At 41.5% G+C, this 72089-nt stretch overlaps 4 protein-coding genes across 13 annotated transcripts in view; 1 reads left to right on the plus strand and 3 right to left on the minus strand.

Annotated features, from left to right (window-relative positions):
- The first annotated feature begins 30207 nt into the window (after window positions 1–30207).
- LOC125542375 (putative pentatricopeptide repeat-containing protein At5g52630) lies at window positions 30208–39502 on the plus strand. 10 transcript variants are annotated; one of them, XR_007297901.1, is made up of 10 exons: window positions 30208–30427; window positions 30535–32746; window positions 32833–32867; window positions 33300–33631; window positions 34356–34717; window positions 37849–37920; window positions 38047–38201; window positions 38338–38439; window positions 38844–38999; window positions 39071–39502. XR_007297901.1 is itself a non-coding variant. In XM_048705396.1 (6 exons), the coding sequence occupies exons 1-5, from the start codon at window positions 30224–30226 to the stop codon at window positions 34183–34185; spliced, it is 2808 nt and encodes a 935-aa protein (XP_048561353.1). In that variant the 5' UTR covers window positions 30208–30223; the 3' UTR covers window positions 34186–34229; window positions 34356–34491. The 10 variants fall into 10 exon arrangements, 3 of the variants coding, with proteins under 3 accessions (XP_048561353.1, XP_048561351.1, XP_048561352.1); XR_007297902.1 differs by having other exon boundaries at window positions 38853–38999; XR_007297899.1 differs by having other exon boundaries at window positions 38047–38439.
- LOC125542377 lies at window positions 35029–37251 on the minus strand. Its single transcript, XM_048705397.1, has one exon. It carries the CDS (start codon window positions 36130–36132, stop codon window positions 35161–35163), a length of 972 nt encoding a protein of 323 aa, XP_048561354.1. The 5' UTR covers window positions 36133–37251; the 3' UTR covers window positions 35029–35160.
- On the minus strand, window positions 38855–40924 carry LOC125546465 (putative E3 ubiquitin-protein ligase SINA-like 6). The gene is made up of 3 exons (XM_048710721.1): window positions 40724–40924; window positions 40260–40424; window positions 38855–39499 (listed from the first exon to the last, which is right to left on the minus strand). The coding sequence occupies exons 1-3, from the start codon at window positions 40922–40924 to the stop codon at window positions 38855–38857; spliced, it is 1011 nt and encodes a 336-aa protein (XP_048566678.1).
- Window positions 40925–69182: 28258 nt separating this feature from the next.
- LOC125546466 overlaps window positions 69183–72089 on the minus strand; it is a 3854-nt gene continuing 947 nt past the window's right edge. The window contains exons 2-7 of the mRNA XM_048710722.1: window positions 72052–72089; window positions 71791–71928; window positions 71203–71461; window positions 70885–70982; window positions 70547–70765; window positions 69183–70074 (exon numbers count right to left, since the gene is read on the minus strand). The exon at window positions 72052–72089 is cut by the window's right edge and continues 571 nt beyond it. Coding sequence (XP_048566679.1) covers window positions 69397–70074; window positions 70547–70765; window positions 70885–70982; window positions 71203–71461; window positions 71791–71928; window positions 72052–72089 — 1430 coding nt within the window. The 3' untranslated portion in view covers window positions 69183–69396. The remainder of the gene's footprint in view (window positions 70075–70546; window positions 70766–70884; window positions 70983–71202; window positions 71462–71790; window positions 71929–72051) is intronic.

Consider the following 72089-nt stretch of genomic DNA (forward strand, 5'->3'; position numbering starts at 1 on the left):
AGTCCTCGGCAGATAATGGGTCGGGCTTTAGTTACGCCGGCAGATACAATGACCAGAAAAGTGGTCATTATTCGCGGCAGTATGGCTGCCGTCGTTTTTTAACTTCTACCCGCAGTTTACTTGCCCTTGCGTAATTTTGCCGGCAGTTATACGATTCCTGGCAGATAGTATGCCCTAATTCGTGTATTTCTCCCGGCAGTTAATTGCCCCCAATTAAGGGTTGTGGTGTAGTGAGAGATACTATTTCATCCATTGAGATTGTTAGAGATGTTGAAGTCTTGTGTGGAAAAACTAAATATCCTGCTGATTTTCTTGTTCTCACTTCTCCACAAGATAGCTTTTGTCCCATTATATTTGGTAGACCCTTCTTGAACATTGTTAATGCTAAGATAGACTGCGAAAAGAATGTTGTTACTATTGGCTTGGATGATAAGGTTCATGAGTTTAATTTCTCTAAATTTAGTAAACAACATCGTGGGGAAGAATTGCCTAGTAAGGATGAAATTATTGGTCTTGCTTCTATTGCCGTACCTCCTAGTGATCCTTTAGAACACTATTTGCTAGACCATGAAAATGATATGTTCATGAATGAAAGAAGGGAAATAGATGAAGTATTCTTTAAACAGGAACCTATTCTGCAACACAATTTGCCTGTTGAAATTTTAGGGGATCCTCCTCCACCCAAGGGTGATCCTGTGTTTGAGCTTAAACCGTTGCCTGATAATCTTAAATACGCTTATCTTGATGAAAAGAAGATATACCCTGTTATTATTAGTGCTAACCTTTCAGAGCATGAAGAAGAAAGATTATTGAAAACCCTGAAGAAGCACCGTGCTGCTATTGGATATACTCTTGATGATCTTAAGGGCATTAGTCCCACTCTATGTCAACATAAAATAAATTTGGAAGCAGATGCCAAACCAGTTCGTGATCCTCAACGACGTCTGAATCCTAAAATGAAAGAAGTGGTAAGAAAAGAAATACTCAAACTTCTGGAGGCATGTATAATTTATCCCGTTACTGATAGTCAGTGGGTAAGTCCTGTCCATTGTGTCCCTAAGAAAGGAGGTATTACTGTTGTTCCTAATGATAAAGATGAATTGATCCCGCAAAGGATTATCACAGGTTATAGGATGGTAATTGATTTCCGCAAATTAAATAAAGCTACTAAGAAAGATCATTACCCCTTGCCTTTTATTGATCAAATGCTAGGAAGATTATGCAAACATACACACTACTGCTTTCTAGATGGTTATTCTGGTTTCTCTCAAATACCTGTGTCGGCTAAAGATCAATCAAAGACTACTTTTACATGCCCTTTTGGTACTTTTGCTTATAGACGTATGCCTTTTGGTTTATGTAATGCACCTGCTACCTTTCAAATATGAATGATGGCTATATTCTCTGACTTTTGTGAAAAGATATGTGAGGTTTTCATGGACGACTTTTCCGTCTATGGTTCCTCTTTTGATGATTGCTTGAGCAATCTTGATCGAGTTTTGCAGAGATGTGAAGAAACTAATCTTGTCTTGAATTGGGAAAAGTGCCACTTTATGGTTAATGAAGAAATTGTCTTGGGGCATAAATTTTCTGAAAGAGGTATTGAAGTTGATAAAGCCAAGGTTGATGCTATTGAAAAGATGCCATGTCCCAAGGACGTCAAAGGTATAAGAAGTTTCCTTGGTCACGTCGAATTTTATAGAAGGTTCATTAAGGACTTCTCAAAAAATTCTCGGCCTCTGACTAATTTATTACAAAAGATGTACCATTTGTCTTTGATGATGAGTGTGTAGAAGCATTTGAAATACTTAAGAAAGCATTAGTCTCTGCACCTATTGTTCAGCCACCTGATTGGAATTTACCCTTTGAAATTATGTGTGATGCTAGTGATTATGCTGTAGGTGCTTTTCTGGGGCAAAGAGTTGATAAGAAATTAAATGTTATCCATTATGCTAGTAAGACTCTAGACAATGCTCAAAGAAATTATGCTACTACTGAAAAAGAACTTTTAGCAGTTGTATTTGCTTGTGATAAGTTTAGACCTTATATTGTTGATTCTAAAGTAACCATTCACACTGATCATGCTGCTATTAAATATCTTATGGAAAATAAAGATGCTAAATCTAGACTTATTAGATGGGTTCTCTTGCTACAAGAATTTGATTTATATATTGTTGATAGAAAGGGAGTTGAGAACCCCGTTGCAGACAACTTGTCTAGGTTAGAAAATGTTCTTGATGACCCACTACCTATTAATGATAGCTTTCCTGATGAACAATTAAATGTTATAAGTACTTCTCGTAGTACTCCTTGGTATGCTGATTATGCTAATTATCTTGTTGCTAAGTTTATACCACCTAGTTTCACATACGAGCAAAAGAAAAAGTTCTTCTATGATTTGAGACATTACTTTTGGGATGACCCACATCTTTATAAAGAAGGAGTAGATGGTGTTATTAGACGTTGTGTACCTGAGCATGAACAGGAACAGATCCTACGCAAGTGTCACTCCGAAGCCTATGGAGGACACCACGCTGGAGATAGAACTGCACATAAGGTATTGCAATCCAGTTTTTATTGGCCTACTCTCTTCAAGGATGCCCGTAAGTTTGTCTTGTCATGTGATGAATGTCAAAGAATTGGTAATATTAGTAGACATCAAGAAATGCCTATGAATTATTCACTTGTTATCAAACCATTTGATGTTTGGGGCTTTGATTATATGGGACCTTTTCCTGCCTCTAATGGATATACACATATTCTAGTTGTTGTTGATTACGTTACTAAGTGGGTAGAAGCTATTCCAACTAGTAGTGCTGATCATAACACTTCTATTAAAATGCTTAAGGAAGTTATTTTTCCGAGGTTTGGAGTCCCTAGATATTTAATGACTAACGGTGATTCACACTTTATTCATGGTGCTTTCCGTAAAATGCTTGCTAAGTATGACGTTAATCATAGAATTGCATCTCCTTATCACCCACAGTCTAGTGGTCAAGTAGAATTGAGCAATAGAGAGCTCAAATTAATTTTGCAAAAGACTGTTAATAGGTCTAGAAAGAATTTGTCAAAGAAACTTGATGATGCATTATGGGCTTATAGAACTGCATACAAAAATCCTATGGGTATGTCTCCGTATAAAATGGTTTATGGAAAAGCATGTCACTTACCTCTCGAACTAGAACATAAGGCATATTGGGCTATTAAAGAGCTCAACTATGATTTCAAACTTGCCGGTGAGAAGAGGTTATTTGATATTAGCTCACTTGATGAATGGAGAACCCAAGCTTATGAAAATGCCAAGTTGTTTAAAGAAAAAGTTAAAAGATGGCATGACAAAAGGATACAAAAGCGTGAGTTTAATGTAGGTGATTATGTATTGCTATACAACTCTCGTTTAAGATTTTTTGCAGGAAAACTTCTCTCTAAATGGGAAGGCCCCTACGTTATCGAAGAGGTCTATCGTTCCGGTGCCATAAAAATCAATAACTTCAAAGGCACAAATCCGAAGGTGGTAAACGGTCAAAGGATTAAACATTATATCTCAGGTAATCCCATAAATGTTGAAACCAATATTATTGAAACCGTAACCCCGGAGGAATACTAAGGGACACCTTCGAGACCATTTCGGACTCCGAAAAGGAATAGGTATGTGGTACGGTAAGTAAACCGACTCCAAAACAATTTTTAAGGCAATATTTCTCCGTTTTGGAATATTTAGAAAAATAGAAAAATAAGTAGCAGTCCGGGAAGGACACGCGAGAATAATCATGATGCCTTCATGTCTGTATTTTATTTTTATCGATGCCTCTACCTCTAAACATGAGGACATATTTATTGTTATCGGCTTTTCTCTTGAGGACAAGCGAGGTCTAAGCTTGGGGGAGTTGATACGTCCATTTTGCATTATGCTTTTATATCGATATTCATTGCATTATGGACTGTTATTTCACGTTATGTCACAATACTTATGGCTATTCTCTCTTATTTTACAAGGCTTACATAAGGAGGGAGAATGCCGGCAGCTGGAATTCTGGGCTGGAAAAGGAGCAAATATTAGAGACCTATTCTGCGCAACTCCAAAAGTCCTGAAACTCCAAGGAATATCTTAAAATAAATAAAGAAAAATCCTCGCCAAAGATGAAGTATAGGGGGGCCACACCCTGCTCATGAGGGTGGGGGCGCCCCCCCCCCCTCCTAGGGCGCGCCCCCCTACCTCATGGGCCCCCTGGTGGGTCTCCGACGTCCATCTTCTGTTATATGAAGTCTTTTGATGAGAAAAAAAATCAGAGGGAACCTTTCGGGACGAAACTCCGCCGCCACGAGGCGAAACCTTGGCGGAACCAATCTAGAGCTCCGGCAGAGCTGTTCTGCCGGGGATACTTCCCTCCGGGGGGATCATCACCATCGTCATCACCAACGCTCCTCTCTTTGGGAGAGGGCAATCTCCATCAACATCTTCAGCACCATCTCATCTCCAAACCCTAGTTCATCTCTTGTATCCAATTCTTATCTCAAAGTCCGGGATTGGTGTTAGTAGGTTGCTAGTAGTGTTGATTACTCCTTGTAGTTGTTGCTAGTTGGTTTATTTGGTGGAAGATCATATGTTCAGATCATTTATGCATATTATTACCCCTCTGATTATGAACATGAATATGCTTTGTGAGTAGTTATGTTTGTTCCTGAGGACAAGGGAGAAGTCTTGCTATTAGTAGTCATGTGAATTTGGTATTCGTTCGATATTTTGATAAGATGTATGTTGTCTAGCCTCTAGTGGTGTTATGTGAACGTCGACTACATAACACTTCACCATTATTTGGGCCTAGAGGAAGGCATTGGGAAGTAATAAGTAGATGATGGGTTGCTAGAGTGACAGAAGCTTAAACCCTAGTTTATGCGTTGCTTCGTAAGGGGCTGATTTGGATCCATATGTTTCATGCTATGGTTAGGTTTACCTTAATACTTTTGTTGTAGTTGCGGATGCTTGCAATAGAGGTTAATCATAAGTGGGATGCTTGTTCGAGTAAGAACAACACCCAAGCACCGGTCCACCCACATATCAAATTATCAAAGTACCGAACGCGAGTCATATGAACGTGATGAAAACTAGCTTGACGATATTCCCATGTGTCCTCGGGAGCACTTTTCCTTATATAAGAGTTTGTTCCGGCTTGTCCTTTGCTACAAAAAGGATTGGGCCACCTTGCTGCACTTTATTTACTTTTGTTACTTGTTGCTCGTTACAATTTACCTGGTCACAAAACTATTTGTTACCACTTATTTCAGTACTTGCAGAGAATACCTTGCTGAAAACCGCTTATCATTTCCTTCTGCTCCTCGTTGGGTTCGACACTCTTACTTATCAAAAGGACTACGATAGATCCCCTATACTTGTGGGTCATCAGTGCGCCCCCCACCCTCGTGGGCCCCTCGTAGCTCCACCGACGTACTTCTTTCGTCTATATATACTCTTATACCCTAAAAACATCACGGGGTGCCACGAAACCACTTTTCCGCCGCCGCAACCTTCTGTACCCGTGAGATCCCATCTTGGGGCCTTTTTCGGCGATCTGCCGGAGGGGGAATCAATCACGGAGGGCTTCTACATCAACACCATAACCTCTCCGATGAAGCGTGTGTAGTTTACCACAGACCTTCGGGTCCAGAGTTATTAGCTAGATGGCTTCTTCTCTCTCTTTGATTCTCAATACAAAGTTCTCCTCGATGTTCTTGGAGATCTATTCGATGTAATACTCTTTTGCGGTGTGTTTGCCGAGATCCGATGAATTATGGATTTATGAACTTGATTATCTATGAATATTATTTGGTTCTTCTATGAATATTATTTGGTTCTTCTCTGAATTCTTATATGCATGATTTGATATCTTTGCAAGTCTCTTCGAATTATCGGTTTAGTTTGGCCTACTAGATTGATCTTTCTTGCAATGGGAGAAGTGCTTAGCTTCGGGTTCAATCTTGCAGTGTCCTTACCCAGTGATAGTAGGGGCAGCAAGGCACGTATTGTATTGTTGCCATCGAGGATAAAAAAGATGGGGTTTATATCATATTTCTTGAGTTTATCCCTCTACATCATGTCATCTTGCTTAATGCGTTACTCCGTTCTTATGAACTTAATACTCTAGATGCATGCTGGATAGCGGTCGATGTGTGGAGTAATAGTAGTAGATGCAGAATTATTTCGATCTACTTGACACAGACGTGATGCCTATATTCACGATCATTGCCTTAGATACTTTCATAACTATGAGCTTTTCTATCAATTGCTCGGCAGTAATTTGTTCACCCACCGTAATACATGTTATCTTGAGAGAAGCCACTAGTGAAACCTATGGCCCCCGGGTCTCTGCCTTATTAAATTGCATCTATTTTATTTACATCGCACCTCCTTTACTATTTTGCAATCTTTACTTTCAAATCTATACAACAAAAATACCAAAAATATTTACTTTACTATCTCTATTAGATCTCACTTTTGCGAGTGACCATGAAGGGATTGACAACCCCTTTATCGCGTTGGTTGCAAGGTTCTTGATTGTTTGTGCAGGTACTAGGTGACTTGTGCGTTGTCTCCTACTGGATTGATACCTTGGTTCTCAAAAACTGAGGGAAATACTTATGCTACTTTGCTGTATCACCCTTTCCTCTTCAAGGGAAAAGCAACGCATGCTCAAGAGGTAGCAAGAAGGATTTCTGGCGCCGTTGCCGGGGAGATCTACACCAAGTCAAGACATACCAAGTACCCATCATAGACTCTTCTCCCTCGCATTACATTATTTTCCATTCGCCTCTCATTTTCCTCTCCCCCACTTCTAAAACGATTTTTGAAAACCTTTGCCTTTTCTTCGCCCTCTTTCCGTATGCCTTTTTGCTCATTTGCTATCTTTGGTTGTGTTGCCATCTGCCTTCAATTTGCTTGCATCTTTGCTTGCTAAAAATCTATTGATATGGATCCTCGTCCACTTGCTAATCTTTTAAGAGATCCAATTATGATGAACCAATTGCTAGTGAGTTTTGTGCACTAGATTATCTTTATGAAGTTTTGCTTAAAATTCGTGAATCTGAAAATTGTGATGAAGAAATTTATGAAGTGATTCACGATAGATCCTTGAATAAAAAGCATGATTGCAATGGTTTTATTGTAAATTCTATTGATGTCAATTGTGCTAATAATATGCAAAACCCTAAGCTTGGGGATGCTAGTGTTGCTATGTCCACTACTTGTTGCAATGATCATGATTTGGGGTGATTCTTCGTATGATCTTGAAAATTTATTTAAGCCCCATGATGAATATGAGATTGATAATAATGTTTGCAATAATATTGAAAGTGGGTTTGGAAGAGTGTCAACTTTGGATCCCACATATTTGGATAATGTTCAATCTTATGAAGTTTTTGAGAAAAGTGGGTTCGGAGAGGTCATGACTTTAGTTTATAACCGTTATTTTGGAAGAGTGTCAACTTTGCATGCATGTGGATAAAGTTGAAAATATTTTATGTGATAGCTATTTTGTTGAATTTTCTTATGATCCCACATGTAATTATTATGAGAGAGGAAAATATGATTGTAGAAATTTTCATGTTACTAAATTACCTCTCGTTATGTTGAGATTGCTATTGTTTCTTTCCGCTTCCTTGCATATGCTAGTTTTTGCTTGCTATGATTATTTGTTTGCCTATAGGATGCTTATGCATAGGAAGTATGTTAGACTTATATATGTTTGTCACGTGTTTCATGATGCTCTCTTTGTGCTTCAATTCTTGTCTTTCATGTGAGCATCATTGAAATTATCAATGCCTAGCTAGGGGCGTTAAACAATAGCGATCGTTGGGAGGCAACCCAATTTTATTTTTGTTCCTTACTTTTTGTTCCTGTTTAGTAATAAATAATTCATCTAGCTTCTGTTTAGATGTGGTTTTATGTTTTAATTAGTGTTTGTGCCAAGTAGAACTTTTGGGAAGACTTGGGTGAAGTCTTTGCGATCTTGCTGTAAAAAACAGAAACTTTTGTGCTCACAAGATTAGCTGCCATTTTTTACTGGAGAGTGCTTTTAGGTTGATTCTTTTTTCATATGATTAATAGACAAATTCCTCACGTCCACCAATTTATTTCATGATTTTGGGAGTTCCATAAGTATTCGAACATTACAGATTTCTACAGACTGTTCTGTTTTGACAAATTATGTTTTCCGTGTGTTGTTTGCTTATTTTGATGAATCTATGAGTAGTATCAGGGGGTATGAACCATAGAGAAGTTGGAATACAGTAGGTTTAACACGAATATAAATAAAGAATGAGTTCATTATAGTACCTTAAAGTGGTGGTTTATTTTCTAATACTAACGGAGCTCATGAGATTTTCTGTTGAGTTTTGTGTTGTGAAGTTTTCAAGTTTTTGGGTAAAGATTTGATGGATTTTGGAATAAGGAGTGGCAAGAGACTAAACTTGGGGATGCCCAAGGTACCCCAACGTAAAATTCAAGGACAACCAAAAGCCTAAGCTTGGGGATGCCCCGGAAGGCATCCCCTCTTTCGTCTTCGTCTATCGGTAACTTTACTTGAGGCTATATTTTTATTCACCACATGATATGTGTTTTGCTTGGAGAGTCTTGTATGATTTGAATCTTTGTTTTTTTTTGTTTACCACAGTCATCCTTGCTGTACACACCTTTTGGGAGAGACACGCATGAATCTGAATTTATTAGAATACTCTATGTGCTTCACTTATATCTTTTGAGCTAGATAATTTTGCTCTAGTGCTTCACTTATATCTTTTTAGAGCACGGTGGTGGTTTTATTTTATAGAAATTATCATGCTTCACTTATATTATTTTGAGAGTCTTTTAGAACAGCATGGTAATTTTCTTTGGCTATAAAACTAGTCCTAATATGATGGACATCCAAGATGGGTATAATAAAAACTTTCATATAAAGTGCGTTGAATGCTATGAGAAGTTTGGTGCTTGATTATTGTTTTGAGATATGAGGATGGTGATATTAGAGTCATGCTAGTAGATTAATTGTGAATTTGAAAAATACTTGTGTTGAGGTTTGCAAGTCCCGTAGCATGCACGTATGGTAATCGTTGTGTAACAAATTTGAAGCATGAGGTGTTTCTTTGATTGTCTTCCTTATGAGTGGCGGTCGGGGACGAGCGATGGTCTTTTCCTACCAATCTATCCCCCTAGGAGCATGCGTGTAGTGCTTGGTTTCGATGACTTGTAGATTTTTGCAATAAGTATGTGAGTTCTTTATGACTAATGTTGAGTCCATGGATTATACGCACTCTCACCCTTCCACCATTGCTAGCCTCTCTAGTACCGCACAACTTTTGCCGGTACCATAAACCCACCATTTACCTTCCTCAAAACAGCCACCATACCTACCTAATATGGCATTTCCACAGCCATTCCGAGATATATTGCCATGCAACTTTCCACCATTCCGTTTATTATGACACGCTTCATCATTGTCATATTGCCTTGCATGATCATGTAGTTGATATCGTATTTGTGGCAAAGCCACCATTCATAATTTTTCATACATGTCACTCTTGATTCATTGCACATCCCGGTACACCGCCGGAGGCACTCATATAGATTCATATTTTGTTCTAAGTATTGAGTTGTAATCCTTGAGTTGTAAATAAATAGAAGTGTGATTATCATCATTATTAGAGCATTGTCCCGTGTGAGGAAAAAAAAGAGAAAGGCCAAGGAAGCCAATGAAAAAAAAAGAGTGGCCAAAGAAGCCAAACAAAAAAGAGAGAGAAAAAGAGAGAAGGGACAATGCTAATATCCTTTTTCCATACTTGTGCTTCAAAGTAGCACCATGATCTTCATGATAGAGAGTCTCTTATTTTGTCACTTTCTTATACTAGTGGGAATTTTTCATTATAGAACTTGGCTTGTATATTTCAACGATGGGCTTCCTCAAAATGCCCTAGGTCTTCGTGAGCAAGCAAGTTGGATGCACACCCACTTAGTTTTTTTTTTTTGAGCTTTCATACATTTATAGCTCTAGTGCATCCATTGCATGGCAATCCCTACTCACTCACATTGATATCTATTGATGGGCATCTCCATAGCCCATTAATACGCCTAGTTGATGTGAGACCATCTTCCTCTTTTTTGCCTTCTCCACAACCACCATTCTATTCCACCTATAGTGCTATGTCAATGGCTCGCGCTCATCTGTTGCGTGAAAGTTGAAAAAAGTTTGAAAATTCTAAAATATGAAAAAATTGATTGGCTTGTCATCGGGGTTGTGCATGATTTGAATGTTTTGTGTGACAAAGATGGAGCATAGCCAAACTATATGATTTTGTAGGGATGAACTTTCTTTGGCCATGTTATTTTGAGAAGACATGATTACTTTGTTAGTATGCTTGAAGTATTATTATTTTTATGTCAATATTAAACTTTTGTCTTGAATCTTTCGGATCTAAACATTCATGCCACAATAAAGAAAATTACATTGATAATTATGTTAGGTAGCATTCCACATCAAAAAATTTGTTTTTATCATTTACCTACTCGAGGACGAGCAGGAATTAAGCATGGGGATGCTTGATACGTCTCCAACGTATCTATAATTTTTTATTGTTCCATGCTATTATATTATCTATTTTGGATTTTTAATGGGCTTTAATATGCTCTTTTATATTATTTTTGGAACTAACCTATTAACCGGAGGCCCAGTGCCAGTTTCTGTTTTTTTGCCTATTTTAGAGCTTCGCAGAAAAGAATACCAAACGAAGTCCAAACAGAATGAAACCTTCACGATGATCTTTCTTGGACCGAAAGTAATCCAGAAGACTTGGAGTTGAAGTTTGAAACGTCACGAGGTGGCCACTAGGCAGGAGGGCGCGCCTAGGGGGTAGGCGCGCCCCCCACCCTCATGGGCCCCTCGCAGCTCCACCGACGTACTTCTTTCGCCTATATATACTCTTATACCCTAAAAACATCAGGGGGAGCCACGAAACCACTTTTCCACCGCCGCAACCTTATGTACCCGTGAGATCCTATCTTGGGGCCTTTCCCGGCGATCTGCTGGAGGGGGAATCGATCACGGAGGGCTTCGACATCAACACCATAGCCTCTCTGATGAAGCGTGAATAGTTTACCACAGACCTTCGGGTCCATAGTTATTAGCTAGATGGCTTCTTCTCTCTCTTTGATTCTCAATACAAAGTTCTCCTCGATGTTCTTGGAGATATATTCGATGTAATACTCTTTTGCGGTGTGTTTGCCGAGATCCGATGAATTGTGGATTTATGAACTTGATTATCTATGAATATTATTTGATTCTTCTCTGAATTCTTATATGCATGATTTGATATCTTTGCAACTCTCTTCGAATTATCGGTTTAGTTTGGCCTACTAGATTGATCTTTCTTGCAATGGGAGAAGTGCTTAGCTTCGGGTTCAATCTTGTTGTGTCCTTTCCCAGTGACAGTAGGGGCGGCAAGGCGCGTACTGTATTGTTGCCATCGAGGATAAAAATATGGGGTTTATATCATATTTCTTGAGTTTATCCCTCTACATCATGTCATCTTGCTTAATGCGTTACTCCGTTCTTATGAACTTAATACTCTAGATGCATGCTGGATAGCGGTCGATGTGTGGAGTAATAGTAGTAGATGCAGAATTATTTCGATCTACTTGACACGGACGTGATGCCTATATTCACGATCATTGCCTTAGATACTTTCATAACTATGAGCTTTTCTATCAATTGCTCGGCAGTAATTTGTTCACCCACTGTAATACATGCTATCTTGAGAGAAGCCATCAGTGAAACCTATGGCCCCCGGGTCTCTGTCTTATTAAATTGCATCTATTTTATTTACATCGCATCTCGTTTACTATTTTGCAATCTTTACTTTCCAATCTATACAACAAAAATACCAAAAATATTTACTTTACTATCTCTATTAGATCTCACTTTTGCGAGTGACCGTGAAGGGATTGACAACCCCTTTATCGCGTTGGTTGCAAGGTTCTTGATTGTTTGTGCAGGTACTAGGTGACTTGTGCGTTGTCTCCTACTAGATTGATACCTTGGTTCTCAAAAACTAAAGGAAATGCTTACGCTACTTTGGTGCATCACCCTTTCCTCTTCAAGGGAAAACCAATGGATGCTCAAGAGGTAGCACCCAACTCAGTCAGACCGAATAGAATAACTCGGTCAGACCGATTCAGTTCAAAATGGGAACATTAGGAATCTCGGTGGGACCGATGTGCTAGGGCTAGGGCAAAACCTTATCTCCGTGTGACCGATTGCAAGAACTCGGTGAGACCGATTTCAGCAATGAGTTAACAGAGAGTTGATCAGGCAAACTCGGTGGGACCGATCACTCATTTTGGTAAGATCGAAACGTTACAAAGGGAAACAGAGAGTTTGCATTGCAAACTCTGTGGGACCAATCGCTCATTTCGATAAGACGAAACGTTACGAAGGGAAACAGAGAGTTTGCAATGCCATCTCAGTAAGACCGAGATCCATATCGGTGAGACCAAATTATCTAGGGTTTCTGGCAGTGGCTATGTCAAAAGAACTCGGTGGCGCCGGATAGATCAAATTGGTAGGGCCGAGTTTGACTTTGGGTTTTGGACATATTTGGAAACGAGAAAGTGGCTGAGGGTTATGGAGCAATATCACTAAGCACTTTGAGCAACTAGACCATTTAGCAACATCCCATCCCCTTTTAATAGTATTGGTTTTCTTATAGACTCAATGTGATCTTGGATCACTAGAATGAAAATGAAGAGTCTTGAGCTTTTGCCAATCTTTGTCCATCGCATTTTGAGGGGTCCACATCTCTAGTCCATGCCATGTCAATCATTGAACTTTCTGAAATATTTAACTTGAATGGATATTAGTTCAATAAGCTATGAATTACCAAAACCACCCGGGGATTAGTTGCACTTTCAATCCTTCTTCTCCGAGTGATGTATTATGGATCCCGCACTCGCCCAAACTCAAATATTTTGGGTCTGCTCCAGGCTATAAGTTAAAATGAAAATGAAAACCCTAACTGTACCTAGCCATGGCGGATCCCATGTTAATGATCCCTGGAAGTTGCTTTCATTTGGGTTGGACGTTGTCGGCTTGCTTGGATCAACCTTGCTACTTTCAGACTCCATCTACAAAGCAAAAAATTAGATCAAAAGATATAACATATTGGGTAGGGAATCCAAACTTTGTTATTACATTACATGCTTTTATTCCTCACAAAGAAGGGTCCAGGTAATTTGGGTTGAGCAAAGAAAAGTTTGGGCAACCAATGGTCGGGAAATTAAACTAACTAGTACTAAAACATCATGAACCTGCACCAAATTATAACACACGAGCGCACGCGTGCACACACACACATCACCACCCCCTCATGACAAAATAAACCAGCAAGCAAACGTTAGCAACTCCTTCACATGTTAAAATCTTGAATCCTAACTTTTTATGAAAAAGTGTCCATCAAGTAGATCAACAACTGAAACCATGCAATCCATCGATCAAATTCGCTGCCGGAAAACCGACATCAAGAAGAAAGAAAATTGCGGCCTTTTCTCCAGTCGTTGGAGCGGCGAAAGGCAAGAAGCCGGTGCCAAGGGCTGACGCCAAGGTTTTAGACTGCATTCCCGACGAAGCGGTGACCATAGCACGGCGGCGGAAAGGCGGGCAGCGAGGCAGGTTGTGAAGGGTCCTTCCCACTCACTTGCGTGCGACTGGGAGGCCTTCACCAAAAAAATATTTAGACACTAAAGCGATATTAGGAATGGGCAGGTTTTGGGAGGAATTAGCGCTACCTCTTGGGCAGGTTGATTAGCGAAGGAAGTTGTTCACTAGGAGGAGGTTTTTGCCGGTTTTTAGAATCTTCTCAAACCACCCACCTGGTTTTGGGAAGGTTACAAAAGTTTTTTTTTACGTTTAATATCTTCTTTCGATTTTTCATTCATCTTTCCTTTTCCTGTTTTTCTATTCGTGGCCTTTTTCAAATTTAGGAACATTTTTCAAAAAAATCATGTACTTTAATTCAAATTCTTGAATTTTTTGTTTATGAATTTGTGACCATTTTTTTAATTCATGAACCTTTTTCTAAATTAGTGACATTTTTTTAATTTGTTAACTTTTATTCCATGCGTGAAAATCTGTGAATATTTTTTCGAACTCGCGAGTGCTTTTTTTAATTCATGATTACTTTTTGTATGTGTAAACTTTTCCAAATCAAGGAACCTTTTTAATATTAAAAAATATAAATTAAAATTAAACCGACAAAGATATTCATTTGAGGTAATAAAACAGAGAGGGACGCAAAAGAGCAAGTGAAAAAATTGCGTGCACCCTTAGGAGACACGCGTCTCATTGTGCGTTGGGCAATTTACAGCGCTCTGTGAGGTAAAGGGAGGCCTGTAATCGATAATAAAGCGAGTCCACCTTAGACCGGGATGGGCCGGCATACGCGCGCGGCAGGCACTTTTTCATGCCGGAAAGAGCCTTTGCCGGGATTCGTTTTTCTATTTTCTGTTTTAGATTTTAACTTTAGATTTGTAGATTTATTACAAAAAAGATTCTTAAAAAAACATTTGAAAAATGTTGAACAAGTATTTGCAAAATGTTACTCAAGCATTTGGAAAATGTTGAATATGTATACAAACATTAATCAAGCATTTTGAAAATGTTGATTGTGTATAGAAAAATTGTTGATCATGTATTACAAAAATGATGATTTTTTTATCATGTATATAAAATATTGATCAACCATTTTGAAAAACAATGTTGAACAAGTATTGGAAAATGTTAATCAAGCATTTGGGAAATGTTAAATGTGTAAAGAAAAAACGCTGACCATGTATTAAAAATTTATTAAAAAATCGATCATGTATAAAAAAATGTTCATCAAGCATTTGAAAAATGTTGAACAACTATTTTAAAATGTTCATCAATAATTTTGGAAGTTTTAAATGTGTATAGGAAAAAATGTTGATCATGTATATAAAAAATTTAATCAACCATTTAAAAAATGTTGAACCAGGGTTTGAAAAATACTAATCAGGCGTTTTGAAAATGTTAAATGTGTATATAAAAAATGTTGAGCATGAACTAAAAATGTTAAACAAGAACTTAAAATATTTGTAAAAAATATATAGAAAAATGTTGCAATTTATTGAAAAATACTAATCATATATTTGAAAATGTTAATCAAGCATTTGAAAAATATTAAAATTGTGTCTAGAAACAAGGTTGACCATGTATTAACAACGTGGTCAATTTGTATTGGCAAAATCTTAGATGTGAATTAGAATAATGTTGTTGATGTATGCAAAAAATGTAGAATAGTAACCAAAAGAACAAAGAAAACTAAAAAATAAAAATAAATAAATAACGAAGAAACAAAGTGCAAAATAGAATGAAAATTACTGAAAAAATGGAGAACAAAAAAAGAAAACGAAAACGACATAAGAAAAAAAAACTTAAGGAAAACTGGTTTGAGTCGCCTTCGGTACGACCAGCACCTACAACTTATCACGAACGGAACTAGGACGGATTGGTAGCAGCATCCTCGGTCCCCCTAGAGACCAGGTCCTCCCATATGCCGCTTACTGCGGCAAGGAGTGTCGCATTCACACAGAGCGCAGCTTACCCTAGGCCTGCCCATTTGGGTGACTCTGCTTCGTGGGGTAAAAATAGCAAAAACAGCTTGCGATACGCATGAAACCCACAACCTGTTTTGAAACTAAAAGAAACTAACAGCGACGACAAAACTTAAAAACCAGTTCACGAAATTTCCATAAAAACTTTCTAAAGATTTTTTGACAAACAAAAGTGAAAACATGATTATTTTTTTTTGAACTTACGAAGATTTTTTAAAAAAACTCAAAACATTTTTCGGAATCCCCCCTGAGGATTTTTTGAGTTGGCGAACATATTTCGAAAACATGATTTTTTTTGAATTTGTGAAAAAATATCAAAAAGGTAAAATTTGAAGAATTTGTGGACAAATTTGAAAAACAGGAAGGTTTTTTGAAGTTTCCAAACAGTTTTTGAATTTGTGAGCAAATTTTAAAACATGAATGTTGTTTGAATGTGTGAACGGATTTGGAAAAATGGAAAAAATTTAAAATCCTTGAGCTTTTAAGATTGTGAACAACATTTAAGACGGACTTATTGGCCCGACCCTATAGTGTATCATTGCTTTGACTGTTTTACATTAGTTTTCTCAGTATTTCTTTGGGGCTTTTCTTTCAGATTTTTATTTTTTTTTCTTTCTTAGTTTTCGTCTGTTTTCACTTTATTCCCTTGTTTTCTTTGATTTTCTTTATTTTATTTTTATTCCTTGGGAGACACGCGTCTCATTGGACGTATTTGGTTGTCCGCATAAGGTCCAATCAAACCCGCACGAAAAAAACTTAGGCTATTTGGTTACCTACTTTCGCTGTTGGGCGTGCGGGACTTAAAATGCCTCTGAGCTTGGCTCGCTTGGCACGCTCAGATCGGCAGTTTCTTGTGAGTCAGGCTGAGCTGAGCCACATCGAGCGCACATGTCTTGGCCCCTTGCATGAGAGGAGGGTGGAGGGATGCTAGTTCTCTAAGTGCTTCTTCTTCCACCTCCACTAACCTCCTCCCTAATCTCATTTCTTACTTCTCCCTTCTAATTTATACCACGGTGCTTCGATTCGAGTTAAACTCTACACGAAAAAGATGCACATCGATATTACGATTTCATTTCCGTGATCGGTTCGTAGTTTCATCGACCGTAAATGCTTAATTTTGTGTTCATGTTTGAAGCTATTTTGGACGAATTTTGTCAAATTCGTCGCGTACGATCGACCATTTGAAATTTTCTTTGACCGGCAGCTTCATCACAAAATTCCACACGATATTCATGTTGTAAGTTTTCTGTTTCAGCGATCCTACTGCATCAACGCCGCAATTACGTGCACATTGCATTTCTTCTCCTCTGTCCTGTGTCTTACAACCCTCCTATTCATCCCTTTTGACCCCGACGCCGTTCCTCTTGACCTCCTTGCCCGCATCCTACTACACTAGGGTTGTCACTAGCGTCGGTCATCTCGGCCTCCTCTCTCTCTCGTCCTACTACACTGACGTTGTCATGGCATGAGCACTGCATTTCTCCTCCTCTGTACACTATCTTTGTGCGGACTTTCGCAGCAGCGACGAGGCTAGCAACTAGTTCGCCGCACCGCCGACGGAGTCGCTCGCGAACGACTCCATGCATGTCGTGTCGGATGCGGCGCCACGACCACCATCCACCGCAATCGCCATGGTAACACGCACTGCATTTCTCCTACCCCGTCCTTTGCCCCAGCGCTCCTCTTCATGGACTTCTCTTCGGCGGCGACGCTAGCAACTAGTTCACCGCGGTGCCGGCAAGAACGCTCGTCCGAGAGTCTGTGCTCATCGTTAAGGACGCGACGCCGCGGCCACCGTCCACTGCAGTTGCAAGGCACAGTGTGTGTGTTAAGTGTAAGTGTTAGCTCTTAATCATATCCAGCGTATATAATCAAACACCGTGTAGTTGCGTGAGCTGAGCCAATGCAGACAACCAAACGCTATGCCAAAATTGCACCCCTAATGCGAAAAGAGTAGATGCAGGCAACCAAACAATCCGTAGACGTTAGTTTTCAGCCTGCATTTCGTCAACCAGCCTCCATTGAGCCAGGCTGAGCTAAGCCAGGCCGGCTGCTACGGCTGCCAAACACGCCCATTATGTGTTGGGCCTGGCTCATTTACACGCGTCTCATTGTGTGTTACAGGCGATGTATATATATAACCGCGGAAACTATATGCCGCCCACACCGAGGCGTATTTTTTCTCACCTACAAGGCGGCATTACTGGCCCGACCTAGTACTGTATCATTTGGTTTGAGTGTTTTTCATTGTTTCAAATTGGGTTTTTCAGTTTTTCTTAGGATCTCTTTTGGTTTTTTCAGTTTCTTTGGTATTTTGTTTCTTTCTCTGTATTCATGGGGTTCTTCCATTTTCCCTTTGTTCCACCTTTTTCTTTGGTTTACTTCAGATTTTTTTCCTTTTTTTCCTTTTCTATTTTTTCTTCTTTCTGTCTTATTCAACACATATCTACCTTTTTTCACAGACAATGTATAATTTACGTATACATCATAAACATTTTTATATTTATGTTTAACATTTTAAAAATACATGGTTATTAGTTTTCAATATCTCCTTTTGATATCTTCATTTTTAGTATACATCAAAAAACATTTCTTATTCATCTTCAAAAAATACGTGATTAACATTTTTAAAATATATGTGTTTTAATATCAACTATGTTTGATACACATTGTTCATTTTTTAATCATATGAAACATTACTTCTATAACATTTTTCATATACATGATTAACATTTTTTAAGTTGCACAAACGCGCTGCACAATATCTTATTCAAAAATTAAATAAATTTTGTCAAATATATGTATTTTAGAATTTCTTAAAATATAAATAAAAGAAAAAAGGCAAGAAAAATGAAAACAAGGAAAAAAACAAAGCAGAGGGAAGAAATGCAAAAACCTGCTACTGGGCTGGCCCACTAGAGACATAGCCATGCACATACATAACCTCCCCTCGCTTGATAACCAGATAAGTGCACATTCGCCTTTTTCTCTTCCATTTAAAAAAATCCTTTTATTAAAATGTTCTAACAAATAGACAGGAAATTTTTATAAGAGTGCTCCTATATTATCTAAAAAGAGTTTTTAAAATGTTTATGATACGTTTTTAAAATTTCACTGTGTGATTAAAAGATGTTGACCATGTATTTAGAAAAGTTCGTGTATTTATTAAAAAAATCAATCACGTAGCTAAAAAATCGATTGTATATTAAAAATATATATTTTTCATTAAAACATAATCACACATTGAAAAATGTTCACAACATTTATTAAATATTCACAAAAAAAGTTCCTGAAAATATATAAAAAATTATATACTTTGTAGATATCGTTTGTACCATTCAGAAATTTTTTCATAATATTTCTAGAAATGTTCACACGTTTAAAAATGTGTTCATGATATTTTAGAAAAATGATCATGAAATGTAAAAAATCTATGCATTTTTTTAAACAATCTTCTTAAAATACTACAAAAATTGTGTCATCTGAAAATATGCATAAACACTTAAGAGATGACCATCAATTTTAAAAAAATGTGACATCCTTGAAAAATGTCCGGCGTGTGTTGAAAAATATATGAAACACTTTTGGCATGTACTGCCAGTTTCATTTTCTTCTCGTCACTTGGTCCTGGACAACCGTCTAGGGGATCCATAGAAAGACTTGAGAGGGGCAAAAATGTATGAATAAGGCAGGCATCCATATAAACAAAAATATGGGCATAATCACTTCATTCTCTACAAGGTAAGCAATTTAACTGAAAAGCGGAAGAAAACTAACCATTTGAGACAAAATAGTTTACATCAATATGAATGTATCTTGTTCCGAAGTTGCAAAAGTGAACATTGACATATTGTTCAACCAATATAAACCACAACCTGCAAAAGAAAAACATTATCAAATTGAGAGACAATGAAAATACCCAAGAAGGTTGGTATTGCAAAAGAAAATGAGATTTATTACATTCCCTTTTGTTTTCTCCCATGATGATCTTTCACCTCATATTGTTGGGGAACGTAGTAATTTAAAAAAATTCATACGCACACGCAAGATCATGGTGATGCATAGCAACGAGAGGGGAGAGTGTTGTCTACGTACCCTCGTAGACCGGAAGCGGAAGCGTTAGCACAACGCGATTGATGTAGTCGTACGTCTTCACGACCCGATCGATCAAGCACCGAAACTACGGCACCTCCGAGGTCTAGCACACGTTCAGCTCGATGACGATCCCCGGACTCCGATCCAGCAGAATGTCGGGGAAGAGTTCCGTCAGCACGACGGCGTGGTGACGATCTTGATGTTCTACCGTCGCAGGGCTTCGCCTAAGCACCGCTACAATATTATCGAGGATTATCGTGGAGGAGGGCACCGCACACGGCTAATAGATCTCAAGGATCAATTGTTGTGTCTTTGGGGTGCCTCCCTGCACCCGTATATAAAGGAGCAAGGGAGGAGGAGGCCGGCCCTAGGAGGGGGCGTGCCAAGTGTGGAGTCCTACTAGGACTCCCTAGTCCTAGTAGGATTCCACCTCCCATATGGAATAGGAAAAGAGGAAGGGAAAAGGAGAAGGAAGGAAGGGGGCGCCCCCCTTCCCTAGTCCAATTCGGACCAGACCAAAGGGAGGGGTGCGGCCACCCTTGAGGCCCTTTTCCTTCTTTCCCGTATGGCCCAATAAGGCCCAATATGTATTCCCGTAACTCTCCGGTACTCCGAAAAATACCCGAATCACTCGAAACCTTTCCGATGTCCGAATATAGTCGTCCAATATATCGATCTTTACGTCTCGACCATTTCGAGACTCCTCGTCATGTCCCCGATCTCATCCGGGACTCCGAACTCCTTCGGTACATCAAAACTCATAATATAACTGTCATCGAAACCTTAAGCGTGCGGACCCTACGGGTTCGACAACAATGTAGACATGACCGAGAAACGTCTCCGGTCAATAACCAATAGCGGAACCTAGATGCTCATATTGGCTCCCACATATTCTACGAAGATCTTTATCGGTCAGACCGCATAACAACATACGTTGTTCCCTTTGTCATCGGTATGTTACTTGCCCGAGATTCGATCGTCGGTATCTCAATACCTAGTTCAATCTCGTTACCGGCAAGTCTCTTTACTCGTTCCGTAATACATCATCCTGCAACTAACTCATTAGTTGCAATGCTTGCAAGGCTTAAGTGTGTGCATTACCGAGAGGGCCCAGAGATACCTCTCCGACAATCGGAGTGACAAATCCTAATCTCGAAATACGCCAACCCAACAAGTACCTTCGGAGACACCTGTAGAGCACATTTATAATCACCCAGTTACGTTGTGACGTTTGGTGGCACACAAAGTGTTCCTCCGGCAAACGGGGGTTGCATAATCTCATAGTCATAGGAACATGTATAAGTCATGAAGAAAGCAATAGCAACAAACTAAACGATCAAGTGCTATGCTAACGGAATGGGTCAAGTCAATCACATCATTCTCCTAATGATGTGATCCCGTTAATCAAATGACAACTCATGTCTATGGTTAGGAAACATAACCATCTTTGATCAATGAGCTAGTCAAGTAGAGGCATACTAGTGGCACTCTGTTTGTCTATGTATTCACACATGTATTATGTTTCCGGTTAATACAATTCTAGCATGAATATAAACATTTATCATGATATAAGGAAATAAATAATAGCTTTTTATTGCCTCTAGGGCATATTTCCTTCAGTCTCCCACTTGCACTAGAGTCAATAATCTAGTTCACATCGCCATGTGATTTAATACCAATAGTTCACATCACCATGTGATTAACACCCATAGTTCACATCGACATGTGACAACACCCAAAGGGTTTACTAGAGTCAATAATCTAGTTCACATCGCTATGTGATTAACACCCAAAGAGTACTAAGGTGTGATCATGTTTTGCTTGTGAGAGAAGTTTAGTCAGCGGGTCTGCCACATTCAGATCCGTACGTATTTTGCAAATTTCTATGTCAACAATGCTCTGCACGGAGCTACTCTAGCTAATTGCTCCCACTTCCAATATATATCCAGATTGAGACTTAGAGTCATCTGGATCAGTGTCAAAACTTGCATCGACGTAACCCTTTACGACGAACCTTTTGTCACCTCCATAATCGAGAAACATATCCCTACTAAGGATAATTTTGACCAATGTCCAGTGATCAACTCCTAGATCACTATTGTACTCCTTTGCCAAACTCGGGGCAGGGTATACAATAGGTCTGGTACACAGCATGGCATACTTTATAGAACCTATGGATGAGGCATAGGGAATGACTTTCATTCTCTCTCTATCTTCTGCCGTGGTCGGGTTTTGAGTCTTACTCAACTTCACACCTTGTAACACAGGCAAGAACTCCTTTTTTACTATTTCATTTTGAACCACTTCAAAATCTTGTCAAGATATGTACTCATTGAAAAACTTATCAAGCGTCTTGATCTATCTCTATAGATCTTGATGCTCAATATGTAAGCAGTTTCACCAAGATCTTTCTTTGAAAAACTCCTTTCAAACATTTCTTTATGCTTTGTAGAATAATTCTACATTATCTCTGATCAACAATATGTCATTCACATATACTTATCAGAAATGTTGTAGTGCTCTCACTCACTTTCTTGTAAATACAGACTTCACCACAAGTCTGTATAAAACTACATGCTTTGATCAACTTATCAAAGCATATATTTCAACTCTGAGATGCTTGCACCAGTCCATAGATGGATCGCTGGAGCTTGCATATTTTGTTAGTACCTTTAGGGTTGACAAAACCTTCTGGTTGCATCATATACAACTCTTCTTTAATAAATTCATTAAAGAATACAGTTTTGTTTATCCATTTGCCAGATTTCATAAAATGCGGCAATTGCTAACATGATTCGGACAGACTTAAGCATAGATACGAGTGAGAAACTCTCATCGTAGTCAACACCTTGAACTTGTCGAAAACCTTTTTGCGACAATTCTAGCTTTGTAGATAGTAACACTACTATCAGTGTTCGTCTTCCTCTTGAAGATCCATTTAATCTCAATGGCTCGCCGATCATTGGGCAAGTCAATCAAAGTCCATACTTTGTTCTCATACATGGATCTTATCTCAGATTTCATGGCCTCAAGCCATTTCGCGGAATCTGGGCTCATCACCGCTTCCTCATAGTTCGTAGGCTCGTCATGGTCAAGTAACATGACCTCCAGAACAGGATTACCGTACCACTCTGGTGCGGATCTCACTCTGGTTTACCTACGAGGTTCGGTAGTAACTTGATCTGAAGTTACATGATTATCATCATTAGCTTCCTCACTAATCGGTGTAGTAGTCACAGGAACAGATTTCTGTGATGAACTACTTTCCAATAAGGGAGCAGGTACAGTTACCTCATCAAGTTCTACTTTCCTCCCACTCACTTCTTTCGAGAGAAACTCCTTCTCTAGAAAGGATCCATTCTCAGCAATGAATAACTTGCCTTCGCATCTGTGATAGAAGGTGTACCCAACATTTTCTTTTGGGTATCCTATGAAGATTTACTTCTCCGATTTGGGTTCGAGCTTATCATGTTGAAACTTTTTCACATAAGCATTGCAGTCCCAAACTTTAAGAAACGACAGCTTAGGTTTCTCGCCAAACCACAGTTCATACGGTGTCGTCTCAACGGATTTAGATGGTGCCCTTTTTAACGTGAATGTAGCTGTCTCTAATGCATAACCCCAAAACGACAGTGGTAGATCGGTAAGAGACATCATAGATCGCACTATATCTAATAAAGTCCGGTTATGACATTCGGACACACCATTACACTGTGGTGTTCCAGGTGGCGTGAGTAAAACTTATTTCATATTGTTTTAACTGAAGGCCAAACTCGTAACTCAAATATTTTACTTCTGCGATCATATCGTAGAAAATTTTATTTTTGTTACGATGATTCTCCACATCACTCTGAAATTCTTTGAACTTTTCAAATGTTTCAGACTTGTGTTTCATCAAGTAGATATACTCATATCTGCTCAAATCATCTGTGAAGATCAGAAAATAATGATACCTGCCGCGAGCCTCAATATTCATCGGACCACATACATCACTATGTATGATTTCCAACAAATCTGTTGCTCGCTCCATTGTTCCGGAGAACGGAGTCTTAGTCATCTTGCCCATGAGGCATGGTTCGCAAGCATCAACTGATTCATAATCAAGTGATTCCAAAAGCCCATCATCATGGATTTTCTTCATGCGCTTTACACCAATATGACCTAAACGGCAGTGCCACAAATAAGTTGCACTATCATTATAAACTTTGCATCTTTTGGTTTCAATATTATGAATATGTGTATCACTACGATCGAGATCCAACGAACCATTTTCATTGGGTGTGTAACCATATAAGGTTTTATTCATGTAAACAGAACAACAATTTATTCTCTTACTTAACTGAATAACCGTATTGCAATGACCATGATCAAATCATATTCATGCTCAACACAAATACCAAATAACACTTATTTAGGTTCAACACTAATCCCGAAAGTATAGGGAGTGTGCGATGATGATCATATCAATCTTGGAACCACTTCCAACACACATCATCACTTCACCCTTAACTAGTCTCTGTTCATTCTGCAACTCCTGTTTTGAGTTACTATTCTTAGCAACTGAACCAGTATCAAATACCAAGGGGTTGCTACGAACACTAGTAAAATACACATCAATAATCTGTATATCAAATATACCTTTGTTCACTTTGCCATCCTTCTTATCCGCCAAATACTTGGGGCAGTTCCGCTTCCAATGACCAGTCCCTTTGCAGTAGAAGCACTTAGTCTTAGGCTTAGGACCAGACTTGGGCTTCTTCACTTGAGCAGCAACTTACTTGCCGTTCTTCTTGAAGTTCCCCTTCTTCCCTTTGCCCTTTTCTTGAAACTAGTGGTCTTGTCTACCATCAACATTTGATATTTTTCTTGATTTCTACCTTCGTTGATTTCAGCATTACGAAGAGCTTGGGAATCGTTTCCGTTATCCCTTGCATATCATAGTTCATCACGAAGTTCTACTAACTTGGTGATGGTGACTAGAGAATTCTATCAATCACTATCTTATCTGGAAGATTAACTTCCACTTGATTCAAGCGATTGTAATACCCAGACAATCTGAGTACATGCTCACTGCTTGAGCTATTCTCCTCCATCTTTTTAGCTATAGAACTTTGTTGGAGACTTCATATCTCTCAACTCGGGTATTTGCTTGAAATATTAACTTCAACTCCTGGAACATCTCATATGGTCCATGACATTCAAAACGTCTTTGAAGTCCCGATTCTAAGCCGTTAAGCATGGTGCACTAAACTATCAAGTAGTCATCATATTGAGCTAGCCAAACGTTCATAACGTCTGCATCTACTCCTGCAATAGGTCTGTCACCTAGCGGTGCATCAAAGACATAATTCTTCTGTGCAGCAATGAGGATAATTCTCAGATCACGGATCCAATCCGCATCATTGCTACTAACATTTTTCAACATAATTTTTCTCTAGGAACACAATAAACTGGGAGCAACATTGCGAGCTATTGATTTACAACATAGATATGCTAATACTACCAGGACTAAGTTCATGATAAATTAAAATTCAATTAATCATACTACTTAAGAACTCCCACTCAGAAAGATATCCCTCTAATTCTCTAAGTGATCACGTGATCCAAATCAACTAAACCATGTTCGATCATCACGTGAGATGGAGTAGTATCAATGGTGAACATCAATATGTTGATCATATCTACTATATGATTCACGCTCGACCTTTCGGTCTCCGTGTTCCGAGGCCATATCTGTTATATGCTAGGCTCGTCAAGTTAAACCTGAGTATTCCGCGTGTGCAACTGTTTTGCACCCGTTGTATTTGAACGTAGAGCCTATCACACCCGATCATCACGTGGTGTCTCAGCACGAAGAACTTTCGCAACGGTGCATACTCAGGGAGAAACATTTATACTTTGATAATTTAGTGAGGGATCATCTTATAATGCTACCGTCAATCAAAGCAAGATAAGATGCATAAAAGATAAACATCACATGCAATCAATATAAGTGATATGATATGGCCATCATCATCTTGTGCTTGTGATCTCCATCTTCGAAGCACCGTCATGATCACCATCGTCACCGGCGCGACACCTTGATCACCATCGTAGCATTGTTGTCGTCTCGCCAATCTTATGCTTCCACGACTATCGCTACCGCTTAGTGATAAAGTAAAGCATTACAACGCAATTGCATTGCATACAATAAAGCGACAACCATATGGCTCCTGCCAGTTGCCGATAACTCGGTTACAAAACATGATCATCTCATACAATAAAATTTAGCATCATGTCTTGACCATATCACATCACAACATGCCCTGCAAAAACAAATTAGACGTCCTCTACTTTGTTGTTGCAAGTTTTACGTGGCTGCTACGGGCTTAGCAAGAACCGTTCTTACCTACGCATCAAAACCACAACGATAGTTTGTCAAGTTGGTGCTATTTTAACCTTCGCAAGGACCGGGCGTAGCCACACTTGGTTCAACTAAAATTTGAGAAACTGACACCCGCCAGCCACCTGTGTGCAAAGCACGTCGGTAGAACCAGTCTCGCGTAAGCGTACGCGTAATGTCGGTCCGGGCCGCTTCATCCAACAATACCACCGAACCAAAGTATGACATGCTGGTAAGCAGTATGACTTATATCGCCCACAACTCACTTGTGTTCTACTCGTGCACAACATCAACGCATAAAACCTAGGCTCTGATACCACTGTTGGGGAACGTAGTAATTTAAAAAAATTCCTACGCACACGCAAGATCATGGTGATGCATAGCAACGAGAGGGGAGAGTGTTGTCTACATACCCTCGTAGACCGGAAGCGGAAGCGTTAGCACAACGCGGTTGATGTAGTCGTACGTCTTCACGGCCCGACCGATCAAGCACCGAAACTACGACACCTCCGAGGTCTAGCACACGTTCAGCTCGATGACGATCCCCGGACTCCGATCCAGCAGAATGTCGGGGAAGAGTTCCGTCAGCACGACGGCGTGGTGACGATCTTGATGTTCTACCGTCGCAGGGCTTCGCCTAAGCACCGCTACAATATTATCGAGGATTATCGTGGAGGAGGGCACCGCACACGGCTAATAGATCTCAAGGATCAATTGTTGTGTCTTTGGGGTGCCTCCCTGCACTCGTATATAAAGGAGCAAGGGAGGAGGAGGCCGGCCCTAGGAGGGGGCGTGCCAAGTGTGGAGTCCTACTGGGACTCCCTAGTCCTAGTAGGATTCCACCTCCCATATGGAATAGGAAAAGAGGAAGGGAAAAGGAGAAGGAAGGAAGGGGGCGCCCCCCTTCCCTAGTCCAATTCGGACCAGACCAAGGGGAGGGGTGCGGCCACCCTTGAGGCCCTTTTCCTTCTTTCCCGTATGGCCCAATAAGGCCCAATATGTATTCCCGTAACTCTCCGGTACTCCGAAAAATACCCAAATCACTCGAAACCTTTCCGATGTCCGAATATAGTCGTCCAATATATCGATCTTTACGTCTCGACCATTTCGAGACTCCTCGTCATGTCCCCGATCTCATCCGGGACTCCGAACTCCTTCGGTACATCAAAACTCATAAACTCATAATATAACTGTCATCGAAACCTTAAGCGTGCGGACCCTACGGGTTCGACAACAATGTAGACATGACCGAGACACGTCTCCGGTCAATAACCAATTGCGGAACCTGGATGCTCATATTGGCTCCCACATATTCTACGAAGATCTTTATCGGTCAGACCGCATAACAACATACGTTGTTCCCTTTGTCATCGGTATGTTATTTGCCCGAGATTCGATCGTCGGTATCTCAATACCTAGTTCAATCTCGTTACCGGCAAGTCTCTTTACTCGTTCCGTAATACATCATCATGCAACTAACTCATTAGTTGCAATGCTTGCAAGGCTTAAGTGATGTGCATTACCGAGAGGGCCCAAAGATACCTCTCCGACAATCGGAGTGACAAATCCTAATCTCGAAATACGCCAACCCAACAAGTACCTTCGGAGATACCTGTAGAGCACATTTATAATCACCCAGTTACGTTGTGACGTTTGGTGGCACACAAAGTGTTCCTCCGGTAAACGGGAGTTGCATAATCTCATATTCATAGGAACATGTATAAGTCATGAAGAAAGCAATAGCAATAAACTAAACGATCAAGTGCTATGCTAACGGAATGGGTCAAGTCAATCACATCATTCTCCTAATGATGTGATCCCGCTAATCAAATGACAACTTATGTCTATGGTTAGGAAACATAACCATCTTTGATCAACGAGCTAGTCAAGTAGAGGCATACTAGTGACACTCTGTTTGTCTATGTATTCACACATGTATTATGTTTCCGGTTAATACAATTCTAGCATGAATAATAAACATTTATCATGATATAAGGAAATAAATAATAGCTTTTTTTATTGCCTCTAGGGCATATTTCCTTCACATATATACATTAACTATCGCTCCATTAGGAATTTTGTTTAACATTTGTTCTTCTACAAAGGAAATAAGGTTATGTGGTTGACCCTCAAATCTGTATTCACCCTCACTAGTTAAGAGCGGTCCACTACTACATATTGACTATCTATTGGTGGTTACTTAACCTCGCCACCAACGATTAAGCCGCTCGTCAATAAGCAGATGTCGGCCTACTATTATGTCCTAAGAGTATCTATAATTATAGTGTTCATGCTATATTCCTACCATTCTTTGCAGTATTTAAAGTTTATTTGGACTAACGTATTAATAAAGTTTCCGGTGCGAGTTTATGTTTTTTTAGTGTTTTTGGTTTTACGAAAAATGGATATTCTCCATCGCGGGAAATGAAAATCAAAATATGAGCGGGGTTTAATTCAGGACCGGAAGAGACTAGAAGCTAGAAGCCTAGGGCCTATGGGGCATGTGCATCTAGGTGCAGGATGCCCAGAGTGGGGCCTGAACCCACCAGGTTTCCTTGTCTACCTCTGCCCCCTTGGCTCCCCTTGGCTTATATATACCCAAACAACTTAAGAAACATTTATCATGCAATTTTTCGCTGATGCCACTTTGCGGTTTGAGGCAATTTGATCTACAAAATCCTTCTAGGTACTCTGTCGGAGGGGGGAATCATCACCATCTTCATCGACATCAATTGTTGTTGCTCCCATGGTGATGTATGGTGCACACGAATGCGGTGACGAGTAGCCACAGGTCTGACGAGGTAGACATGGAGAAGTTGGTGTTCATCTTTGTTGTGCCGCCTACGTATGTTTTGGGCTGGGCCAGCCAAGGAGATGTCCCTCAAGATCTGCATCGCCAGGAAAAAGTTTCCATGTGATCTGAGTTTAGTTAGAATACATGTGATTCTGATCTAAGTTTAGTTAGAATTTGTTGAAACGGGAGTAGTACTTGATTAATAAGTAACGATGGCTTTTTAATGCTAGGGTAATAGCATGCGCGACAACCAGTATTTTGTTGCACCTGGTTTTTGGTAAGTTGTAGTGAACATAGCGACAGCTATTCAAATTTATGTTGTTCAATCATTCATCCTACAATGTGAGGCAAACATGGCTATCCATTAGGCCATTACTATGCTAAACAGACTAGTAAAGTTGCTCGAAGATGCCCGCGATGTATTACTGCCGAGTAATCAATAAAGCTCTTGAATTAAAAATAAATAAGGACATGCATCCTACGATGTTCCTGTTGCTAGTCACCGACACCACGTATGTGCTTCTCCACCCGCAACAGCTTGTCGACGCCTTAGAGATAGGTCTCGTTACGGTCTCACATCACAGTACCCATGCATAGCACAATGTTATATCCTCCTCCAACTTGAAATTGCTCAATCTTCCAAGCTTCTTCTTCGTGTTGCAATCTCAACCTCAACCACCTTTCTCCTCTTGGTCCACCTCTGGCCCTGCCTCCACCGAGAAGTTGAGGTCCTCAATGCCAATGTGATTTTTCACGGTCGAACCAGTGAAACTTTTAAAACTCTTCCACTGGCAAATCATGTTGCACACTATGCCCAAGTGCGCTGACCTCAACAAAAGAAGAAGAAAACAAGTTGCATTCGAGGGATTTTCCTTGGGTACTTGGTGTGCCCTCATGCCGGTGTCAGAGTGAAGGGATTGAAGGCCGGCGCATGTTTGGGGGGGGAGGGGGGGGATGAGGCGGCCTAGTGGTCGGCGGCTCTGCCGGTTTCCTCTTTCTCTTCAGTGGTGCGGTGATCGAAGCTCGATGCCAGGTGGCAGGAGAGGTGGCCGGCCCTCTTGTTTACGCAGAACCGGGGGATGTTTTGGAGTTCGCGGGTTTTCCCTAATATTTGAGGCTTGATGGATTATTTTTTGGTTCGCCAGAAAAGAAAACACCATCGGGGATGGGCCTTTAAATCGCATGTCTCTTGGGCGCTACAGTTTTTTTTTTTGGATGCCAGAAAGAAAACTAGAGATTTTTTGGGATAGATTAGAGTACGAGTAGCTCTTAAACCTGGTCCATGCGCACCCTTATCTCATCTTCCTGCCGCATACTCGACCCAAAGAGATCCCCTCGCTCTCACACACCCAGTGATGCTGGCCATCTCCCCTGTCACACCCCGCCAATGGCATCCATCCCCTCCCTCGCCGTCTCCGGCGCCGCCACCGCCGTCCCAGCCGTCGTCGCTGCCAAGCCCCTGCCCAGCTCCGCCGGCTTCGACAAGGTGACTTTCTCTTCTCTGTTTTCTTCCCCTTCTTCCCTGGACCAAGAAAGATTGCCGTGTGCTTCAGCAGGCCTCATTCTTTTTCTTTCACCATTGCATATTCGCAGGGCGGTTCTTATCAGAGGAGCACCCAAGCAGCGGAAAATGGCAGATTGGAGAGTGAGAGCCCCCCTCGTCCGCTAGACGCCCAGGAAGCAATGAGCATGCTGAAGGACGGCCGGACTGTGCAGTCGGCGATGTACGTGCCCCTGCTGCACCGGTGCGTCGAGACCAGAGGCCTCGGCGCCGCCAGGGCCCTGCACGGCCACATGGCGAAGACCGGAACCGTCGCGGACATGTTCGTGGCGACGTCCCTGGTAAACGTGTACATGAGGTGCGGGGCGAGCCGGGACGCGCGCAGCCTGTTCGACGAAATGCCCGAGAAGAACGTGGTCACCTGGACGGCGCTGATTACAGGATATACTCTGAACTCTGAAGCGGTGCTGGCGCTGGAGGTGTTCGTCGAGATGCTCGAGCTTGGGAGGTACCCGTCGCATTACACGCTGGGCGGCATGCTGAACGCGTGCTCTGCCGCGCGCAGGATCGATCTGGGCCAGCAGGTCCATGGCTACTCGATCAAGTATGGGGCTGATACCATCACGAGCATGGGCAATTCACTTTGTAGGATGTACTGCAAGTCTGGAGACTTACAATCTGGTCTGAGGGCCTTTAAGGGGACCCCTGACAAGAATGTGATCACCTGGACGACGATGATATCGTCCTGCGCCGAAGACGAGAACTACCTGGAGCTTGGGCTGAGCTTGTTTCTCGATATGCTCGAGGGAGGGGTGACGCCGAATGAGTTCACGTTGACCAGTGTCATGAGCTTGTGTGGCGCGAGGCTGGATATGAATCTCGGCAAGCAGGTCCAGGCTTTCTGCTACAAGGTTGGGTGTGAAGCGAATCTTCCAGTGAAGAACTCCACAATGTACCTCTATCTCAGGAAGGGCGAAACGGACGAGGCTATGCGGTTGTTTGAAGAGATGGACAGCAGCAGTATTATCACGTGGAATGCAATGATCTCCGGGTATGCTCAAATCATGGACTCGGCAAAGGATGACCTCCATGCTCGTTCCAGAGGGTTCCAGGCACTCAAATTGTTCCGTGATCTCGTGAGGTCTGAATTGAAGCCTGATCTGTTCACCTTCTCAAGCATCCTGTCAGTCTGCAGCGCCATGATGGCCTTGGAGCAGGGTGAGCAAATCCACGCAACCACCATAAAGACTGGATGTCTGTCGGATGTTGTTGTGAACAGCGCACTGGTAAACATGTATAACAAGTGCGGATGCATCGAGTGTGCGACCAAAGCCTTCGTCGAGATGCCAACACGGACACCTGTCACTTGGACCTCTATGATTTCAGGGTACTCGCAGCATGGCAGGTCCCGAGATGCGATACAGCTCTTTGAGGACATGATATTATCTGGCGCCAAACCAAACGAAATCACATTCGTAAGTTTGCTGTCAGCCTGCAGCTATGCTGGTTTAGTAGAGGAGGCTGAGCGCTACTTTGACATGATGCGGAATGAGTATCATATAGAGCCTCTTGTGGACCATTACGGGTGCATGGTTGACATGTTCGTGCGATTGGGCCGGCTGGATGATGCATTTTCCTTCATCAAGAGAACAGGCTTTGAGCCGAATGAGGCCATCTGGTCTAGTTTGGTAGCTGGATGTCGGAGTCACGGGAACATGGAGCTTGCTTTCTACGCTGCTGATAGGCTCCTTGAGCTCAAGCCGAAAGTGATTGAAACATATGTCTTGCTGTTGAACATGTACGTGTCTACTGGTAGATGGCGTGACGTCGCTAGGGTGCGGAAACTGGTCAAACATGAAGATGTCGGGTTTCTCAGAGACCGTAGCTGGATTGCAATCAGAGACAAGGTGTATTTCTTTAGAGCTGATGACATGACTCACCCTCAAGCTACCGAGTTGTATCAATTGTTGGAGAATTTGCTGGAAAAGGCTAAGGCCGTAGGGTACGAACCGTACCAGAATGCTCCTGAGTTGTTATCTGACAGCACGGAGGGCGATGACGACAGGCCTGCTGCTGCTGCAGGTTCACTAATAAAGCACCACAGTGAGAGGTTAGCTGTTGCACTGGGGCTGCTCAAAACACCTCCTGGTGCGACAGTCCGTGTGACCAAGAACATCACCATGTGCAGGGACTGCCACAGCTCTATCAAATACTTCTCATTACTTGCAAACAGAGAGATTGTTGTCCGGGACAGTAAACGGCTTCACAAGTTCAAGGATGGTCGGTGCTCCTGTGGGGATTTTGGTGCGCTCCTCCTGTGATGCCGAAAAATCTCATGCGCACTGCGCTATTCTATTCTGAGAACATGACAATTTTTGCATTGGAAACAGGTTTGACTTACTCTGAAGAACTTGTTTACTGCAAGGTACGTACCAATGCCATGAGATGTCCGTTTGCTTGTAGATTTTTGTATGAAAGCATGATTTGTTCAGTCAGCATTGGTGACATATGAGTATATATGACCATGCATAAACCCAATCAGATTTCTGAGGTATGCTCACATCCTTAGCACTGTAGAATGGTGAATATTGTGTAACTGTTGTAAATGCTGGCCAATTAGGGTCAAGTTTCATTGTTTTAATTCGCAATGCTGACTCAAATTTTAAATTCTATGGCCCATAATTTGAGTGGAAGCATTGTGTACCATATGAAACAAATATGTTGTATGATACAAATTTTTTGAACTGTAAAGAGTATTTGTAGCATGTCTACAAATAATTGGAATATATACACACAAGATTTTATCCTGCTACCGGTATAGTTGCTCCCATGTGTGTTTCACACAATTTTTCTTCAGTCTCGTAGCACTTGGTCCTCTCTCTTCCTTCCGGCGGGAAAGAAGAAAAATAGGGCTCGATTCCGGTTGGGTAACGAAAAGGCTCTTCGATCCGGCAGCTGCCCACACCGCCGTTCCCTGTCCTTAAGTTCCGGTGCTTTTCCCTGCCGGAAGGATGGGAGGAAAGGTATGGGAATGCAGCAGCAGCAGCAGGAGGAGTTGGCAGAGGGCGGCGTCGGGAAGAGGACGAAGGTTGCGGGGGCGTTGGGAAGGGAGGAAGGTATTGTCACCATGAACCTTGGCATCCTTGACTGCCCCGTCTGCTTCCATCCCCTGCACCCCCCATCTTCCAGGTACCCCCTGTCCCTGTTGGTTCGTCTGTACGTGCTGTACCACTGAAACCCCACAAACTCCTTAAGGAAGGACGGTGCCAATTCATTTCTGCCGTAGTGGCAAAAACAAAACTCAGTTATTGATTTTTTTTAGAGCAAACCTCTTTTATTGATTTGATCCTGGAATGGAACTTAGGTGCCAGGTTTTGGACCTGTGGTTTTGTAGTGGTAAGTTGCAAGTCAAGGTTGACATCTCTGAACAATTAGAACAAAAGCAGGCGTAAACATTAGCCCAGATGCCCAATAAATCAGTAATTTTTTCAGCAATTTATGTTGCCTTCAGTCCATATATGAATTGTAAAATCTTTCTGCTCATCATTGTTTGGATTCCCAAATGGGGAGTATCCTTGTTCTCTAGCAATCACTGGTTGGTCAAGAAATCGAATATAGATGGACAACTGAAGCGTTAAGCTCATCATTGCTCAGAAACTATAAACAAGGGAATGAATACTGTATTCCTGGAAGTATTGACATTTATCTATTTTTGCAGTAGGGGGGTAGGGTGGTTTGTATGAAAATTGGCTTCAACCACTTTGATGGCATATGTACAATCCGTCAGGTCTGGTCAGAAGTTCAGAACAGCATCAGAAGTAAATATGCATGCTGTTCATCATTTTGGTTGTATTTTTGTCATTCACAATTAGCATTCAAGTTAATTTAAGCATATCAATTCATACATTTACAGTTTCATCTCCGTTCCTCAATGCACTGTTGGGCATGCTATATGTTCATCTTGCCACGAGAAGCTCCCTGACAAGTGCCACTGCTGCGCCATTCCCAGTCTACAATCGCTCCTACATGGTAGAACATGTCACTGAATCCATCAAAGTTGATCGAGGTCCACAACTCTGCATCTAACTTGGACCAACCGTCCGGGCGGGCGAAGTTGAGGAGCTTGTTACTTGTTAACATGATGGAGGTGCCCCTTGGCAGTGTCAGCCTCGCATTGATGGATCCAAGTTCAGATGCAGGCTGGCATTGTCATGCCCTGGAGTGTTATATCAGGATACAGTATTACCACTGCCCATGTAGCATTGCTTTTGACAGGTGAGTACTTCTAAGTCTCGGTTTTTGGAACTGTAGTGATGTTCTATCTGATTGCAGAGGACTGTTTGTACTCGGGGCAAAATTATTTGCCTGGAACCGTTGAAAGGAATTACACAATACATTACCCCTCAGAAGAAACCACACAGGGTATTCTCTGTCACTTGTGCCATCTTACGAGGTAGACAGTGGAATTCACTAACACTGAACCTACATCAGGCTTTTCACATCCTGAGTATGTTGGCTGTTCAAATTTTCAGAGTTAAAATGCCACATTTGTCGACCTTAGGTTTCTTCAATAAGATTCATTGTAGGATTAGCCAATCTTGACCATTGAAACTCGATTGTAGTCTTAGATAGTAACTCCATAGTTTCAGAAGCAAACATTAGTTCTACACTAGATATTGCCTGCCTGGCAGGTCCATCTCTATCAGTTACATCTTCTATCAGTTGAAATCTTTTGAGTCCTTGTTATCTACAAGCAAGTCGAAGAGTCCCGGGAGATGAGCGTTAGTGAGCTTGGTCCTGCTGGTGATCCCGCGCGGCTTCTTCCTGGCCTTCTCCGGCTCTGGTTGCCGGCCGTGGATCTGCTCAGCGGCGCGTCTCTTGGCTGTGTCGGTGGCCGGCTTCTCGCCGTTCTTGCGGAGCTCCTTCTCGATGTCCAGCATGTCTACCGGCAGCTTGATGTCGTGGAACATCTTCTTGAGCTCGGCGTCCACCTCCATCCTCGACCTCGGGTCGTTGGGGTACGCAATCATGTCTCTCTCAACCGACAACAAAAAGATGTCACCGGAAGATTTCAGGGCCTGCAGATCCTCCAGCATGGTTGGGTAGGTGTCTTGCACCTCCGACACCGGGAGGCCCTCAGGGAAGCTTATGATCAGCGAGAGCAGCTCGTCTTTGCCCTTGACGTGGTGCGTGCGCTTGTACGAGTAGCGCTTCCCGTCGAAGCGCACCTTGAGGTTGTTCCTCAGGCTCTCGGCGACGGCGCCGTTGCCGTCGATGTCGACGTAGGTTTTTTCGTTGATCTGGTGCGCCGTGAGAGGTTCCCTTGTCCTCTCGAGCAGTGTGATGACATCTCTGATCTGTTTTCCGACGGCGGACCTCCTCACTTCATTGATCTTCTGTAGCCGCGTTGTGTCATTGGAGAATCTGATCCGTGTTCCGGCGGCCAACTTCCTGGCGGTGTCCGTCTCTTTTAGCTGCGCCGTTTCGTCGGAGAGTCTGGCGGCAGGAACTGGCGGTGATGGTTTAGCGGCCGGCCTTGGAGATGGAGTTGCACCGGGTTGCTGCTGGGACGACGACGGCCTGGTGGATGATGAAGAAGAAGAGGTTTTGGCTGCGGCAAGGGCGGATAGAGCCGCCTGGTTCCTCTCCTGCTGCAGCCAGAACCTGGCGAGGCCATCGTTCAAGGCCATCGGTGCGTGGGTCAGTCCTTGATCAAGGAAAGAAGGATGGTCGGAGCAGTACGGCGGCGAAGGCTTCGAAGCGCGCTGCAGACGGCGACGGGAGGCAGCCCTGCACGAGAGTACTCCTTATTGTAGACGGAGGAGAGTAGGAGGAGGCAACGCGGCTTCGGATTCAAATAAACTGGGCCTGCTCACCTCTAGCGTCATCTCCACCTGCAAGCAAGACGGTTAAGGGCCCGTTCCTTTGGTGGCATTTTTCTAGAAGCCCAACTGATTTTTTTATAAGCCTAGTACTAGTTAAGTCTTAATTAGTAGGCTTTAAAATAAATAAATTTGGTTAAGCTTTTAGAATAAGATAGGTAGGGTGCAGCTTATTCTAGAAGCCAGCAAAAAAAGTGGCCCTAAGACCCATGGCTGATTAAATTTACACTTCAGAGGACATGCTGCCAATACAGATGTTATATCTCGCACAAGAGATATATCTTCTTACAGCGAAACAGAAGAAGCTCTCGCCTGAAGCGAGCTATATCTCGCTTATATGGCGAGATAAAATAAGCTCTCGGCTGAAACATCTGCAGTAACGGACCGGTCCATTAGCGTATATCACAGGTCTCCTCAGTTGTCGGTACCGGCGCCATTCGAGCCATTATCAAGTTCGTGATGAAATAGGAGGCGCGAGCTATTTGAGGCAAACGAGTCGGGTTTTCCACTTGTTTTCCAGGTTCTTTTCTTTTTCTTTTTTCTTTCTTTTCTCACCGGGTTTCCTTTTTTTCACTTTTTTTTTTCTTTGTTTCTTTCTAGTTCACTGTTTTTTCTTTATTTTTTCCTTCGGTTTTGTTTGTTAATTTCACATATTTCAACAGTTTCTATGTTATTTTCTAGGCTTTCACCATTTCCATTCGTTTTGCATTGACTTCTTTCGTTTTTCGTTTTCTTTTGTTTTTATAGGTTTTCTTTTTTTTCGATTTCTTTAGTTTTTTTGTTCAACACATGTTAATTGTGTTTTTGGTACACATGCAATATTTTTCTTATACAACAAAAATATCTTTCATATGCACATTTAACATTTTTCAAATACATGATTAACATTTTTTGAAAACTTACATTTTTTTATGTCTACTTTTTTTCATACACATTGTACATTTCTGGTATATATAATACATTTTACTACATGTTTAACATTTTTAAAATAAAAGATTAATATTTTGTAATACATGCTCAACATTTTTTATACACATTTAGCATTTTTTTTTCAAATGCTTGATTAACATTTTTCAGATACACATTAATTTTTTTGTATACATGGTCAACATTTTCTATACAGATTTAACATTTTTTAAATGTTTTATACACATTTAACATTTTTAAATACTTGTCTAATTTTTTTAAATGCTCTATTAACATTTTTGACACACAATATACATTTTTCATGTACACCAGAAACATTTTTATATACGCATTTAACATTTTTAAGTACATAATCAACATTTTTTTCAGAGACATTGTATTTTATTGTATACATGACAAACATTTTATACATATTTAACATTTTTTAAATGCTTGATTAACACTTTTCAAATGCTTGATTAACATTTTTTAAAATACATGATCAACCTTTTTCATACACATTATATATTTTTTGTATAAATTTTTCATATACATGAGAAACTTTTTCTCTATACAAATGTTTAACTGAATCTAAATCATTCTGATTGTGTGTTGCAGGGGTCTACAAGGCCAACACACTACCATGTGCTCCCCGATGAGATGCAGGAGCTCGTGCACAGCCTCCCCTATGTATGTGCACTGAAGTTTCAATTACAAAAGTTTCCTGCAAAAGTTTTAGTTGGTAGTTTGGTACCTTTGCCTCTGATGATCATCGTTGCATTGCTCTGCATTTCAATGCATGTCAACTCATTGCAGGTACTCCCTCCATCCGAAAAAGTTTGTTCCTCAAATGGATGTATCTAAGCACCAAGTTAGTGCTAGATACATTCATTTGAGGAACAATGGTGTTAGATACATCCATTTGAGAAACAAGTTTTGGGCAAGTTTTTTTTAAACGGATGGAGTATCAGGTAAGCAATGTTTTGCCACTAGTTGATTCCACAACGTAGGTGAAAGTGAAACAGGACGGCGTATCAGGGTCAGATTACCTGACAAACTATTGTTTTTGAGGGGAGATTACCTAACAAACCACGAGTAATTCACTAGGTAGGTTCAAGTGTTACCGGAATCGAGGGATTCAAATGGCGGCTGGGAACTGGGGTAGGGTGCTAGCACCTAGCTGCTGCAAATGCACTGTTCAAGTGTTCGGTAAGTTCAGAACAAACAGGTGTCTACATTCTTCAGTTATCCAACGGTCGTTTTCGGTGCGGGCAAACGCCCCTGCGCTCCAATCACTATTTTCTGTTTAGTCCTTGTTGAAGGCTCAACGGAACTCTCGGCTACATCCATGTCTAGATGTTGCTCAAAGCTTACAAGACAAAACAATGCATTCCAGTAGGGGATTCTATGTAAAATTATCCTTGCTATCATTCCACTTCCAGAAAATTATCAAAAAATTATCCAATTACCCAACTTCGACAAGCAAAATAGATAATATACTAACTAGAACCACATGGACACAGCTGGTAAGGGCACAGACATAGAATGGAGTCTCAGAATTCTACTAGTACCAGATTGATTGAGTATAGGCTTTCCAACTGAACGGCATACAGCTTCTCTAGATTCATTTCAGCTCGAGGTACACGGGAGAATCCTGGGGAGACCACACAGCGTCCGAGATGAACAGCGACGCACCCGCCTGGTACGTCTTCGTCAGCCGCCTGACGCTCGGTGTCTCGCTGCCGGACACAGAGAGAATGCCAATCCGCGTATGCACTTCGATCTTGTACTTGAAATCCTCCTTTTCGATCGGGTCGCTCATGAGGTGGATGACTGACAGCGCGCGCCCCGACGGGATGCTGCGGTCGACCACAAGGAGAAACACCGCCCTGCTGCCAAGGGACACCAGGCGGGCTGGCTCATCGTTGCACATGCTCAGGGGGGAGAGGCTGCTGGCTGTGATGCGGGTGTACTGGATTGTAGCGTGCTCCAAGTTGATGTGGTCGCGCAGGGACCGTCCATGGTAGGGGTGGCAGCCAGCGATGGGGCAGTGGCATGGGGCGTGGAGGCAGGACTCTTCATGTGCCAGTTTCTCCGTGAACCGGATCGTCTCGGTGCACCCGTGCTCCTGGAACGAGCACGGCATGGTAAGGCCGCCGAGGATGCGCCCCCAGGCGTGGCAGCCGGTGCGCTCCAAGGCACACAAGCCGCAACTACTGTGCTTCAGATCCGCGCAGCACTTTAAGCATGTGATGTGGCCATTTGCGCACTGCAGACAAAAAAGAGAGACATGAACATACAGGTATTACTGAAACAGAACAAAAACGTACAAGCGTTACTGAAACAACACAAGTGTACTGGATTACCGCTGCTGCCAGATTTGTGCCTCACTAATGTACAGCAATTTTGGTACAAAGCATAGCATCTTCGCAAATTTTAGAGTTCATGTATCACATGTAATGGCTTTCCAAACCTTTGGCTCAAGCTCTGTTGCTGCGCATATATATGACTTTCATGGTAGTAACCGTTTGTTGAAGTGGATTCTCTCAGTGATCCAGAGAGGCCAAGGCTGACAACGCATCATCAACACTTACTTATCATGGCAAATTGGCAATTGGCAAGCCACAGGAGAACAAATACATACTCAAATCGACTAGAGAACGTCGACAGGAGAAACGTAATACTCAAATGGACTAGAGAACGTCAAACACATAATGAAAGGTGGTGTGGCCAATATGCTTACATCTTAATTTAGTAAATTTCCTAGAAAAAAATCAGAATAAGAAGAATTTGTAATTCTACGAGCAACATACTTACAAGGAGACCATAACTGATGCAAGAAGATATTTGCTACAAGTAAACTATCAGAAACAATAGTTGAGATAGTTAGTGAAATCCAGACCAGCCACATTCTTTCAAACGAGATTAGCTTGTACACGGAGTTAAGTTGCAGGGTTAAGACTTCACTAAAAAGGAGCAAGTATTGAACAAGGGAATATTAATTAGGTTGTACCACAGGACTCCTTTACCTGAAAAATTGGTGGAACCAACGGGCTGCAACAACCGGAGCACTCCAGCAACTTGGGGTCTAGGGTGAGAGTGATCTTCGACATTGCAGCATCGGCCTCGGCCATGACCTTAGCCTTCTTCCCGGAGCAGTTCTCCTCCGCCGAGGCCCTTTCGGCACCAGCCTTCTACAGATTGCTCACGGCAATATGCAAAGTTGTTGATCAGTGAATGCAATAGATGGCTAAGGCAGTGAAGAAAAAAAATAACAGGTAGATGATCGATCTTCAGAGATATCAAGGTCCATTTTCAAATGCTGATACAGGAGGGAGACGCCAAAATGTCCAACTGGCGAATCAGGAATTCAGGATTATCAGGGACCATAGAAATCAGCATTCTTGCGGTACCATTATTTGCAAAACCGCCTTGAATCGGGGCTATTACGCGAGCGCGCGCCCTTCACTCAATTTCCCCACAAACCCTAGACCTCCGGCCACCGCCGCCGCTCGCCCCCGCGTCCCGCGGCGAGCTCCACCACCGCCACCTCCACCAGTTGTGAGCGGAGGTGCCGGCGCCGCCTCCCCATCCGCACCTCCGTCAGGCCACCGCCACGCCACCCCCTTCCTAAAGCGGTGGTGGCAGGAAGATCAGAGAGGGAAATGCGTGCGAGGTACTTCACCTTGTCCATGGATGGATGGACGATCGGTCGATCGAGATCTCTCGCTCCCGCTCCCGCTCGCTGCTTCTGAATCCAGTTGCCGTCCCGTCGAGCTCTGCGATTTTTTAGCAGCAGCGGTTGTCGCGCTGGGAGGAGGAGGATCTGTTTCCCTTCTCCATACAGCAGGACCCTTTTACACCTTTTCTAGCCCAAATTAATAAAATGGAGCCCAAGTTTATCTGCATCTTTTTAAAAAATGTTTGGGCAAATAGGGGATTTCATTACAAGCAAATATATGTTTTTTAGCTACAACACTTTGCATTCCAAACTACGAGGACCGACCAAGTTGATGGCCGCAACACAGGTTACATCAAGCGGAAGGTGTGATGGCCATAAAGTCTAGCACTCAGCGCGGCTTCGTCAACTGAAAGCCGTCAACACATGCGTTGGGTGATTACATGCTACCTAGGATAGGGTCATAGGCATGACCTAGACACCCTACCCAAGGACGCTGCCGTAGAGTCAAAGACGTTCAAAGCACAAGAAGAGAAACCGACTGAGTTATCGAGGAGTGCAATCCACTCGACCTTCAACCTCACTCGGATACCCCAATTCCATTCGATTAAGAAAATGAGTCATTCGACGATATAAGAAATCACTCGGAGTAGAGAAGGCCTAACGTCACTCAGGATGACAACGGTCAGGCAATCACTCTGTAGACTTAAAGATCATTTATACCCCTTTATTACTGGCGTTATCAGTAATGCTCTGTCTTAATGTACATTGAACCCTTTGTAACGTGGGCTGGCTGGGGTCCGTCAGGCCACCGCCACGCCACCCCCTTCCTAAAGCGGCGGTGGCAGGAAGATCAGTGAGGGAAATGCGTGCGAGGTACTTCACCTTGTCATTGTTCTAATTCATTCACAATTCTGACTCAAATTTTGAATTGTCTGGCCCATAATTTGAGTGGAAAAATTGTGTACCATATGAGACAAATCTGTTGTATGATGCAAAAAATTTGAGTTGTAACGATTATTTATAGCGTGTCTACAAATAATTGGAATATATATACACAAGATTTTATCCTGCTACCGGTGTAGTTGCTCCCATGTGTGTTTCACACAATTTTTCTTCAGTCTCATAGCACTTGGTCATCTCTCTTCCTTCCGGCGGGAGAGAAGAGAGATGGGGCTTGATTCCGGTCGGGCAATTAAAAGGCTCTTCGATTCGGCAGCTGCCCCCATCGCTGTTCCCTGTCGCTAAGTTCTGGTGCTTTTCTCTGCCGGAAGGAAGGGAGGAAGGTATGGGAATGCAGCAGCCGCAGGAGAAAGAGTTGAAGGAGGACGGTGTCGGGAGAGGAGGAAGGTTGCGGTGGCCGCCGTCGTTGTCACTGTGAACCTTGGCATCCTCTACTACCCTATCTGCTTCCATCCCCTGCAGCCTCCCATCTTCCAGGTACCCCCTGTCCCTGTTGGTTCATCTGTACGTGCTGCACTACTGAAACCACACAAACTCCTTCAGGAAGGACGGTGCCAATTTATTTCTGCCGTAGTCGCAAGAACAAACTCAGTTATTGATTTTTTTAGCAAAACTCAGTTATTGATTTGATCCTGGAATGGAATGTAGGTGCCAGGTTTTGGACCTGTGGTTTTGTAGTATCAAGTTGCAAGTTAAGGTTGACATCTCTGAACAATTAGAATAAAATCAGGCGTAAACATTAGCCCAGAAGCCCAATAAATCATTAAATTTTTCAGCAATTTATGTTGCCTTCAGTCCATATATGAGTTGTAAAATATTTCTGCTCATCATTGTTTGGATCCCCAAACGGGGAGTATCCTGTTCTCTAGCATTCACTGGCTGGTCAAGAAATCGAATATAGATGGACAGCTGAAGCGTTAAGCTCATCATTGCGCAGAAACCATAAACAAGGGAAGGAATACTGTATTACTGGAAGTATTGACATTTATCTATTTTTGCAGTAGGGGAGGTAGGCTGGTTTGTATGAAAATATCCTAAAGTTTTTGAGAGGACATAAAACGGCTGTAATCTTAACTCTGAAGTACGAAAATTGGCTTCAACCACTTTGATGGCATATGTACAATCCGTCAGGTCTGGTCAGAACAGCATCAGAAGTACATATGTATGCTGTTCATATTTCAGCATATTGACCAATTCATACATTTACAGTTTCATCTCCATTCCTCAGTGCACTGTTGGGCATGCCATATGTTCATCTTGCCATGAGAAGCTCCGTGACAAGTGCCATTTCTGCGCCATTCCCAGTCTACAATCACTCCGACATGGTAGAACATGTCACGGTATCCATCAAAGTTGATCGAGGTCCACAACTCCACATCCAACTGAGAGATGGGGAACTTGTTACTAGTTAACATGATGCTGGTGCCCCTTGGCAGTGTCATCTCAGTTTGTTGCATCCAGCCTCACATTGACGGATCCAAGTTCAGATGCAGGCTGGCATTGTCATGCTCTGGAGTGCATATAGTATTCCACTGGCCGTGTAGCATTGCTTTTGACAGGTGAGTACTTCTAAGTCTTGGTTTTTGGACGTGTGGCACATGTGTTCGTTTGATAGACCTCTGTTTTTGGAAATGTAGTGCTGTTTTATCTGATTGCAGTGCACCGTTTGTTGTAATCTGGGCATTTTTTTAACTGAAACTGTTCAAAGGAATGACACAAACTACATAGGTCATTTTCTGTCACCTGGGCCAGAGAGTGGAATTTACCTAAAGCCTATTTCGGGATTTTCACATCCTCGAGGTTGTTAGCTGTTCAATTTTTCAGAGTTAAATGTCACGTTTGTTCTTAGGTTTCTCCAATAAACCCATTGACTGTAATCCTAGATAACTCCATAGTTTCAGAAGAAAAAAATAGTTCTACACTCGATATTGCTTGCCAGGCAGGTCCACCTCCATCAGTTACAACTTGTGTCAGATGAAATCTTTTGAGTCCTTATTATCTACAGGCAAGTCAAAAGAGTCCCGGGAGACAGGCGTTAGTGAGCTTGGTCCTGCTGGTGATCCCGCGCGGCTTCTTCCTGGCCTTCTTCGGCCCTGGTTGCCGGCCGTGGACCTGCTCAGCGGCGCGTCTCTTGGCTGTGTCGGTGGCCGGCTTCTCGCCGTTCTTCCGGAGCTCCTTCTCAATGTCCAGCGTGTCTACCGGCAGTTTGATGTCGTGGAACATCTTCTTCATCTCGGCGTCCACCTTCATCCTCGACCTCGGATCGAATAATATTAAGTTTCCTCTCTATGTCTTGAACGTTTTAAAGTTGTGCTTGTTTTGCCTTCATATGCTAGTTGATTCTTGTTTCCATAAGTTGTTTGCTCACAAAATCCCTATGTATAGGAAGTGGGTTAGACTTAAATGTGCTAGTCATATGCTTTATGATGCTATCTTTTTGTTTCAAATCTAATCTTTTATGTGAGCATCATTGAAATCATCATGCCTAGCTTAAAAGGTACTAAAGAAAAACGCTTGTTGGGAGATAACCCAACACTTTTACCTACTGTTTTTGTGTGTTCACATGATTAGGCTATTGTAGTAATTATATTTTATTGCTTTTGTTTTAATAAAGTGCCAAGTAAGACTTTTGGGATGGCTTACGGTGATAGTTGATTTGATCTTGCTGTAAAACAGAAACTTTTGCGCTCAGGAAAACAATTCTCATTTTCAACATAAGCGTGATAAAATGATGATTTTTTTGAAGAAGAATAATAGACAAATTACCCAGGTTTTCCTATTTTTTCAGAATTTTTGGAGTAGCAGAAGTATGGTTGGAGCACAGATTACTATAGATTGTTCAGTTTTTGACAGATTCTGTTTTCAAAGCATAGTTTGCTTGTTTTCTACTCCCTCCGTTTGGAATTACTTGTCGCAGAAATGGATGTATCTAGACATATTTTAATTCTAGATACATCCATTTTCGAGACAAGTAATTCCGAACGAAGGGAGTAGTTTCTATGACTTATATTGCTCAATATAAATTGTGGAAATGATATGCTACAGTAGAAATTGTGTGGAAACAATTATGAGTCTTGTCTTTGACAGTACTAAAGTGAAATAGTTTGCTCTTTATCACACTAACCTATCTCACAAAGTTTCGTTAAGTTTTGTGTGGTTGAAGTTTTCAAGTTTTTGGTAAGATGTCGATATGAGGAAAATAAGGAGTGACAAGACCCTAAGCTTGGGGATGCCCAAGTCACCCCAAGGTAATATTCAAGGAAGGTCCAAGCAACTAAGCTTGGGATGCCCCGGAAGGCATCCACTCTTTCGTCTCCAACATTATCAGTAATCTCATTTGGAGCTATGTTTTCATTCGTCACATGATATGTGTTTTGCTTGGAGCGTCATGTTATTTTGTTAGGATTTGCTTTCTGTTATTTATAATAATGTTTTGCATCTTTTATTTTAATAAAAATGTTAAGTATAGCCTTTGCCATGCTTATTTTGCAAGTCTACATGTTGCTGTTTCAAAACAGAAAGTTTACCGCTGTTGCAAAAATTCCCTAGAAAAGTCAGAATATGATAAAATGTTGAAACTTTTTGCAAAATAAGCTTTGATACATTTTCTATAGTTTGGGAAATTTTCATAATGTTTGGAGTTGAATAAGTATTGATACTCTTGCATTCTGTACAGACTGTACTGTTTTGGCAGATTGCTGTTATGTTTGCATTGTTTGCATATGTTTACTTGTTTAATGATTCTGTTTGAGGATAGGAGTATTAAATATGCAGAGGCATTTATTATGCAATGTTGAATAATAATTTTAGTGATTTGCTATAGTACAAAATGATAATGTTTTTGCATTGGTTTATACTAACTTATCTCACGAGTTCTTATTGAGTTTTGTGTGGATGAAGTTTTTGAGACTTAGAAAAACCATGATATGAGAGGAATTAAGGAGACACAAAAGCTCAACCTTGGAGATGCCCAAGGCATCCCAAGATAATATTTCAAGAAGTCTCAAGCATCTAAGCTTGGGGATGCCCTAATAGGCATCCTACCTTTCTCCTTCAACAATTATCGGTTAGTATCAGTTGAGCCTAAATTTTTGCTTCTCCACATGATGTGTGCTATTCTTGGAATGTCATTTTATTTTCATTTTCCTTGATTTTTTAATAAAATACTTAGATCTGAAAGTTTTTAAATAAAATAGAGTCCTCAAATAGTTACCTGGGAGGCTAGGTAAGTGCATTCACATCCCGTCAACGAAGCTCTTTTCTATGGAATTGCTCTAGTGCTTCACTTATATATTTATGAGCACGGTGTGCTTTTGTATTTTTGAAAAAAATTCTCTCTTGATTCACTTAAATTAATTTGAGAGAAAGAAATATTATGCTCATGATCTTCATTTATATCTTTTTGGAGTAGCTTGTTATTTACTCTTGTGCTTCACTTATATCCTATGAGTAAATTGTTGAATAAATTGAATGTCATGAAGTTGAAATCATACCATTGATACGTCTCCGTCGTATCTATAATTTTTTATTGTTCCATGCCAATATTATTCAACTTTCATATACTTTTTGGCAACTTTTTATATTATTTTTGGGACTAACATATTGATCCAGTGCCCAGTGCCAGTTCCTCTCTGTTGCATGTTTTTGGTTTCGCAGAATATCCATATCAAACGGAGTACAAACAGGATAAAAACGAACGGAGCTTATTTTTGGAAAATATGGAAAATTTGGAAGGAAAATCAATGCGAACCAGTGCCCGAGGTGGTCACGAGGCAGGGGGGCACGCCCCCTACCCTCGTGAGCCCACCGTAAGGCGGTTGACGCTCTTCTTTTGCCGCAAGAAAGCTAATATTCAGGAAAAAATCACGGCGAAGGTTTCAGGCCAATCGGAGTTACGGATCTCCATATATATACGAAACGGTGAAACAGAGCCAGAGGAGAACACAGAACCAGAGAGAGAGAGAGAGAGAGAGAGAGAGAGAGAGAGAGAGAGAGAGAGAGAGAGAGAGAGAGAGATAGATCCAATCTCGGAGGGGCTCTCGCCCCTCCCACGCCATGGGAGCCAAGGACCAGAGGGGAAACCCTTCTCCCATCTAGGGAGGAGGTCAAGGAAGAAGAAGAAGGAGGGGGGCTCTCTCCCCCTCGCTTCCGGTGGCACCGGAGTGCCACCGGGGGCCATCATCTTCACCAACAACTTCACCACCATCATCACCAACTCTTCCCCCCTCTATGCAGTGGTGTAACCTCTGTCTTACCCGCTGTAATCTCTACTTAAACATGGTGCTCAACACTATATATTATTTCCCAATGATGTATGGCTATCCTATGATGTTTGAGTAGATCTGTTTTGTCCTAATGGCTATTTGATGATCAAGATTGGTTTGAGTTGTATGTTTTATTATTGGTGCTGTCCTATGGTGCTCTCCGTGTCGCGCAAGCGTGAGGGATTCCCGCCGTAGGGTTTGCAATATGCTTATGATTTGCTTATGGTGGGTGGCGTGAGTGACAGAAGTACAGACCCGAGTAAGTAGGTTGTTTGCGTATGGGATAAAGGGGACTTGATACTTCAATGCTATGGTTGGGTTTTACCTTAATGAATCTTTAGTAGTTGCGGATGCTTTCTAGAGTTCCAATCATAAGTGCATATGATCCAAGTAGAGAAAGTATGTTAGCTTATGCCTCTCCCTCAAATAAAATTGCAATAATGATTACCGGTCTAGTTATCGATTGCCTAGGGACAAATAACTTTCTTGTTGACAAAAGCTCTCTACTAAAACTAATTTAGTTGTGTCTTTATCTAAATAGCCCCTAGCTTTTATTTTCGTGTTCTTTACTTTCTTGCAAGCTTACCCAAAAACACCTACAAAGTACTTCTAGTTTCATACTTGTTCTAGGTAAAGCGAACGTCAAGCGTGCGTAGAGTTGTATCGGCGGTCGATAGAACTTGAGGGAATATTTGTTCTACCTTTAGCTCCTCGTTGGGTTCGACACTCTTACTTATCGAAAGAGGCTACAATTGATCCCCTATACTTGTGGGTTATCAAGACCTTTTTCTGGCGCCGTTGCCGGGGAGCAATAGCGTGGGGTGAATATTCTCGTGTGTGCTTGTTTGCTTTATTACTAAGTAATTTTTATTTGCTGTTCTTAGTTGTTTTCTATCTGTAGTTATGGTAGGAAACGCAAAATACCAAAAAAATTAGTTGTACCTACTGAACCAATGGTTCAAGAACCAATCAAAATCTATCACACTGCTGAAGCTTATTACTTGGATCATCTTCGATCCCTATGTGCTCGTGCTGAAACCCCAACTAGCTTAGTTGAGGGCAAATCTTTAGATGAGCATGCTTGTTATGTGCGACACCGAATATCTGAAAAAGGGAAAATTTTACTGGGTCAAATTCATCGTTTGCAATGCTATGCTTGGAATTTATGTGAAATATATGATTATACTTGTTGTTCTGAAGACCCTAAGAAACACCTTCCCTACCAATGTGAGTTTATTGATAATGGAATCGTATCCTCTTATGCTAAGGGTGTTTATAGTTACTATGATGTTCAACAAATTGAAGAATTTGTTGCTTTTAAGGGTGCTTACGAAATTGCTTCTTTGATTGAAAAGTATGATGCTACTCTTTACAAATCTGAAAATTTTTCCATACTTAAATATTGCTATGATAATTATGCTTCTAATGCCTATGTTGAACCATATATTGAGTACTACTCCGCTGTCCAAGAAGAGACTAATATTTTGCAGGAGTCTATGGAAGAAGAAAATTGATGAAACTGTGAGCTCATTGGATGAAAAAGATGATGAGGAGAGCGAAGAACAAAAGGAGGAAGAGCGGATTAGCTACCCGTGCCCACCTTCTAATGATAGTAACTCTTCAACTCATACATTGTTTAATTTCCCTTCGTGCTTACCGAAGGATGATTGCAATGATGACTGTTATGATCCCTATGATTCTTTTGAAATATCCCTTTTTGATGATGCTTCCTATGCTTGTGGCCAAGATGCCAATATAAATGATGCTTATGGAGATGAACTTGCTATAGTTCCTTATGTTAAACATGAAGTTGTTGCTATTGCACCCACGCATGATAGTCCTATTATCTTTTTGAATTCTCCCAACTACAATATATCGGAGAAGTTTGCACTTATTAAGGATTACATTGATGGGTTGCCTTTTACCGTTGCACATGATGATTTTGATGAATATAATATGCATGTGCTTGCTGCTCCTACTTGCAATTATTATGAGAGAGGAACTATATCTCCCCCTCTCTATGTTTCCAATATGATAAAATTGCAAGAAACTGTGTATACTATGCATTGGCCTTTACTTTGTGTGCATGAATTGTTCTTTTATGACATGCCGATGCATAGGAAGAGAGTTAGACTTCGTCATTACATGATATATGTTACTTTGTGCTCACTACTAAATTACAAATCATTGTTGATTCAAATTGGCTTTGATATACCTTGGGATCCGGGTGGATTCACTACTTGAGCACTATATGCCTAGCTTAATTGCTTTAAAGAAAGCGCTGCCAGGGAGACAACCCGGAAGTTTTAGAGAGTCATTTATTTCTGTTGAGTGCTTTCATATAGTTTAAAAACAACAAAAATAAAGAGGGGAACCCAAAACTTTTTCTAAAAGGAAAGCGAAAGTGAGAAAGACAAGCATTGTTGAAGTGGGAGCTAGCCTTGAACTTTGTTCATGCTCACGGAAACTTTGTGAATCTTGATTACAGAAACTTTTCAATAAAAATAATTATCTCCTTGTAAAATTCCATTGTATTATAAAAATAATGTGCCAAGTTTTGCCTTTAGGATGTTTACATTTGCTTGATGGTTTGTACGGTGCAGGACAGAAACTTTGGCTGTAGTGCGCGATTTTACATTTTTAGCTGGAACGTCAAATGGTTCTGATTCTTTTTGCACTGTCTTCATATACAAATTTTTTATTTTTTCTAATTTTGGTAGAATTTTTCAAGTATCATAAGTATGGTGAATGTTCAGATTATGACAGACTGTTCTGTTTTAGACAAATTCTGTTTTTTATGCATAGTTTGCTTGTTTCGATGAAACTATCAATTTATATCAGTGGAGTAAGCCATGAAAAAGTTATATTACAGTAGAAACAATACAAAAACAAAATATGAATTGGTTTGCAATAGTACTTAGAGTAGTGATTTGCTTTATTATACTAACGGATCTTACCGAGTTTTCTGTTGAAGTTTTGTGTGGATGAAGTGTTCGATGATCGAGAAGGTCTCGATGTGAGAAGAAGGAAGAGAGGCAAGAGCTCAAGCTTGGGGATGCCCGAGGCACCCCAAGTAAATATTCAAGGAGACTCAAGCGTCTAAGCTTGGGGATGCTGGGAAGGCATACCCTCTTTCTTCAACAAGTATCGGTATGTTTTCGGATTCATTTCGTTCATGCGATATGAGCAAGTCTTGGAGCGTCTTTTGCATTTAGGTTTTTACTTTTCTTTTATGCACCATGCTGGTATGAGATGGTCCTTGGTTTATTTATAGAATGCTCTTTGCACTTCACTTATATCTTTTGAGTATGGCTTTATAGAATACTTCATGTGCTTCACTTATATCATTTGAAGTTTGGATTGCCTGTTTCTCTTTACATAGACAACAGCCATTTGTAGAATGCTCTTTTGCTTCACTTATATTTGTTAGAGCACGGGCATATCTTTTGTAGAAAGAATTAAACTCTCTTGCTTCGCTTATATCTATTTAGAGAGATGACAGGAACTGGTCATTCACATGGTTAGTCATAAAATCCTACATAAAACTTGTAGATCGCTGAATATGATATGTTTGATTCCTTGCAATAGTTTTGCAATATAAAGGTGGTGATATTAGAGTCATGCTAGTTGAGTAATTGTGAAATTGATAAATACTTGTGTTGAGGTTTGCAAGTCCCGTAGCATGCACGTATGGTGAATCGTTATGTAACGAAGTCAGAGCATGAGGTGTTTATTGATTGTCTTCCTTATGAGTGGCGGTCGGGGACGAGCGATGGTCTTTTCCTACCAATCTATCCCCCTAGGAGCATGCACGTAGTGCTTTGTTTCGATGACTAATAGATTTTTGCAATAAGTATGTGAGTTCTTTATGACTAATGTTGAGTCCATGGATTATACGCACTCTCACTCTTCCATCATTGCTAGCCTCTTCGGTACCGTGCATTGCCCTTTCTCACCTCGAGAGTTGGTGCAAACTTCGCCGGTGCATCCAAACCCCGTGATACGATACGCTCTGTCACACATAAGCCTCATTATATCTTCCTCAAAATAGCCACCATACCTACCTATCATGGCATTTCCATAGCCATTCCGAGATATATTGCCATGCAACTTCCATCATCATCATATAAAAGACTTGAGCATTTATTGCCATATTGCTTTGCATGATCGTAAGATATCTAGCATGATGTTTTCATGGCTTGTCCATTTTTTGATGTCATTGCTATGCTAGATCATTGCACATCCCGGTACACTGCCGAAGGCATTCATATAGAGTCATATCTTTGTTCTAGATATCGAGTTGTAATATTGAGTTGTAAGTAAATAAAAGTGTGATGATCATCATTATTAGAGCATTGCCCTAGTGAGGAAAGGATGATGGAGACTATGATTCCCTCATAAGTCGGGATGAGACTCCGGACTTTACAAAAAATAAAAGAGGCCAAAGAAGCCCAAATAAAAAAAAGAGGCCAAAGAAGCCCACCAATAAAATAAAATAAAATAAAATAAAGAAAATAAAAAAATGAGAGAAAAAGAGAGAAGGGGCAATGTTACTATCCTTTTACCACACTTGTGCTTCAAAGTAGCACCATGTTCTTCATATAGAGAGTCTCTTGAGTTATCACTTTCATATACTAGTGGGAATTTTCATTATAGAACTTGGCTTGTATATTCCGATGATGGGCTTCCTCAAATGCCCGAGGTCTTCATGAGCAAGCAATTTGGATGCACACCCACTTAGTTTCAGTTTGAGCTTTCACACACTTATAGCTCTAGTGCATCAGTTGCATGGCAATCCCTACTCCTCACATTGATATCTATTGATGGGCATCTCCATAGCCCGTTGATATGCCTAGTTGACGTGAGACTATCTTCTCCTTTTTTGTCTTCTCCACATAACCTCCACCATCATATTCTATTCCACCTATAGTGCTATGTCCATGGCTCACGCTCATGTATTGAGTGAAAGTTGAAAAGGTTTGAAAACATCAAAAGTATGAAACAATTGCTTGGCTTGTCATCGGGGTTGTGCATGATGTAAATATTTTGTGTGGTGAAGATGGAGCATAGCCAGACTATATGATTTTGTAGGGATGAGCTTTCTTTGGCTATGTTATTTCAATAAGACATAATTGCTTGGTTGGTATGCTTGAAGTATTATTGTTTTTATGACAAAGGATATATTATTGCTTTGAATCACTCGTGTCTTAATATTCATGCCATGATTAGACATATGATCAAGATTATGCTACATAGCATTCCACATCAAAAATTATCTTTTTTATCATTTACCTACTCGAGGATGAGCAGGAATTAAGCTTGGGGATGCTGATACGTCTCTGTCGTATCTATAATTTTTGATCGTTCCATGCCAATATTATTCAACTTTCATATACTTTTTGGCAACTTTTTATATTATTTTTGGGACTAACATATTGATCCAGTGCCCAGTGCCAGTTCCTGTCTGTTGCATGTTTTTGGTTTAGTAGAATATCCTTATCAAACGGAGTCCAAACGGGATAAAAACGGACGAGCTTATTTTTGGAAAATATGGAAAATTTGGAAGGAAAATCAACGCGAACCAGTGCCCCGAGGTGGTCACGAGGCAGGGGGCGCGCCTGCCCCCTGGGCACGCCCCCTACCCTCGTGAGCCCACTGTAAGGCGGTTGATGCTCTTCTTTTGCCGCAAGAAAGCTAATATTCGGAAAAAAATCACGGCGAAGGTTTCAGGCCAATCGGAGTTACGGATCTTCATATATATACAAAACGGTAAAACAGAGCCAGAGGAGAATGCAGAACCAGAGAGAGACAGAGAGATAGATCCAATCTTGGAAGGGCTCTCGCCCCTCCCACGCCATGGGAGCCAAGGACCAGAGGGGAAACCCTTCTCCCATCTAGGGAGGAGGTCAAGGAAGAAGAAGAAGAAGGAGGGGGGCTCTCTCCCCCTCGCTTCCGGTGGCACCGGAGTGCCACCGGGGGCCATCATCATCACCGCCATCTTCACAAACAACTTCACCACCATCATCACCAACTATTCCCCCCTCTATGAAGTGGTGTAACCTCTCTCTTACTCGCTGTAATCTCTACTTAAACATAGTGCTCAACGCTATATATTATTTCCCAATGATGTATGGCTATCCTATGATGTTTGAGTAGATCTGTTTTGTCCTAATGGCTATTTGATGATCAAGATTGGTTTGAGTTGTATATTTTATTATTGGTGTTGTCCTATGGTGCTCTTTGTGTCGCGCAAGCGTGAGGGATTTCCATTGTAGGGTTTGCAATATGCTTATGATTTTCTTATGGTGGGTGGCGTGAGTGACAGAAGCACAGACCCGAGTAAGTAGGTTGTTTGCGTATGGGATAAAGGGGACTTGATACTTTAATGCTATGGTTGGGTTTTACCTTAATGAATCTTTAGTAGTTGTGGATGCTTGCTAGAGTTCCAATCATAAGTGCATATGATCCAAGTAGAGAAAGTATGTTAGCTTATGCCTCTCCCTCAAATAAAATTGCAATAATGATTACCGGTCTAGTTATCGATTGCCTAGGGACAAATAACTTTCTTGTTGACAAAAGCTCTCTACTAAAACTAATTTAGTTGTGTCTTTATCTAAACAACCCCTAGCTTTTATTTTCGTGTTCTTTACTTTCTTGCAAGCTTACCCAAAAACACCTACAAAGTACTTCTAGTTTCATACTTGTTCTAGGTAAAGCGAACGTCAAGCGTGCGTAGAGTTGTATCAGTGGTCGATAGAACTTGAGGGAATATTTGTTCTACCTTTAGCTCCTCGTTGGGTTCGACACTCTTACTTATCGAAAGAGGCTACAATTGATCCCCTATAGTTGTGGGTTATCAACCATGCCTAGTGGTAGCTTCACATTGGGTTTAGAAAGTGAAATCTTTTAAGGCTCGACAATCACAATATTGGTCATACAAGCAATTCACGAATAATTAGTATAAGGAAGAAAACTTTCACATGCAAATACAATATATGGAAATCTTTTATGATTGTGAGTTCCCATCAAAATATTATATGCCAGAATTGTTGACGTTGGACAAGAAAGACAACATAATGGTTTATGTTTGTTCATATTCATATAGAAGTTATATTGTCATAGATCCTTCAACATGTGGTGCTTGCCCCCCATCTTTGCTAGCCAAAAATTCCGCACCAAGTAGAGATACTACTTGTGCATCCAAAAACCCTTAAATCCAAATCTTATTTTCAAGAGTCCACCATACCTACCTAGGGATTGAATAATATCCTCCAAGTAAGTTGTCATCGGTGCAATAAGGCAATAAAAATTGCTTCTAAAAGTGTTAGATCATTTAGTGTAAGAGAAAATTGAGCGTTGTACAAACTTGTGATGGCAAAGAATAAAAGCGACAGACTGCATAATAAAGGTTGCTATCATAAGGGGCAATATATCGTGACGTTCTTTTGCGCTAAGGGGTTGAGCATTCAAACAAATAAGTGCATGGCAACTTCTGCTTCCCTTTGCGAAGGGCCTATCTATGTATTTACTTTTATGCAAAGAGTCAAAGTTCTTCTCTCTATTCCTTTTTATTTTTCTCTTTTGGCAAGCATCATGTGGTGAGGAAAGATCTAGGCACATATGTCCAGTTGAATATGAGTAGCATGAGTTATTATTGTTGACATCACCCTTGAGGTGAATACGTTGGGAGGCAAAACAATAAGCCCCTATCTTTCTATGTGTTCGGTCGAAACATTTTGTTCATGTGTATGGGGTGAGTGTTAGCAATCATAGAATACTATATGATGGTTGAGTATGTCACTACTAGGGAAAAGCCTAGCAGTAGCGCTGGTTTTTGGCCTATCGTAGCGCGGGCAGCCACGCTACCAATAAGGCGCTACAGCTATTACTTAGCAGTAGCGCGTGCGACAAGCGCTAGTGCTAAGACACATAGCGGCATCGCTTGTTCTGTCCCGCGCTGCTGCTAATCTAGCTAGTTGTAGCGTGTTTCTTATCCATCGCTACTAGTACTCTTTTTTTCATTTTTAGTGTATTTATACGACGTTATACAAATTTTGGTACAATACCAATTATGAGGTTTATATCATTGTGTCCATAACAGTGTGTCAAATGAAGGTGGATTAGGTTCAAGTGGAGGCAATATGTGGTGCATGTGAAAAGTATACTACTAATCCAAACTTGATCTAGTTTGGACTAGTAGTACTTTCGATGTGCACCACATGTTGCCTCCACTTGAATCTAATCCGCCAGCACAAGCTATTTAATCATCATCATAGTCATTACCACCAACAGTATTTATTTAATCACCATAGTCATAGTGTAGCACATCATCATCTTCAAACTCATTCTAGCTAGCTAATCATCACAAACACTAGCTGCGATAGCTATCTAATCACCACCAACACTAGCTAATAATAATCATCAATCATTACCACGAACACTAGCTATTTAATCATCATAGTCATAGTGTAGCACATCATCATCATCTTCAAACTCATTTCTAGCTAGCTAATCACTCCTGCTGCTCTCTCTCGGGTAAAATAACATAAAACATGTATAGCACTCCTCCTTCATCAAGTTGGAGCATGCAGATGAACCTGTCTCCTAATCATGGGCTGCGCTTTTGATTGCTGCCCCCTAGTACTTCTCTGCGATCATTCAAAATTTTGCTCCAGTCTTCCACTATTAAGCATTCCTCGCTATTAGAAATCCTGAATGCACTAAAGTGCATTGTAGGATATCTTGGCCATAAGCTAACAATATTCATGGTACCTTTAGTCTTGATCCAATCAGGCACAACATTCATCGGGAGTCCCTGTTGAAGAACATCGTATAGTAACATACTTAGCAATGAAGTTTAGCTTAAAAATAATGTATGCAAAAGATGAACTGAGGACAAATAGTAAAAATCTTACCATCTTTCCTAAATAGATGTGAGCGTAGTTCAGTACAAACACTATTGGTCGCATGTTTTCAGTACTAACATTTCTAAGTGCAGGAAGAAAATTTGTCTTGACAGTATCAAGATCCTGAAGCCATGAAACATAATGACTTAGCTCCTCGCAGTTTAGTTCAGCCCCGGGACAGTAGTAGGTCCTGTCTACCAAGCGCTGGTCATGTTTGCTTGAACGGAAATAAGCTGACAATAGAAATTAGTTGTCAACTATTTTTGAATAAACAATATCAAAGACATAAATATGGTTAAGAAACTCACATAATGGTATAACTGGAGGCGTCTGCACATCGACCCAGATGTCGGTATTACCTTCAATATCATCTTCCGGACGAGTATCAAAGGTGATAACCATATCAGGCTCAAATGCGTAAGTCTTGCATAGTGCTCGCCAAGTTTTGCATCCAAAATACGTGTAGTCGTCTTTGGTGTATAATTTTGCATGGAAAATATAACCATGTTGGGTCTTCAAGTAAACTTTCTTTACCTCCATAGTACGACTAAAACCTATCTTATCCAAGACAAAGACTCTTGCATGGCAAGGGATACGCTAGTAGAATAGTAAAAAATTTAAATTATAAGTTGAAGCAAATGAAGGAGATGTCATGCTTAATTACGAAAAAAGACTTGCCGTTGTGACTTACTGTATCCACTTCGAAGTTCTCGTCCAGCTTGATGCTGAAGCGCCTATCATCATCTAGGAAGATTCCGTCGCATAGGCCGCGCTCGTCTTCGCAGTACTTGCAAATACCGAAATCCTTTTCGTCGTAAGACATTTCCTATGTTCATAGTTGAAGCATTAATTGAAAATCGATCGAAGACAACTACCAGGATACTCAACATTTAAATCTGGGACACTCGATATTTCCTACATATTCTGGCACAAGTCATGCCAAAATTCACGGAAAAATTCGGCATAACCTTTGCTAAAATAGGACATATCGAGCGCCTGAAATTTGCTGGAACGGAAATGAATCAACACTCCAGCAAAACATAGGCCACTTGGAGGTGTAACCTGCAAACATGACCGGCCACTTGGGCAAGCACATATCCTATTTGAGCAACACAAGATATACACTTCAAAATATCTTATAGGACTCATATTGACATGAGTATTCAATAAGCAAAACCAAATCGTAAAATAAGTAAGTATTCAAATTAGCATGCATTCAATAAGCAAAAGTATATCATCTCATGCGTCCGTACATCATCGAATATTATCACTAATACATCCCGAATAGTATCATACATATAACATCACTATTACAACTAAAACCCTAGCGCACGACGGGTATCGGCGCGGGCGGTGGACACCCACAGATAAGGAACCATCACAGGATCATAGCTCTAGTGAGTGAAGGAAATATGCCCTAGAGGCAATAATAAAGTTATTATTTATTTCCTTATATCATGATAAATGTTTATTATTCATGCTAGAATTGTATTAACCGGAAACATAATACATGTGTGAATACATAGACAAACTTAGTGTCACTAGTATGCCTCTACTTGACTAGCTCATTAATCAAAGATGGTTATGTTTCCTAACCATGAACAAAGAGTTGTTATTTGATTAACGAGGTCACATCATTAGTTGAATGATCTGATTGACATGACCCATTCCATTAGCTTAGCACTGGATCGTTTAGTATGTTGCTATTGCTTTCTTCATGACTTATACATGTTCCTATGACTATGAGATTATGCAACTCCCGTTTGCCGGAGGAACACTTTGTGTAGCACCTGGGTATTTGATACTGGTTCTGTTGCTAATATTTGCAACTCGAAACAGGGACTACGGATTAAGCGAAGATTAGCTAAGGACGAGGTGACGATGCGCGTGGGAAACGGTTCCAAAGTCGATGTGATCGCGGTCGGCATGCTACCTCTACATCTACCTTCGGGATTAGTATTAGACCCGAATAATTTTTATTTGGTGCCAGCTTTGAGCATGAACATTATATCTGGATCTTGTTTAATGCAAGACGGTTATTCATTTAAATCAGAGAATAATGGTTGTTCTATTTATATGAGTAATATCTTTTTGGTCATGCACCCTTGAAGAGTGGTCTATTCTTATTGAATCTCGATAGTAGTGATACACATATTCATAATGTAGAAGCCAAAAGATGCAGAGTTGATAATGATAGTGCAACTTATTTGTGGCACTGCCATTTAGGTCATATCGGTGTAAAGCGCATGAAGAAACTCCATACTGATGGACTTTTGGAACCACTTGATTATGAATCACTTGGTACTTGTGAACCGTGCCTCATGGGCAAGATGACTAAAACACCGTTCTCCGGTACTATGGAAAGAGCAACAGATTTGTTGGAAATCATACATACAGATGTATGTGGTCCGATGAATGTTGAGGCTCGTGGCGGATATCGTTATTTTCTCACCTTCACAGATGACTTAAGCAGATATGGGTATATCTACTTAATGAAACATAAGTCTGAAACATTTGAAAAGTTCAAAGAATTTCAGAGTGAAGTTGAAAATCATCGTAACAAGAAAATAAAGTTTCTACGATCTGATCGTGGAGGAGAATATTTGAGTTACGAGTTTGGTGTACATTTGAAAAATTGTGGAATAGTTTCGCAACTCACGCCACCCGGAACACCACAGCGTAATGGTGTGTCCGAACGTCGTAATCATACTTTACTAGATATGGTGCGATCTATGATGTCTCTTACTGTTTTACCTCTATCGTTTTGGGGATACGCTCTAGAGACGGCCGCATTCACGTTAAATAGGGCACCATCAAAATCCGTTGAGACGACGCCTTATGAACTGTGGTTTGGCAAGAAACCAAAGTTGTCATTTCTGAAAGTTTGGGGCTGCGATGCTTATGTGAAAAAGCTTCAACCTGATAAGCTCGAACCCGAATCGGAGAAATGTGTCTTCATAGGATATCCAAAGGAAACTATTGGATACACCTTCTATCACAGATCCGAAGGCAAGACTTTTGTTGCTAAATTCGGAAACTTTCTAGAGAAGGAGTTTCTCTCGAAAGAAGTGAGTGGGAGGAAAGTAGAACTTGACGAGGTAACTGTACCTGCTCCCTTACTGGAAAGTAGTACATCACAGAAAACTGTTTCAGTGACACCTACACCAGTTAGTGAGGAAGCTAATGATAATGATCATGAAACTTCAGATCAAGATACTACTGAACCTCGTAGATCAACCAGAGTAAGATCCGCGCCAGAGTGGTACGGTAATCCTGTTCTGGAAGTCATGCTACTAGATCATGATGAACCTACGAACTATGAAGAAGCGATGGTGAGCCCAGATTCCGCAAAATGGCTTGAAGCCATGAAATCTGAGATGGGATCCATGTATGAGAACAAAGTATGGACTTTGGTTGACTTGCCCGATGATCGGCAAGCAATTGAGAATAAATGGATCTTCAAGAAGAAGACTGACGCTGACGGTATTACTGTCTACAAAGCTCGACTTGTCGCAAAAGGTTTTCGGCAAGTTCAAGGGATTGATTACGATGAGACCTTCTCACCCGTAGCGATGCTTAAGTCTATCCGAATCATGTTAGCAATTGCCGCATTTTATGATTATGAAATTTGGCAGATGGATGTCAAAACTGCATTCCTGAATGGATTTCTGGAAGAAGAGTTGTATATGATGCAACCGGAAGGTTTTGTCGATCCAAAGGGAGCTAACAAAGTGTGCAAGCTCCAGCGATCCATTTATGGACTGGTGCAAGCCTCTCGGAGTTGGAATAAACGTTTTGATAGTGTGATCAAAGCATTTGGTTTTATACAGACTTTCGGAGAAGCCTGTATTTACAAGAAAGTGAGTGGGAGCTCTGTAGCATTTCTGATATTATATGTAGATGACATATTACTGATTGGAAATGATATAGAATTTCTGGATAGCATAAAGGGATACTTGAATAAAAGTTTTTCAATGAAAGACCTCGGTGAAGCTGCTTACATATTAGGCATTAAGATCTATAGAGATAGATCAAGACGCTTAATTGGACTTTCACAAAGCACATACGTTGACAAGATTTTGAAAAAGTTCAAAATGGATCAAGCAAAGAAAGGATTCTTGCCTGTGTTACAAGGTGTGAAGTTGAGTCAGACTCAATGCCCGACCACTACAGAAGATAGAGAGAAAATGAAAGATGCTCCCTATGCTTCAGCCATAGGCTCTATCATGTATGCAATGCTGTGTACCAGACCTGATGTGTGCCTTGCTATAAGTTTAGCAGGGAGGTACCAAAGTAATCCAGGAGTGGATCACTGGACAGTGGTCAAGAACATCCTGAAGTACCTAAAAAGGACTAAGGATATGTTTCTCGTATATGGAGGTGACAAAGAGCTCATCGTAAACGGTTACGTTGATGCAAGCTTTGACACTGATCCGGACGATTCTAAGTCGCAAACCGGATACGTGTTTACATTAAACGGTGGAGCTGTCAGTTGGTGCAGTTCTAAACAAAGCATCGTAGCGGGATCTACATGTGAAGCTGAGTACATAGCTGCTTCGGAAGCAGCAAATGAAGGAGTTTGGATGAAGGAGTTCATATCCGATCTAGGTGTCATACCTAGTGCATCGGGTCCAATGAAAATCTTTTGTGACAATACTGGTGCAATTGCCTTGGCAAAGGAATCCAGATTTCACAAGAGGACCAAGCACATCAAGAGACGCTTCAATTCCATCCGGGATCTAGTCCAGGTGAGAGACATAGAGATTTGCAAGATACATACGGATCTGAATGTTGCAGACCCGTTGACTAAGCCTCTTCCACGAGCAAAACATGACCAGCACCAAGGCTCCATGGGTGTTAGAATCATTACTGTGTAATCTAGATTATTGACTCTAGTGCAAGTGGGATACTGAAGGAAATATGCCCTAGAGGCAATAATAAAGTTATTATTTATTTCCTTATATCATGATAAATGTTTATTATTCATGCTAGAATTGTATTAACCGGAAACATAATACATGTGTGAATACATAGACAAACTTAGTGTCACTAGTATGCCTCTACTTGACTAGCTCGTTAATCAAAGATGGTTATGTTTCCTAACCATGAACAAAGAGTTGTTATTTGATTAACGAGGTCACATCATTAGTTGAATGATCTGATTGACATGACCCATTCCATTAGCTTAGCACCCGATAGTTTAGTATGTTGCTATTGCTTTCTTCATGACTTATACATGTTCCTATGACTATGAGATTATGCAACTCCCGTTTGCCGGAGGAACACTTTGTGTGCTACCAAACGTCACAACGTAAATGGGTGATCATAAAGGAGCTCTACAGGTGTCTCCAAAGGTAGATGTTGGGTTGGCGTATTTCGAGATTAGGATTTGTCACTCCGATTGTCGGAGAGGTATCTCTGGGCCCTCTCGGTAATGCACATCACATAAGCCTTGCAAGCACTGCAACTAATAAGTTAGTTGCGAGATGATGTATTACGGAACGAGTAAAGAGACTTGCCGGTAACAAGATTGAACTAGGTATTGGATACCGACGATCGAATCTCGGGCAAGTAACATACCGATGACAAAGGGAACAACGTATGTTGTTATGCGGTCTGACCGATAAAGATCTTCGTAGAATATGTAGGAGCCAATATGGGCATCCAGGTCCCGCTATTGGTTATTGACCGGAGATCTGTCTCAGTCATGTCTACATTGTTCTCGAACCGTAGGGTCTGCATGCTTAACGTTACGATGACAGTTATTATGAGTTTATGCATTTTGATGTACCGAAGTTAGTTTGGAGTTCCGGATGTGATCACGGACATGACGAGGAGTCTGGAAATGGTCGATACATAAATATTGATATATTGGACGGCTATATTCGGACACCGGAAGTGTTCCGGGTGATTTCGGAGAAAACGGAGAGCCGGAGAGTTACCGGAACCCTACCGGGAGAAGTAATGGGCCATATGGGCCTTAGTGGAGAGAGAGAGGGGCTGCCAGAGGTGGGCCATGCGCCACCTCCTCCCTGGTCCGAATTGGACTAGGGGAGGGGGGCGGCACCCCCCCTTTCCTTCTCCCTCTCCACCTCTTTCCACCTCCTAGTAGGAGTCCTACTCCTACTAGGAGGAGGACTCCTCCTGGCGCGCCAAACAAGGGCCGGCCGGCCTCCCCCTTGCTCCTTTATATACGGGGGCATGGGGGCACCCTAGAACACACAAGTTGATCCACGTGATCGTTCCTTAGCCGTGTGCGGTGCCCCCTGCCACCATATTCCACCTCGATCATATCGTTGTAGTGCTTAGGCGAAGCCCTGCGTCGGTAGAACATCATCATCGTCACCACGCCGTTGTGCTGACGGAACTCATCCCCAAGCTTTGCTGGATCAGAGCCCGGGGAGCGTCATCGAGCTGTACGTGTGCTAAGAACTCGGAGGTGCCGGAGTAACGGTGCTTGGATCGGTCGGATCGGGAAGACGTACGACTACTTCCTCTACGTTGCGTCACCGCTTCCGTTGCGGTCTACGAGCGTACATAGACAACACTCCCCACTCTCGTTGCTATGCATCACCATGATCTTGCGTGTGCGTAGGAAAATTTTGAAATTATTACGTTCCCCAACAGTGAGATCCCTGGAGAATCTGCCAGGTATTGGAGAACCTGTGCTCCAACGCAAACAAGTAGCGACGGACGTGCGCGTCCTCCTCACTGACACGGTGACGCACCACCTCCGCGGGGTCCTCGAGCCTCTGGACCGTCACTGGCCCACGCGACCGCCACCAAAGAAGGTTCGGGTCAATGACGGGCTGACTCCTCACCAAGCTGCGCCCCCGGTAGGTAGCGCCTCCCAGTACCACCCCGGCGGAGCCTAGTCCCGGACATGACCCACCTGGTGACGCAGGTGTCCTCTGCCGACTCGACGACGAGGATGCGGGATAGGCATCGTCGATGTTGATGCGGGAATAATTGCTTTAACTAAAAAAGTAAACTAGTTCTATTAATTTTGGTACTAAAAATAAAATAGTTGTATTAACTCAACTAGTTCAATTAAGCACTTACTATGAATAAAAATAAACTAGTTTTTACTAAAAATAAACTAGTTCAACTAGTTATATTAATTTTCTTACTAATTCTATTAAACACTTACTAAAAACAGTAAAAAAACTAGTTAGATGAACTCTAAAATTTAACCCTAACCGATGAACTCTAAAATTTAATGAACCCTAACTAATTTGATGAACTCTAAAATTTAAGCCTAACTAATTTGATGAACTCTAAAATTTAATGAACCCTAACTAATTTGATGAACTCTAAAATTTAACCCTAACTAATTTGATGAACTCTAAAATTTAACCCTAACTAATTCGACGAACTCTAAAACTAATTCTATTTAACAACTACTGCCATAATTAGCATCTAATTTGATGAACCCTAACTAATTAGATGAACTCTGAAATTTAACCCTAAGAACCCTAGCTAGGCAGAGGTAAGGGAGGAGGAGGAGGGCGTGCTCACCTCTGGCGCCGACGGAGTTAGGGAGAGGGGCACACGGTGTCGAGGTCGGGGACGGGGTCGGGGTCGGGGTGGCGGGCGCACGATGGAGGGCGGCGATGTAGGGGGGGCATCAAGGTCGGGGCCGGGGGCGGCGTCGAGGTCGCGGTCGAGGGCGGGGGCGGCGTCGAGGGTGTGCGGAGAGCGACGGGTCATGCGCGGTGGCCGACGATGATCGATGCGGGGCGGCGACAACGGAGGAGTAGGGATTTGGGGGAAGTGGCCGTGGGGGAAGAACGGACCGCGCGGTTAAGTTAGAAGCAGCAGTAGCGCGTTCCAGGAAGTGCGCTTCTGCTACTGTAGCTATAGCGCGTTTCTTAACAAGCGCTACTGCTATTCCTTCTCTTTTTTATTTGCTTTCCATTTAATTTTATTTTCGTTAGCAGTAGCGCCTTTGTTCGTAAACGCATTGCTACAAAACAAGTAGCGGTAGCGCGGTTCTACGTAGATCGCTACTACTATGTGTAGCCTATCGGCTAAGCCGTGGGAATTTTAGTAGTAGCGCTTTTGTACTCGGGCGCCTACTGCTATAACTGTATCTGTAGCGCGGTTTAAAACACCGCGCTGCTGCTAATTAGCACCAACGTGCGTTTTTAGCCCGCGCTACTGCTAATGTTTTGTGTATAAGGTTTTCCCTAGTAGTGTGTGGAGCTCTTACTTAAACTCTGTTGAATAAGTTGAATTACAATTGCTTAGTGACTGAGAACATAGGTTGTTGAGTTTCAAGAGAATTCATTGTTTGAACCTTAACATGTGAATTGGTTGCTACTATAACATGAGAATTTTTATAATAAAGAATTGTTGTTATGATGCTAGAAAAAGTGATTGAAATTATCATTGATCAAACTTATGCCCTTTGCTAGCATTCATACTTCATAAATTATTTCTTTTATCATTTACCTACTCGAGGATGAGTAGGAATAAGCTTGGGGATGTTGATACGTCTCCAACGTATCTATAATTTATGAAGTATTCATGCTGTTTTATTATCATTCTTGGATGTTTTACAATCATTTTATAGCAACTTTATATCATTTTTTGGGACTGACCTATTGACCCAGTGCCCAGTGCCAGTTGCTGTTTTTTTGCTTGTTTTTTAAATCGCGGGAAATAAATATCAAATGGAGTCCAAACACCGCGAAACTTTTTGGAGATTTTTTATGGACCAGAACACACAGGATGGGCCAGAGAAGCACCTGGGGGGTGCCCTGAGGGGGGCACAACCCACCAGGGCGTGCCCGGAGGCCCAGGCGCGCCCAGGTGGGTTGTGCCCACCTTGTGGCCTCCCGCACCCTCTTTGAGAAATAAGTAAAGAAAAAGTGCAGCAAGGTATTTTTGAAATAATAGATCTGAAAACAATATGATAAAAGATAGACCCGGGGGCCGTATATTTCACTAGTGGCCTCTCTCGAGAAAATAACATATAGTGGGTAAACAAATTACTGTTGGCCAATTGATAGAAGACCAAATAATTATGACGATATCCAAGGAATCACGTCCAAGATTAGTAGACCGCCTCACGCCTGCATCTACTACTATTACTCCACACATCGACCCTATCCAACATGCATCTAGTGTATTTAGTTCATGGAGAAATGGAGTAATGCAATAAGAACGATGGCATGATGTAGAAAAGATCTATTCATGTAGGAATAGACCCCATCTTTTTATCCTTAATAGCAACGATATGCATGCCTTGCTACCCCTTCTGTCACTAGATGAGGACACCGCAAGATCGAACCCATCACAAAGCACTTCTTCCCATTGCAAAAAAAAATCAATCTAGTTGGCCAAACCAAACGAAGTTTCGGAGAAGAAATATGAGGTTATAATAATCATGCATATATATAAGAGATCAAAGAAGACTCAGATAATATTCATAGATAGATCTGATCATAAACTCGCAATTCATCGGATCCCAACAAACACACCACAGAAAGTCATTACATCAAATAGATCCCCAAGAACATCGATGAGAACATTGTATTCAGAATCAAACAAGAGAGAAGAAGCCATCTAACTACTGCCGACGGACCCATAGGTCTATGGTGAAGTATTCACGCATCATCAAAGGAGCACCAATGAGGATGATAAACCCCTCCGTGATCGTGTTCGCCTCCAGCAAGGTGCTGGAATAGGGATCTAGATTGGATCTCGTGGTTCTGGAACTTGCGGTGGCTGGAATTGTGTTTCGTCGACTCCCCTAGGATTTATATAATATTTGAGTATTTATAGAGCTGAGAGGCGGTGGAGAGGACTCCCGTGGGCCCCACCACCCACCTGGGTGCGCCAGGGGCTTCCGGCGTGCCCTGGTGGGTTGTGGGCCTCACGGGACTCCCCTCAGGTGCTTCCTTGGCTCCCAAGTTGTCTTCTTGGTAGAAAAAAATCTTCAAAAAGTTTCGTGGCATTTGGACTTCATTTGTATGGATATTCTGCGAAGTAAAAACAAGCAAGAAACATCAACTGACACTTGGCACTATGTCAATAGGTTAGTCCCAAAAAATGATATAAAGTTGATATAAACTGAATATAAGACATCCAAGAATGATAATACAATAGCATGGAACAATAAAAAAAATTATAAATACGTTGGAGACGTATCAGTCGCCGTCGTAGTTGGTGTTGCCGGCCAGCGAGGCCATGAGGGGGATGTGAACGGCTGCGAAGATGAAGGGGTCATGGATCTTGCACCCGCTAGGGAAGAAACGCCACTTGCGGGGGGAAAACATCGCCTTCGCCGGTAATAAGAAAGCTAGTGTGAATCTGGAGAAAAAAGATCCAGCCAACCTTGCGGCAAAGAAGAAGGGCGTCGTACTTGTTTTTGAGATGGCTGTGTTGGAGTTCCTTCCTCGGGAAGCCAAACTACAAGAGCGGAGCAATGGCTGGCTTTTGCATTCAGACGAGCTAGTCACTCGGTCATCATCTCCACTGTAGGCGCATGTTCACTGGTGAGAATCTCTTCTCAAGGAAACCATCAGGAACTCTTCATTTTCATATAGAGTCTCTATTTTGACTCAAAAGATTCACTTTTCCTGGGACGATTTCAACCCTCATGCTTTGTTTGGATGTCCGTATTGGAGAGCTCCGTAATTGATTTGGACTTCCAATTCACTAAGCAAACTGCAACGTCTCTCATGTTTCAAACCAAATCTTTTTTGGATGATAAAATATGGAATTGCATAGCTACATTGCCATGAAGATTATACCTTGTTATACATGACTCAAAAATGAAATCTGCTCACATGTGATGATACTTGAATGAATACGTAGCGGTATAAAATAATTAATATTCTAGAAATGAATCACAAAAACACAATTGGTCACACAATAAGAACAATAACTCTCTTATGATAACATAACACAAATTCTAAGTAATAATAATAAATACTGCAGAGACTCAAATATGATAATTCCAAACTATACAAACACTAGTTCATAGGTATGTAGGCTCAAATATGATAGTTCCAAATAGTACACGGACTCAAATGTGATAGTTCCAAACACTAGTTCATATATAGTTCCAACATTAAGAAAAACGAGTGGACAAATATTTCAAAAACCCTAACCGTATGGACGAGACAACGGGGATTGTACTAAGATACCATGCGATATACAAAGTCTTGTGGTAGAGTAAGATTGAAGGTGTCTGCCGTCTGGGCAAGGCCGCACAGACCTTTTGAGTCCTTCCACATTGGGCACTATGAATAAGAACCCTAACATCAAGCCGAGAAAAAAAACTATGCATCGTTATTCCGGTGCACGTATTACGGATATGAACAGAGCATCAGCACAAAAGAAACACGTGCACCCTTATTTGAAGAAGGCTAAGCAGGATACATGCAATTTTTCCTGGATCTCATGCATTGCGTTCGACTCCATTGGGGTTTTCTCGACTATGGAGAGTGAGGAGAGCAATGACAAATGAACAGCGGCACTAATTGTTGCTGGTGCCGCTGCTTCGAGCAGTGAAATTGCAGTGACCAACAGGAGTACAAGTGAAAAGAGAGTAGATCTACAGACGACAGCAGAAACCAAGCAAGAGTGGAGGAGAGGATCTGGCGCTCCTCAGCCACCTGGGTGCTGTGGAGCAAGCTTAGTTGGGACCACAAAAATAAATGCCTTGTAAGTCGAAGGAAAAATATGTGCGGTGCCGGAGGAAGAAGAACTAAAAGAATTATAATGAGTGAGACAAAAAAACGTTTTTGTACAGTAAGTTTGGAACAATGAAACTTGGCACGATTATTTTCGTTCCGCAAGTTTGGGAGAACAAAACTGAAAATTTAAATCAGAATCAAATAGAAAAAAAAGGGACCACAAAAATAAATGCCTTGTAAGTCGAAGGAAAAATATGTGCGGTGCCGGAGGAAGAAGAACTAAAAGAATTATAATGAGTGAGACAAAAAAACGTTTTTGTACAGTAAGTTTGGAACAATGAAACTTGGCACGATTATTTTCGTTCCGCAAGTTTGGGAGAACAAAACTGAAAAGTTAAATCAGAATCAAATAGAAAAAAAAATCGAAAGGCAAGTTACATTACAAGTTTGGTATAACCCAACTTAAGGAAATAAGATCTAATAGGTTGCGAGTAAGAATAAAATCAAATATAAGAACAATCATTGTAGTTCGAAGAATGCAATCGTTGTGGTATATGTAAGTTAAGAAGTAAGGACAGAATGAGGATTCTATGGAAAATGGCATAATATGTCGTATCACAATAATGACATGGAATAAAGAGTCACTGAATTTGCAGTACAAAGAACCATCAGATGAACTTCCGATGTGATAGAACATGAAGATGACGATAGTTGGGCGGATGTAAAATGAATTGAGACAGAAGATGATGAAATGAGGGCAATGAAGAAACCATATCACCGGAAAGGCATGGCATTGAAAACTATCCCCTTGTTTTAAGAATCTGATGATAGGAATATTTCATCAATTTTTCATCCTTATGAGCGGAAACAAGTTTTTGGATCACGTGACACATCGACGGCTATAGACGTATGCGTTGGTGTGTGTCCCTGTGAATTTCACGGGTTTTTCTAGTTTTCATCCCTTATCAGCGAAAACAAGTTTAGCTTTCGGATCACGATGCACATCGACAGCAGCGGACAGATGCACAGGTGCGTGTCCCTGTGAACCCCCCCCCCCAATAAGCATGGTCTATGGGTTATCCTTAGCAAAATCCACAAATTCCGGTAGAAAGGAGATTTACCCTTGTATTGGGTAGATACATGTAAAAAGTCCATAGTTATGATCTGTATCCCAAATAGATTCCTTCAGACCTTCCACGAGGTAGTAGACAATACTATGTGTAGTCGAAATCGCCCAACAAATGATCGAGGATGCACGCCGACTGGAGGTCACGTTTAGCAGCCTAAAAAATTGTTACAAAATCCAGTCCATGTTAACACGCACAGTCCTATGTTTTCTTGTGTTCATGTTGTCCTATCGGTGGAGGGGATGATAGGCCGGGGCATGCTATATGGAGAAAATAATTTTTGTATAACATAAACCACACCGATGAACTAAATCTTGGTCAATCAAGCAACATATATATTTGGAGTGCTTGCTAGACATCACAATTAGAATGGGCAAACTTACCCCAAATCCTGATAAATCAAGCAACATATGTATTTTGAGTGCTAGCTAGCTGCAACAAAATACTACTACAGTAAATTGCTGCATACGCCCATTGGCATTGCAACTGAAAACCATCATTCCTTGGCAAAAAAGTACTAGTCCAGTTCAAACTGACTTAAGAGGTCAACATAGGACAATCAGTATGTTACGATCATGATCACATCTTGTCAATGCAAACGTCAAGAGACACCTCCTTGGATGCCCCGGAACCAACCAGATAAGTAGGCGGCACCATCAAGAAAGACGGCAGCTCCTCCACGGCCACCTCCCCAGGCCTCGTGCTGCTCGTCACTGGCTTCATGGCCAACAAAATGCTGCCTTCTACGCTGCTCGGTGGTGGCGGACCATTCGCCTGAAGCTTGATAGCGTACTGCGGCCATGAGGATGCCTCAGCTCTGATGCACACCACAGACACGCCACCGAGCACGCCCATGACCAAGAGGAACACGTTGTCGTCCCCTTGCCCATGGAGCAGGCACCGCGGCCGCGGCACCGACAGCCGGAGCTGGTGAACTTGGCCATAATGGACCTTGTGCACTGGCATTGCGTGCATGGCGATCAAGTGGCTGAGGAGCGCCTGTGGTGAACCGACGAAGCCACAGCCAAGCTCCGTGCAGAAGCACGGCATGTGCGAGCACACACTTTGATGGTCGTCAAGCTCGTAGTAGGGGACGTAGCTCCCGCAGCCATCATGGTGGCACTTGACTGTCAAGGAAGAGATGAGGGCGTCCAATGACCGGACGTGGCCAAATCCACTGCCGTGCTCACACGTCTGGCACACTTTATAGGGGAGCCCGATGAGGCATTTGTAGCAAGCCAAGTGCCCGGCATTGCACTGCACAAAATTTTAACGATTACGAACATCCTCAGACCTCGAACAAATAGAACAATAAATTGATGGAGCATCTATCTATTATCTTATAATATTAAATACTAAAATCACAATACATGTCAAAAATAGAGAAATATGCTAGAAAAAAAGTGCAGCCAAGGGATCTCGACAATTAACTATTAACATGATAGATGAAAGAAATTACCCATCTGTGCCCTAATTATTTTTCCAAACAATAAACAAAGAAAGTTGCGGTCCATAAAAAAACGGTCAGAGCATGACTACTCTGCTCTAAAGGTTACTGGTATCATTAACGCTTCTTGGATGCAAGTACTGTTGCCTATCATGCAATGAAAGGATAAACAGAAGTAAAAATATATTATATAAGATTAAAAAAATAACATGGTCGGCAGGCTGAAGCATGATGCCCTCGCATTTGCGAGGGCCACCTTGCTAGTTGGTGAAAGAAAGTAACCTCGAAGACAGGCGGCTTGATCGGGCGGGAGCACACGCTGCAATTAAGCAAACTCATGTCCATCGTTATGGTAACTTCTCTGGCTTGCTTCACTTGGCCACTCCTGGATAGCTCCACCTGCGCCTTCTTGGCGTTCCGATCGTCCTTCTCCATCATCAACAGCAAACCCCTGCGCCTTTCCACGGTGGTATCCGGAGGAATCTGCACACTGTCCATAATCTGCATAGAATTCATGGAGGCAAACACATCACAAGTGGGACCCACAACGACATAGAGATGTTTCTCCATGTAATTAAAAGAATACAGCCGTGGAAGTGAAATGAAGTGCGGGAACAAACTTGTGCTGAATGCGGTTCATCAGAAGGACCAGCAGACTGCAATTGCTCACCACTTGTTGGAAAAATTATGTGTTCTGTCAAGGAACTGGGCGCTGCAACTGTAAAATCAATGTTAAAAGGGAATTGTTTTCAATTCATGAATCATTTACATGTATGCTGTAGATATTTGTACAAGGATAACAAATTCATGATAATACAATACCGAGTTCATATCATGTTACGTACATGTTGATCGGGACAAATCGTGCGAATTAAGGGGTGAAAATGTTTATGTAAAATCTGTATATAACCTGCGATATATAGAGAAGGATTATGTACCTGATGATTGAGCTGGTGTATCAAACACTAGATTGTCAACAATGGGCGAGATTGATGTATTATGGGTTGTTCTGGCATTGCCAAGCTCTGCTAAAATGGGATGCTTGTTGTTATTCTGATCGGTGTCGGTGATTGCAAACTGATCGGCCAGAGCATCAGTATTTGAATCAGAATCAGAGCATTTTACTCCTTCAACAGTGTTACCATTTGGCATGTTATTAAGCACCGGAGCATAGACAGACTCTTCTAGACAACGTACCTATTTGAATCAGAACACACATATTAATTGTAGCAAACAAAATCGCAACTTAGGAAAAAGAAAAAAACACGTCTGAAAAAAGTAACTCGAATATAAATTTGCACACGTAGTAAACTTCATCGGTCATTAGATTGGTTAAATAAATGCTACATAAATAATTCATTGGCAGAATGTTGTTATGGGTCTTTTATTGCATGTAGCAGTATAGACTATATAGCATGACATTCTTTTGAAACAAGGCATACGTTCATATAATAACACATATTGTGTTTCAAATAAATAGTATATCACAATTTGCTTACGGAATTTAGTGGTGCACAAGTAATTACCGGCAGGAAGCTACCAAAGGGATGTGCAGCTACCCATTTGGATGTGAAGCAACCCATTTCCGTAGTGACAACACTCAAGCGTGGAAAGCCATCTGGAACTATGAGTGTAGGGTGTTTCACAAGATCGATAAAAATGACCTGCATCTCAATGACAATTATGGAAATAAATTTTGTAAATTAACATGTGACATCAGCTGAACCAACCAGTTTATTATAGCATAATAATGATAGTTTCCCTAAGTGTGGTTGGAATGTTCTTACACTCAGAATGTGCACACAGCCCTTCACATGGACATACA

This window comes from Triticum urartu, chromosome 3, assembly GCF_003073215.2.
Source record: "Triticum urartu cultivar G1812 chromosome 3, Tu2.1, whole genome shotgun sequence".
NCBI lineage: Eukaryota > Viridiplantae > Streptophyta > Magnoliopsida > Poales > Poaceae > Triticum > Triticum urartu.

Excerpts from the sequence above, each read along its gene's own strand:
- LOC125542375 (XM_048705394.1), top strand. The coding sequence starts at position 30,224 with ATGCGCACCCTTATCTCATCTTCCTGCCGCATACTCGACCCAAAGAGA. Across the intron at positions 30,428-30,534 it reads GCTCCGCCGGCTTCGACAAG|GGCGGTTCTTATCAGAGGAG; the intron begins GTGACTTTCTCT and ends GCATATTCGCAG. Across the intron at positions 33,632-34,355 it reads CTGCACCCCCCATCTTCCAG|TTTCATCTCCGTTCCTCAAT; the intron begins GTACCCCCTGTC and ends ATACATTTACAG.
- LOC125542377 (XM_048705397.1), bottom strand. The coding sequence starts at position 36,132 with ATGGCCTTGAACGATGGCCTCGCCAGGTTCTGGCTGCAGCAGGAGAGG.
- LOC125546465 (XM_048710721.1), bottom strand. The coding sequence starts at position 40,924 with ATGGACAAGGTGAAGTACCTCGCACGCATTTCCCTCTCTGATCTTCCT. Across the intron at positions 40,425-40,723 it reads AGCGGCGGCGGTGGCCGGAG|AAGGCTGGTGCCGAAAGGGC; the intron begins GTCTAGGGTTTG and ends AGCAATCTGTAG. Across the intron at positions 39,500-40,259 it reads TGGTTCCACCAATTTTTCAG|TGCGCAAATGGCCACATCAC; the intron begins GTAAAGGAGTCC and ends TTTTGTCTGCAG.